Source organism: Rhipicephalus microplus, chromosome 9, assembly GCF_043290135.1.
Source record: "Rhipicephalus microplus isolate Deutch F79 chromosome 9, USDA_Rmic, whole genome shotgun sequence".
In the NCBI taxonomy this organism is placed as follows: Eukaryota; Metazoa; Arthropoda; class Arachnida; order Ixodida; family Ixodidae; genus Rhipicephalus; species Rhipicephalus microplus.
Genome location: NC_134708.1, coordinates 45700223 through 45772311, shown reverse-complemented (window position 1 = coordinate 45772311; position 72089 = coordinate 45700223). Strand labels below are relative to the sequence as shown.

At 45.0% G+C, this 72089-nt stretch overlaps 2 long non-coding RNA genes across 3 annotated transcripts; both read right to left on the bottom strand.

The window, feature by feature from the left end:
- Positions 1 to 14823: 14823 nt before the first annotated feature.
- LOC142771716 (uncharacterized) lies at positions 14824 to 31459 on the bottom strand. Its single transcript, XR_012886098.1, has 2 exons — positions 28183 to 31459; positions 14824 to 15309 (listed from the first exon to the last, which is right to left on the bottom strand). It is a non-coding gene; the product is annotated as an uncharacterized LOC142771716 (long non-coding RNA).
- A 653-nt stretch (positions 31460 to 32112) lies between these two features.
- Positions 32113 to 46395, bottom strand: LOC142771712 (uncharacterized). Of its 2 annotated transcripts, none has more exons than XR_012886093.1 (4): positions 45981 to 46395; positions 45331 to 45450; positions 45096 to 45246; positions 32113 to 38749 (listed from the first exon to the last, which is right to left on the bottom strand). It is a non-coding gene; the product is annotated as an uncharacterized LOC142771712 (long non-coding RNA). The 2 variants fall into 2 exon arrangements; XR_012886094.1 differs by lacking the exon at positions 32113 to 38749 and adding an exon at positions 40883 to 44048.
- Positions 46396 to 72089: the final 25694 nt, after the last annotated feature.

Genomic DNA, 72089 nt, shown 5'->3' with positions numbered 1-72089 from the left:
CGAAACAGTGCTGCACCTTTTCTGCACCTTTTGTAACGATGGCAGGGTTCAGAGGTCGTCAATGTTGCACCACTGAAACGAATGGCAAAGTGCAGCACCTCGTGAGCTGATTTACGTGGTGCAGGCGAATCGAACGTAAGAATAATCCTGATACTTGAACTCAAACAATCACCGCTCTTGTTATGTCAGTAAAAATAAAACAAAAACATTTTATTCAATCTTTATAAAAAGGACGTTGTAACTACTTTTTGATATTTATTTATACATCCTGTAATAAAAAGTTTAGCCATGTTGAGCGCCCTTAACAGAGAAAATGCACACTAACTTATCCGACCACAAAAAAAGAAGTTAGTAGTTCCACTAAACGCGCAAATGACAAAACTCGCTGGATGAATGGATGAATTAATATGGCTGTACCCTTTAAATTGGGCGGTGGCAAGCGCCACCAAGCTGTAGTACTTAGTGAACCAAAAACTAGATTTATTTATTTTTTCTTCAAATAGTGAGGCCGAGGACTCCCACCCCGCAGTGAAGGGTCCAATCCTCACTTGCGCCTTGATTTTAGCCTCCAATCAGATAACCTCCTTCTAGTTATTTCTACCCACTTGAAGTCTATTTTGCTCTCCCTGTCCCTAAACCCCAGTGCTTTGAAAAACTCTGCGCCATCGTCCTGAGCTATAGGGTGAAGCCCTTTACAGAACATTATCAAGTGTTCGGCAGTTTCTTCTTCCTTTCCACACGCACTGCATTGTGTCTACCCCTTCGTATTTGGCCCGATATGTCTTGGTTCGCAGTACTCCCGTCCTGGCCTCAAACAGTAAAGAACTACCCCGAGTATTATAATAGCTCCTTTTCTTGGCAACTTCCTGCTCAAAAGTTCGATATATCTCTAGTGCATACTTCTTAATCATGCCAATTCTCAACATGTCAGTCTCTGTTTCCTTCACTTTCTTCATAACCAATAGTTCTTTTTGGTTTGGCCCCCTGCTCTTTTCTAAGTATTAAAAGCATTGAAGGACTCTGGTATTAATCCGCCAATTTTCTGCATCACTTCTTCCATTTTGTATGAACATTCCTCGATCATGTACAAGTAGCTGAAAACCTTCCTAGCCCAACGCTCCTCCCCCATTTCTCTCAATTCCTCCTCAAATTGTATCTTGCTGCTAGCTCCCCTACCCTTGAATGATGTCCATCACATGTCACATTGTACTCCCTGATTTGGTGTATGCCCGTGAGTTCCTAAAGCAAGCCTACCCGTTCCGCATTCCTTAATTTCTAATCTTGCTTGAACCTCTATTCTCATGCACAAGGCCGCATTGCCGAAAGTCAGACCAGGAACTATGGCACCTTTCCAAATTCCCACACCATCATACCTATTGTAATTGCACAGCTTGGTCCCATTCGGTCCCATTGCGGATCCATACGCTAAGATATTTGTATTTATCCGTTATCTCTAGCGTGACCTCCAGTATCCTAAGCTCACTGCCTTAATTGTCATTAAAAATCATGAATGCTGATTTTCCTTACTGAATCTGAAATCTAACCTATCTCAATCATCACCGCAGGTGTCCGTCAATCTCTTCGAATATTTCTTGTTGTCGGCCATTAGCACTATATTATCTGCGTACATAAATGCTGGTAGGTCCTGTTCAATGAGTTTTCCTTGTTTGACGAAAGATAGACTGAAGCCAAGTCCACTCCCCTCTAATTTGGCCTCTAATCCTTGTAGGTACATCATGAATAACAAGGGTGACAGAGGACACCCTTGCCTAAGCCCCCGTTTTATCTCTGTGGGCTCGGATATCCGTTTTTCCCATATTATAACTACCGTGTTACGTTTATAGATATCCTTTAAGAGCTTAGTGACTGCGTCCTCCACACCTAGTGTGTCCGGTATTCCCCACAAGACCTATTGAAGCACGCTATCATACGTTCCCTCCAAATATGCTATCCACAGGGGCCAGTGTTCCTTTTCTGTTATTTCAATGCACCGCATCAGTAAGAACAGATTGTCTTCCAAGCTCCTTTGTTTCCGAAACCCATTTTGCAGTTCACCCAGCACCCCCTCATTCTGTACCCATGCCTGAAGTCTTTCCTTTATAACCTGCGTCACCTGCCTGTAAGCCACTGATGTCACTGTTATGTGACGATAGTGGTTTATGTCAGCTTTGTCCCCCTTTTGTGCAAAGCACCTTTACATTCCCGCATCGTTCCAGCCGGTGACTGCAGCGCTGCGGCGAGTTTTGGCGCGAACTAATACGAGTGGCCGCGTGCTAGGTGCTTTTCTGGCGACCGCACGTTCTTTAGGCACCAAAGCGCGCGAACATCCTTCGGCGCTTCCGCGAACCCCCTCGAAACGACAGCGCACCACCAGCGGCAACAAGCAAAACGCCATGTAAGCCTTTTTTTCATTATTTTATTCGTAAGTCTTGAGGATGGCACGCAATAAAACTGTTTCTCATTTATTTAATGAAATTACAAGCATGAATAATGCGAATGCGTTGAAGTTTGGAAAGTTACCCACTTTTTCTGGCACTGCGAACCCCAAAATTAACAGTCGTGCTGCACAGCTCGTGAATGGCACACGAATATGTTGATATTATTCACAGAAAGTTTGCCGAATACTGTCAACAAGGTGTTACAACATCTTGAGCTACAGAAATGCAGGAACGTTAGAGGGATACCTCACTTCAGTGAAGGTTTCATTGAATGCGATGGATATATCGGCAAGCGCTGGATGTGCTCCGGGAATCTACGTGCCCTGTTTGCACGATGCATGCATATCATTCACTGCTGTACAAACGCGGCCACGTCGATGAATGGATGGGTTGATATGGCTGTACTACAGTGTCTAGAAATATACTGGCTAGTGTTCTGAGCGCGCGCATTCCGTACGAGAGAGGGTGGCCCCGGATATGATGACTGCACTCAGATGCCACGAGCGGCGCTGCGTGTCAAGAGGTAACTAAAGGCAGCATGACTGCAGCGGTGATGAAAAACAGAGCACTGTGGAATTACAATAGGTAAGATGTTGTGAGAGGAATACGGAAAGTGGTCATGGTTCCTGGTCGGACGTTCGGCAATGCGGTCTTGTGCATGAGATCAGAAGTTCAAGGAAGATAAGAAATTAAGCAACGTGGAATAGGTAGGCTTGCCTTAGGAGCTCACGGGAATACACCAAATTAGGGAGTACAAGGTGATATGGGATGGACATCATTTGAGGGCAGGGAAGCTAGCAGCAAGATAAAATTTGAGCAGCAATTGAGAGAAATGGGGGAGGATCGAGCGTTGGGCTAGGAAGGTATTGAGCTATTTCTACATGAAGAATCTCGATACAAAATGGAGGAAGCGAACCAGAAAATTGACTGGTACTACTTAGAAAACAGCAGGTGGCCAAAGAAAAAAGAATTATCGGCAAGAAGAAGGTGAAGGAAGCTGACACCGATATGTGGAGAATTGGCACGAATAAGAAGTCCGCACTAGAGATCTATCGAACTTTTAAACAGGAAATTGCAAAGGAAAGGATCTATGATAATACTCGGAGTAGTTCTCTACTGTTTGAGGCCAGGACGGGAGTATTGCGAACCAAGACATATCGGTCCAAACACAAAGGGGTAGACACGGTATGCAGTGCGTGTGGAGAGGAAGAGGAAAGTGCCGAACACTTGATAACGTTCTGTAAAAGGCTTCACCCTATAGTTCAGGATGATGGCGCAGAGTTTTTCAAATCCCTGAGGTTTGGGGACAGGGAGGGAAAAACAGACTTTAAGCGGGTAGAATTAACTAGAAGGAGGTTATCTGACTGGTAGCTAAAGTCAAGGCACGAGTGAAAATTAAACGCTTCACTGCAAAGTACGAATCCTCAGCCTCACTTTTTAAAGGAAAAAAATAAATCTAGTTTTTGGTTCATTAAGTATTACGGCTTTGTTGCGCTAGCCACCGCCCGATATAAAGGGTACAGCCATATCTATCCATTCATCTATGCACGAACGCGCGAAATTCTTCTCGTCATGTTGCTGCTGGTTCCTCGCCACGTTTAAAATCAGTGTGTGACAGCTGCCATCTGATTTAATGTGAAGTTCGACGGCGCCATATGTACACTGCAACACCCTGAGATGTTAAAAGCTAAGTGGCGATGCAAAGAAAGGACGTGTATGGTGCCGCTGTGTGAAAGAAGTTATCGGTCGGACAAGGAAAATATGTCTTGTTTCCCGCATTAACGGATCCAGCACTGTTTCCTGAATGAAAAAGTAGGATTAAGAGGGCAGACAGAAGGCTGAATCCGAATGCTGTCGTGTGAGAAAAGCATTCTGAGAGTGACTCCATCGAACTATCTTTCCGGATTAGGGTGAACGGCGTCGGGAACGAAAGTGCCGTTTAGTCATAATTTCAAATATCAATATTTATCTGAAAAATTGAAAATACCCCTTCGCATTTCATTCACACAGTTTTTCTCCCATTTCAACGTCGGACTCTCTTGCGAACAACGTTATGAGTATCATATGCGGCAAGTGTCAGATTGTTCATTGGCATGTTATTATTCTTTGTTTTCACTTGAATCGTAATGGAATGCAGGCTAAGAGGTAAAGTCTTTTGGGTCTTCTCTGATAATACTTGCTCTAAAAAAAGCACATTTAAAAAAATAACTCCTGTGGTTATACTGTCAATGGTTTTTAAAATTAATTTCTTAGCGTATTGCAACCACTTTGAGATCTATCTATCTATCTATCTATCTATCTATCTATCTATCTATCTATCTATCTATCTATCTATCTATCTATCTATCTATCTATCTATCTATCTATCTATCTATCTATCTATCTATCTATCTATCTATCTATCTATCTATCTATCTATCTATCTATCTATCTATCTATCTATCTATCTATCTATCTCTGTCTGTCCGTCCATCTCTCTGTCTGTCCATTCGTCTGTTCGAACTACCCCGAGTATTATAATACATCCTCTTCTTGGCAATTTCCTGCTATAAAGTTCGATAGATATCTAGTGCGGACTTCTTAATCATGCCGATTCTTCACATATCGGTCTCGGCTTCCTTCGCCTTTTATATACCAATAATTCTTTTTGGTTTGGTTCCCTGCTGTTTTCTAAGTATTTACCAGTAAATTTTCTGGTTCGCTTCCCCCATTTTGAATCTACATTCTTCATCTACAAGTAGCTCAATACCTTCCTATCCCAACGCTCCTCCCACATTTCTCTCGACCGCTTCTCAAATTTTATCTTGCTGCTAGCTTCTCTGCCCTCAAATGATGTGTATCCCATATCACCTTGTACTCCCTGGTTTTGTGTATTCCCGTGAGCTCCTAAGGCAAGCTTACCCATTCCACATTGCTTAATTTCTAATCTTGCTTGAACTTCTGATCTGATGCACAAGACCGCATTGCCGAACGTCAGCCCAGGAACCATGACCCCTTTCCATATTCCTCCCACAACATCATACCTATTGTAATTCCACAGTGCCCTATTGTTCATCACTGCTGCGTTCCTGTTACCTTTAGTCGTCACGTATATTTCGTGTTCCCTCAGGTACTCGGTCCCATTGCTTATCCATACGCCCAGATATTTGTATTTATCTGTTATCTCTAGCGTGACCTCCTGTATTCTAAGCTCACTACCTTCGTTGTCTTTGAAAATCATGACTGCTGATGTTTCCTTACTGAATCTGAAATCTAACATATCTCCCTCATTACCGCAGATGTCCATCAATCTCTGCAAATGTTACTTGTTGTCGACCATTAGCACTATATCATCTGCGTACATCAATGCTGGTAGTGCCTGTTCAACGAGTTTTCTTTGTTTGACGAAAGAGAGGTTGAAGCCCAGTCCACTTCCCTCTAATTTGTCCTCTATTCCTTGTAGGTACATCATGAATAACAAGGGAGACAGAGGGCACCCCTGCCTAAGCCCCCGTTTTACCTCTGTGGGCTTGGATACCTGTTTTCCCCACTTTATAAATACCTTGTTACTTTTATAGATAACCTTTAAAAGATTAGTGACTCCATCTTCCACACCTAGTGTGTCCAGTATTACCCACAAGACCTATTGAACCACGCTATCCAAAAATGCTAGCCACAGGGGCCTGTGTTTCTTTTCTGCTATTTCGATGCACTGCGTCAGTGAGAACAGATTGTCTTCCAACCTACTTTAAGAAGTGCCCTCAAATGAGCTCACTTTGAGATAACCAGTAGCAACAAAGGAAATGGAGGGAAAAAAATACGTGTTGCGCTATCTGCTTCTTCCTGTCCGAAGAAACGCACCGCCTTGATCTTACACAGTCAGGCTGTAATCGCTATAATCAGAGCTGTGATCCAGCTGCGAACGGTTTACCGTGAGATGTGAATGGCGATAGCGACGTGCAATCAAGTGAAAAGAATCCCTGCAAAATTAGCACACATGCATGTTGGCACCCGAAGTGTACCCTCGCCAATGTGCATAACGCGGTCTCTGGCAATGGAAAAGAGGCAAAGCGGTTGCTTCCAGCAAGATTATTTGAGGGCGCTCCTTTCTTTTGCGGGTGTGAGCGCAGTTAAGTGTTATTTTTTTATACTTCGCGCACATTATTTATTCACAGAATTGATATGTGGGGTTTTTACGTCCCAAAACCACTCTATGATTATGAGAGACGCCGTAGTGGAGGGCTCCGGAAATTTTGACCACCTGGGGTTCTTTAACGTGCACCCAAATCTGAGCACACGGGCCTACAACATTTCCGCCTCCATCGGAAATGCAGCCGCCGCAGCCGGGATTCGAACCCGCGCCCTGCGGGTCAGCAGCCGAGTACCTTAGCCACTAGACCACCGCGGCGGGGCTATTTATTCACAGAAAAAAAATAGCATGCAATTCATATGTTGTTGGAAATAGCAAAGTCAGATGTCATTTAAACATGTGCACATTTGCCTCATTGACATTTTGCTAATTAGGAAAGTAACTTCTTCAGTAACAAATGTAATTAGACTAAGTAGTTATGAATAATTAACAAAAAAATTGTAGCAGCTATTTCAGTGTACTGGGAACGATATGCACTAGGTTTGTTTCTTGTAATGCCGTTCCTCCTTTTTGAATCCTGCTACTTAATAACTGAGATGCCTTGTGGACGGACGGACGGACCACACACGACGACGAAGAAAGAGAAAAGGCTTGACGCACACAGGCTCCGCTGTTTTGCTGCAAAAGGTCATCTATTCTGTCTTCCGGCTCTCTGAATTTATTCAGGGGTTGCTTTCGAACACCTCGGGATTGCGTTCGACACGGACTCGAGGCTCTCTCAGTGGCCATTCGGCCGCAATTACCAGTCGTACTATAGGCCGCCGGCTGCTGGTTCCAACATGGCTGGCTCATACCCACTCGGGTATGTCTGAGCCAGAGGCCGTTTCTGAACAGCCTCCAATGGCAGGCAGTCACCCTGGTCCGGGGGATTCGCCTCGATCGAATGGTTCGACATTTTCGCCGGACGGGGACAGGGCGCTGCTCGATGTAGATTTGCAGAATGCGCCAGTTACTTCCGTTCCCGCAATCCCCGACGTTCCCGACATCCAGTTGCCTGCTGCAGCGGGTGTGGCGCAAAATGCAAGGCTGCCTGCCGAAAGTGGTCAAATGACGCAAGCTTCTTTTCACCTAGTGATCGCACATCAGAAACAGATCCACGACATTTTATTCGATGCCTCATGTAAGGTACCTAGTACCCATAGGTCCCAGATCATTGGTTTGCTCCGGCGAATTGTTCAGGAGTGTGCTGATATCCGAGCAATTGCAGAAAACCAGGATGGGCGAATGGACGAACTTCGTCACCAGTTGGCCCTGTCGAGACATTCGGCTTCTCTCGGTGCGGCACTCTCGGCTCCTCGGCCTGTCCAAACGGCCGTGACTTATGCGGTGGCAGCCGCGCGGAGCACGGCGCGTCCTTCCGCGGTCCCGCCCGTTTGGCCTGAGACTTGTTCTCACCCTGTACTGCCATTGCACTGGTCTGAAATCACTGACCAACACACAACGTACACCACCAGGCAATAGCATGAACATATTATGTTTCTAACACCACTCATTCTGCCTACCAATCCTGCCAATGAGGTCACGAAGATTATTAAGTCAAACATTGACCCTATTAGGGAAAACATTATCGTACAAGGAGCGATCGGCCAACTTCACACATGTGCTCGAAGTGGATCCTTCCACTATCGCTCACTGCTTGCTCAGGAACGAGTTCTTCTCGGTTGGACAGCATGTAGCATGAGTGAGGACTTTCATGTGCCATTGTGCACATATTGTGCAACGTACGGCCATACAAGAAAGTCCTGTCCTGTCGCCAACGAACCTGACAAAGTGGTGTGTACGAAGTGCACGGGTACGCATCTTGGCGAAGCATGCACTCTTAGAATGAACGATCCAGGAATTGTTTGCAACAAATGCCAAAAGGTCGCAAGACCTAGTTCTCATCCAACTGGACACGAAATGTGTCCTATATTACGAGAACGTGTCGCCCGCATGAGGGCCAGAACAGACTATGGATAATCTAGGAGGCGTGTACATCAAAGAAGGACGCAGCGGCCTCTATAACGTGCAGTGTTATTTACGGTTCCCCGCATTAGTGCCTGCATCCTTTTCGACTCATATATATGGACCACATGGAGGTCGCTGCTTTTGCCGCTATTTTTCTAATTACGGCATATTCATACACGAAATTACACCATATGACACACAATTACAAGTAACTACACATCCCACAAAATTACACTATATTTCTTTCCTCAAGATATTTGCTGGTTGCGCGGGTCACACTGCAATACATGAAAAAAGGCTCCTTACAGCTTATTGCATTTTTGTTTTAGGAAAGGCGTTGCGCTTGTTATTTAAAATTGATCAGAACGATCATGACTCACAGCAATAACTTAAAATTTTTACAGGCGAATCTAGACCATACACGTGATGCCACAAAATCATTGATAGAACACATGACGCAACAACACTTCAATTTCGCCTTCGTGTGTGACCAGCACATCCGCGCAGGCACTGGTCAAGGCATACCACACACCATAACAAAGTTCCACGCACCAAACAATCCTCGCGTCATGCTTCTAGTACACAACACTAATTTTGACTTCTTCCCATTACACGTAACAGATTTGGTTGTTGCAGTAAAGTCTGAAAGCCTTGACCAAACATTAATACTGATAGCTGTGTATGCACCGCCGCAAAGAGCTATTGACCCACTTCTGGATGAGTTGCAATGTGTAGTTTCATTTATTACAGATTGTACTGTCATCATAGCCGGAGATTTATATTCTAAGCATAGAATGTGGGGGCCAGCTATAGGGGATGTTCGAGGCTCTCAAGTAGTCCGATTCGTGACGGCGAATGACTTAGTCATATTGAACAACCCCAACTCTCCTCCAAATTTCACAACTCCGTATACAGATTCATGGATAGATTTAACCATGGTTTTGCATGACCTCACTCGCGATGCTTATCATTGGAAGTTTCTCCAAATTCCTACCCTCTCGGACCACAACTACATTGAATTCTCGTTCTCGCAAGCACATACCAGCAGTGCTAAACGATTAACTAATCTAGGAAAAGCGAAAATTCTTAACAAATTAAAGGACGACACTTGGTTCACAGAGATACTCGGCTGCAACATTGGGTCACCTGAAGCCCTAAACATGGTTATAGACAAGTTTTATGCCATACACTCCGCTTTAAGACAACATTACTCACGACGCATAACAACGCGTAGTAAATTAGGTAATGGTTGGTGGACACCAGAGTTGACTATTGAACATAAGCGTGTTCGGGCTATGCGACGACGATACCAGCGAACAGCTGACCCCCTCCTTGGAGACATGTATCGCAAATCGCACGTTGATGCATTCTCAACCTACAAGGACAAACAAAATCAGGAAAGCGAAATCATTGTTTGATTAAGACATTTGTGACTTTCTCACTAAGAAATGTTTTTATGGTGATGTTTTCAAAACCGCATTTCAAAAACACCACCAAGTAACTTTTCTTCCTCCTCTAGATTTACCTAGCGGCACTCGCACAGCTTCTGTAATTGAGTCCGCCCGGCTACTACTCGATACATTGGTAGTAGTAGACAGCTGTTCTGAAGACAACATGCACCACACTATCATGCGCAACATTGCGGCTAGTCCTTATCCGTAGCATACTTCTGACCCTCCTTTTACAATATCAAGATAGAGTGCGCGATAAAACAGGGTTATTCACACTCTGCTCCTGGACACGACGGATTAACCTACTCGTTCATTAAAGGATTATTTCTAAACCATCCTCAATATTTCTATTTTATCTTCAATACCGCCTTAAGAATCGGACACTTCCCACAGGCTTGGAGAAGAGGGAAAGTAATATTCATACCAAAGCCAGAACGTCCGCTCAATTCGCCTAATGCATATAGACCAATAGTTATGAACTCTGTATTCAGTAAAGTATTAGAAAGACTCTTAAATGCTCGTCTGTATTATTTCCTGCACAATATTAATCTTCTTCACAATAATAAATACGGTTTTATGCACAATAAAAGTGCTACTTTAGCACTATACACACTGCGAAGCAAATTGGCTGCATACAAGGCAGCCAAACTTCCTACCATAGTCATATCTTTTGATTTTGTAGGAGCATTCGATAGTGTTAGTAGCATCCTGCAGTCTTGAACTTTTTACGCAAGCACAGGTGTCCACAAAATTTGTACTTTCTAGTCAAATCGTTTTTATCGAACCGCACTGCAACTTTTTCAACTAACGTCGCAGAAGAGACAGTTCGTACAACAATTGGCAGCCCAGAAGGATCCCCTATCAGTCCGCTACTGTGGAACATAGTAATACACAGCTTATTCAATCTTCCCGTGCCACCCGACGTACACATACAGGCATACGCGGGCGAAACCATCATTGTTATCACAGATAAGTCAAGACTCCGATTACAAGCAAAGGCTGAGCATGTCCTGGCTTTGGTATCTGGTTGGGCACGAGAACAAAAAGTTACCATAAGCGCTGAGAAGTCGTTCTTCATGTTCTTTAATAACGGACACATGGGTACATCAAAACGCTGCCCATCTATCCGCATGGATGGCATTTTTCTCAAACACAAGAAAGAAATTAAGATTGTAGGCGTATTATTTGACCCCTCTTTAAATTTTCATGCCCACATTGACTACATTAAAGGAAAGGCTGAAGTGTTTAGGTCCCGGCTCCTCGTATTTGTTAAATCGAACCGTTCATTAAAAAGTACACTCATAAGACGACTCTACCGTCAAGTGATATTGCCCTCTCTCACGTATGCATCTTTGGTATGGTGGCCTATGTTCCCATCAAAATTCATTAGGGCGCGAGTTTTATCAGTTCAGTGAACCGTCTTAATTCCCTTAACAGGTGCATTTTACACCACACGTACGTCATCCCTACAGATTCTCGCTAACGTGCCTCCGTTACCACTAGAGTTGGACAGACAATCTGCAGAATTTTCCTTATTCATACTCCGGAACGTAACTTATTATGGTGTAAAAACATTCAAACCGGCTGACATACTATATCCATGCAGTCCGTGGGCTCATCACCCCAGTAAAAAATATAAATTTAGTTTCACTAAACTCTCACCATCACAAGAAGCGTTTATTTTCAAAACAAAAGCCATTCACGTATACACTGACGGCTCATACACGTCCTACGCGGCGGGTGCGGCATATATTGCTTTGAGAAAGGATGGAAAAATTATACCTGTCAGAAACTTTTAGATCCACAACGCTTCAAGCGCATACGTAACGGAATTAATAGCATTCCAAGAAGCCCTTCATTTCGTTTTTACAAACAACTTGAACACGCCAGTCCACATTTACACATACTGTCTATCGCTTCTTATGAAACTTTCAAGTCTCACTGATAACGATGAAAGAATTCGGAACATTAAGCTGCTTCTTAACCATATAATCTCGTCAGGCAAAATGATAAAATTGTATCATGTACCTGGCCATATGGGAATTTTGGGAAATAAGCTAGCTGACGCTGCAGCTGCATTAGGAGGGAAACCAGGCTTCGTGCGTTACGCCAAAATATCAATTCGGTCAGTACAAACTCAGTTTCATAAAATCTTGAATTCATATTGGCACACCCATTGGCAGACTGAGGGACCTGAGACAACGCTATTTCATTGGATCACAAGTCCGTACAAAATTCCTCAATGGTTCCCCCCTCCTAAAAACCTAACACACTTATTATCTGGTCACGGACACTTTCAGTATTATCTTCATCGATTCAATATAACTGCATCAGACAGGTGTATGTGTGGTGAACCGCTTGAGCTAACAACACTACTTTAATGAATTCCCAAACACGCAACACATTGTGACCCATTTACGTGTGCCCAAAAGTGATACAACACTACCTGCGCATTATTATGGGCTACTGACCAATAGAAAATCTCGTGCGTATCTACTTCAGTTAGTGACTGTCATGCGCAACTCTGTTTCTATGACATCCACATGACACGCATTAGCTACCAACACTTTATCAGGATGTCGCTTCATACCCCGAATCACCTCCCTATCACAACTTTTGCGTGAATACTCTCGATTACAGTCGCAGTTATGCCAATAAAGGTGGGGGAAAACCTCGGCGACTGATAACGATAGCATCACTGCTCAATTTTGCCTAGGTACTCGAACCATAGCATCCACAACGCTTGCGCAAGTACCTAATCCTGCTCTCCCCCTTTTTCTTCTTTTTTTTCTTTCTTTTTTTTTAAAGCTTGTTACTATTGCGAACGGCGCCTTGTCTAAGTTCGCAGCGGCAAACAGGCTGCCCAAGGTTCCCTGCTGCATCGCTGGTTGGAACGACAGCCCGACGTGCCTGGCTACATGACTCCTGGTGAAGAAATGGGCTTGGACATCACAGAGGCCACTGCTACCATCCTCGTAAACGTTTACCCATCCTCAAGACCACTGGCTCGCACCCCACTTCGTTGTTTGTTTTTGGACTTTCTGCATTCAACGACAATGCATTTAAAATAAACACAGACACACGCACACACACAAACACCAAAAACTTAAGTGGGGGAAATACACTGCTGCTGCATATCGACCTGCTCATTCCTGAGAAGCTAACTAGTTTATTTATTACAGTTTAATGCCGCACTCACTAGGTTTTACCCATGTTAATTTTTAACTAATTGGCTTTAAAAATAAAAAATAAAAATTGGGAAGTTTCCCCTCTTCATTTATGTTAGATTGGCTTGAGCCCGTTATACCTCCTGGTGGTACGGGCTACCCCCCCTTTTCCTTTTAGTTATTTTCACATATAGGGGGCGGAAAACACACACACACACACACACACACACACACACACACACACACGCACGCACACACACCCACACACACACACACACACACACACACACACACACACATAAAGTCACAGATGTGGTTCACCAAGACCACTTTGATTCTGCTTATGGAGAAGATAAAGCTTTTTGGTGCAGCAAATGAGCCTTTTGGAGCAGTTCCCTGTAACACATGTCCAAACGAAAATTTCAAAGACACACAGAGCTGTTGCAGTAATATCCTATTTAACTAAATAAATACATGCATACATTAGTAAATATTTATTTATACGCAATATCTGAAATGGTGCACCAACCTTCCTAGAAACAGTTCTAAATTTTTATACATCTTCTACCAAAGGTGTGCGTTCAAAGGTTCGTGGAGATGGGGGGAGGGGTGCGCAATGTCTGCCACATATTTTGACTTGAAGACTGCTAAGTTACTCAGCATTCCAAGATGAGAGGGGGTTTCCTTTTCCTTTACTTCCATTCCTCAGGTGCTCTTTCACCCTCGCCAATTATTTCTTAAAGCAGGTGGACAAGGTCAGCACGGAGGGTTAAGCGGATCTGTTTTTGTGCATGTCAACTAGACATGGTGTCATGTCCGCTCTAAGAAACAAATCTAATGAAACCGGATGATCGCACCCAATAGTCATTCGAGACATGGCCAGACAGGCCTGCATCTACATTGCAAGAAGATCAATTCATGGCTGAAATTTCTTGTATGTCCACCAATCGAAAGCATGTGAACATGCGAGGTCAACAAACCGCTGGCGTAACAAAGTGTGCATAAAAGACGGGAAATTTGTAGCTCAATTGCTTTACAAAGCTTCTAAAGTTTTTTCTGCGCAGAAAAAAACCTCCTGAATGTTCACCTTGCTGGCTGCTGAGATACACAATAAACGAAAGAAAAGGAAAGGCTCGTCTTTCATTGTTAGGCTCGACATTAATTACAACAAGAAAGCACTAATTATATAAATGTGAAGAGACTGAAGTGAATGAAAGATAGCTCACCAATGGCAGGAACTGAGCCTGCAGCCTTCCAATGATACGCCCGTACCTCCAACACCAGAGTTACTCCGGTGGCGATTCTGCCATCCACATTATGGAGTATCCATGTGGATTTTAAAACTAAGAGTGTTGGTCAGCTGTGTTAGTAGTTATGACATGTGAAATGCTTTTTCTGTGTGTGCTAGCTTAACGACATATCAGACCATTTTATGAGCTGGCAGCTGATCAATAATGCCAGCACGCATACTTGTATAGTTCGATTCGGCTTCTCCTCACACTTCATCACATCATGGAGAAGCCTGCTTTATGTACAAGTTACAGACATCTCCAGCAACAGTAGAAATAATAATCATGATAAAAAATCACAGAAACATGTTCACCATGTTCCAAGTGTCTCGAAATCATTTCGAAAACATTATCTTTTCAAACTGAATGAGGTGGTATTATAATAAACAAAACAAAAGAAACTTGCCTTTCTCAACATTTTATTGCAATCTTGTATTGCCATTGTGGGCATTATCTATTGGTCTTCATTAAAGTGCCGTGAAATAAAAAAAAACAGAAAAGACTAGCCATCAAAGATTTTATTCCCACCCTCATTTTTACTTGAGTGTTTATCTTTCCAAGCACACATTGTCTATGAAGACTCGCTTGGCACACAATGTATGAATATCATAGAAAAGCGTTACTTTCTTGTGCAGGCTCAAATGTGTTTCCAGGATCCCTTAGCACAGTACCAACAGAGCCACTCTTGACCATATCCTATGGCAATGTCGAGCATTAATCAGAAGTTTTGAGGTCGCCTCAAATGAAGACCTTCCGGTGCGTTGGCGGACTGCGATGCTCAGTACGGGCCTAGACAATCAACTTTGGGCGATCCAGCAGGCCAAGGAAGCTGCCGGGAGGCACTGTCTCTCGGTTAACTCCTAGGTGGGAGCCCAGCCCAGGGATCTCCTGCAAATTATTAAGGTTTGCACAAAAAAAAATGTACTGCAGTGGACACAAAAAAAGAGATGCTCCCCTGTGAGGGTAAAGAGTGGTTTATAAGACCACACGGCCAATTGATTGCATCGGGACACAGGTGGCACTCAAAGGGACGCACGCCTGGTAGAAAATAAAGCTGGGATTTCACATGTTTTGTACTTGCTAACATATGTGCACTGATGGAAGAAATGCAGCCCCCCTTGTATGAACATGATTGACCGATGCTGCTCTAATGATGCCAAGAATGGGGAACCAATAAAGACAAAGAAATAGAGAGGCATGTAAACCACTTGTTGTGCTCTATGCACAAAATCAGACTCCACAAAAACCAAGCAATCAGGAACTGCTGCAAAGTTAACTTAAGTAAAAACTAATCTCTGTGTATCCTCATGTTAGTGCAGCGGCGCAGAGCAGTGTGCAGTGAGCAGAGCATCGATAAAACGTCTTACACGAATTCCCATTGCTCTCTACATCAATGCTATGCTTACATGCAAAAGCCTGCTGCCAGTACACAAAGGCCTGACTGAAATGCGATTCAGACAGACAATACATAATTAACCACAATTATCTTCATTAGTGACAACAAATTAGGCACCTGACTATTTGGCTAATTATCACACTATCGCTGCACATAAGTTCCCAATCGGTGATGCACATAGCAAGCATCGTGTGACACTTGAATACATGAAGTTATGAAAGAAAATGTGATTGAAAGAAGTTGAATTGAAAAGAAAACTGGAAGACAGAAGAAAGAAAAACATTTCCAAGGCTTCCATGAGCATCACAAATTGTGATGGTAAAAAATGCGGGTCCGCTTTTGTGTATATTTAGTTCTCTATTATGCATCACTGCAAAAAAAAAGTTCTACATCCTTGAAAAATGGCAAATTTTGCACCAGTACACAAAGGCTGCGATGGGGTACGTACAACAATGTCTTTAACACTAGACTCCAGTAATATACTCGAGAACATTATTCATAAATTGTAAGACATTTTAAAATATTTTATTTTTTCGTCCATCTCAACATTGTTTTTTGTAGACAAGGCACCTGCAAAGTAACAAGTAGAACAAGAACAAATGAAAACTGTCACTACATGGAATTGTACTTCAGCATCAGGCAATGCACACCGATTCTTGCATTTTTGTGAAGTGCACAATAACCTTTGAGTAAACTGAAATGCCATACAGAAGTGTTTAATATTCAATGACATAGTACGAGTCTCACGCAAGTTTCCATCAATCTGTAGGTGAATTCTGTAATTAATACACTCTTTAATAAGATATTCACTGAGTCAGGTGGGACAACCTTAGAGGTAGTGCAACATAGGTGATGTGAAGAAATGATCAATAGGTTAGGAGATGTATGGGTATCACAAGTGGTAGTTAAGGCATGAGGAAAACAAAATGACAACTGAGGTGAAATAATTAATAAACAAGGTGCTGTACAATGTAAACACGGACACGAAATCGAACAAAGAAGTGAGCTTTGCGCAGCATCTTGTTTAATACCGCAACAGCACCTTGATTAGCATCATGATAGCATAGCCTTTCACAAATGCTATCCTGAGCTAATTGTAAAGTGTTTACAGTATAAATACAAAACAGTACCGCAAAAGAATTACTTGATATTTGAACCCATGAAGTATATGATACAAAATGAGTCAAAAGAACACAGTACGAAAGAAACTATAATATATATAGAAAAGAAATTAGGAGAATCATCAAGGGTGAGTATAGCAACACCTAAACGATCCATCCTAGTTTGTTATGCTTTCGTCCAGAGCCGATAGTCACAATATCGTGATCAAGTGAAACTACACAATATTTTAGTCAATTTACATTGCATGATTTATAGAAGGTGCATTTTTTCTCAATTTCTTTTCAAAGAATTAATGAGATTGTGGTGTTTATTAGCATACCAGTAGTCCAGCAGTTTCGAGTGAAACAAAGGCCAAAACACAAAGTGTGAAAATTGGTGTGCCTGCAAAAAAGCCAAAGCTCTGGACACAGCGCAATACAATTCACGGGGGGGGGGGGGGGGCCTTTAGCAAGACATACCAAACAAAGAGAAGGCTGCATATCCAGAGCTCTATTTAGACAGCATAATCTGAGGAAACATGTCATCAGGAAAACCCAGAATGCAAATGAGTGTTTAGATGGTATGCTTTGGCAGCGTGATTATAAATATGTGCATGCTATCCAGGGAATGTTTTTTGTCTGTAGGATCGTATATGTCAGTTTAGCAGTGGAAATAGTGGCATGATGGATATCTTGAGGCAGGCTGTGAGCTGTCAATATCCTGGCTACTGCAGCACAGTAGCTTATGTCAGCATGAACTAAACTCACTTGAAGAAGGACAGCTGCCAGTCAATGGCTGAAAAAAAAACAAGATAAAAAAAACTAGGAGCTTAGAAAAACACTAGGAACAGTCAACTCACAAAAGCTATGGAAGGACCCAGTTATGAGTCTGGCTGCTTTTAGCATCCCGCAACCTTCCAATGGTGCATATAGCAGGTTTGGAAAATACATTTTTGTTTCTTCCAAAACTTCATTTTTAGTAGTTTTTCAATCTGTAAAACAATCATGACTTTCAAGTGATTCAATAATTTTAAACAGAACTCCCCATGCTTCTTTCTCGAACAGTAATATATGTAATCCCAGAGGTCCCAGGATCGAATACTGGCTGCGGCGGGTGCATTTTGGATGGAGGCGAAAATGCTGTAGGCCCGTGTGCTCAGATTTGGGCTCACGTTAAAAAAACCCCAGGTGGTCGAAATTTTCGGAGCCCTCCACTACAGCGTCTCTCATAATCATATGGTGTTTTGGGGATGTTAAACCCCGCATATCAATCAATCTATATCTATGTAATGAACAAGGATAATTAAAAATCACCAATTAACTTTTGATGTTATATTGTTTCAATTGAAAGACAGTCGTATGAAAATAAAAAAAATTGTTTTTCGGCCACATTATGTTCAATATCGATAACGGCGCAAAGATTCTAGTTCACTGCACAGTCTTGACCCTGTAATGTCTACGAACAGTTACGTCTTCAGAAAAATTGCGAGCTGACTGATTTTACTTTCCTTGTACAGTAGACTTTGAGAAAAATATGAATGAAGTTTTGTTTGAGGCGAAGGTTAATTAGTAATAATTGTTAATAATTATATTACTATCATACATTACAGAGAAGAAGAAGAAGCCGAAGTGTGCGAAAGCTTCCACTATGGCTCCTGCCTTATTCAACGTTTTCGCGACGCTACTTTGCGATGTCAACGTTATATTACGGCAACGACTTCCAGGAGACACAAGGACTCTGCCAACACAATTTGGGCACAGTGACTGCTTGTTTCTTGCATTTTATTGCACCTCCTCCATTGTCGCACGCCTGCCGACAGCTAGCGAGTGCCTTTTTCGCTCTATTGTGGCCCGCGCTCGCTTGCGCGTCCTGTAGCTGCACTGTCTCGGTGAACAATGGAGTACCAAGTGACAGGCGAAGACATTGACCCGAAGGAAATCACACCAGACCAAGGCTGGTAGACTGCCTCGTGTCGCCGAGCGCTAGCCCGAAATGAAGGCTCCAAACGTGCGCCGTCATATAGTGCTTCGAAACGCAATGAGCACAAACCCTGCAACAAAGAAAATGTGAAGAACAAAATTATTCGAGCAAGCCGAATGCCTCAACTACCAAAGGACATCATCCCCATCATCATTGAACCCAGAGGGGGTCTTAACATTGCTAGGGTTGGCCAAACGACAATCGCTGAAGCCATTTCGACTTCGGCAGGTATCAGCCCATTGGAACAGCAAGCAGACACGCTCTGCCCCAATATTAAACAGAATATGCTAGTGGCAAGCCCTTCGAGGAGAGAAAATGCTAATCACTACGTGCACGTTAAAGAAATCTGCATCGCTAACAAGACCTATGAAGTTAGTGCCTACGAAGCAACACCACATTCTACATGCAAAGGCATCATTCGAGAGATTCCTGTGCAAGACGGTTCGGCGGATATTGGTGTGAAGATTGTACACGACCTCAATTCACTAGCCCTGGCTGCCAAGCGCATCGGAATAACCACCGCAGTGATCATGGCATTCGATGGATATCGCTTGCCTAATTTTTTGCGATACGGATCGGTGCTACTTCAATGTACACTATACTGTAGACAGATAGATATTTACTACGTCTGCAGTCCACTCGGCCATCAAGCTCCAGGGTTCGAGACGCTCGAACCCTGAAGACATAATCTGCCGAGGCTGCAGTGTGCCGAACCCAGAAAAGGAACACCGCTGAACACCAACATGCAAGCTTTGCGGATAAGCCCACCTCACTGCCGACAAGGAATGTAAAGAACGCTACCACATTCCATACGTAGTATGACGACGATGAGGGGAGCGAGCACACTCGACGCGACACAACAACCGTTTGCCGAGCCCACGATTGCCGAGCCAATCGGCACCACCATCGCCAGGCAACATCAACAAGAATAAGCGGGGAACTCTCACTCAAGCGGGGAAAAGGAAACACTACATCACAGGTAGGGTCAGGTTCACTCCCAGAGCATGATACACACACCATATCTGAGATAGTGATTTTAAAGCACGAAAACGCGCTGATGAAAGAAACAATACGCAAACTCACGGTCGCAATTGCCGAACTGAAAAATGAAAGAAACGCATGCGCTGCTACGCCCACCACCGACAACGATGACATTGTAATCACCCCGTCGCAGCCACAACCCGTAAGCGCCGGTAATGACAACAGTGAATGCGCACACAAGAAAAGCGCGGTCGCCCTTGATCAGCCAGCTTTAAAGGCTTAGTTAGATGACATTAAGAGCACGCTATCGGCAATAAAGGAAAGCCTTCGCTTTCTTGGCAAAAGCATGGCTCTCGTGCAGTCTACCCTTGCGGCTCATGATAATCGGTTGGGCCAAGTGGAGCAATAATACCTCAATCACTTCGTCGCACCTGCCGTTGCTTCGGGTAAGCCGTTGTCGCAGCGTACAGCCGTGCTCAGTCCACCACTTCACGCGGCCCTTATGCACCCACCGGGTGCTCAGGCCGACTCCTACATGCTTCAAGATGGCCAGGCCAAATGACGAGTTGCGAATCTGGCAATGGAACTGCAGAAGCTTCACCCACAAGAAAGCCTTCCTGTAGCAATACCTCCGTAGCCACGAAGCCAAACCTCACATCATGCTGTTACAAAAGACTGTAGTACTAACCGCCTTGTTTTCCAGATACCAGTGGTTGCCCTGTCTCTCGGGAGGACGTGGTACCGCCACCCTGGTCGCTGACAAGATTACCTGCACAGCGCACAGCCTCAATGTGCCCGAAATTGAACACGTTATGATCGAAATTCTCCCTGGAAGCATATCAGAACAAAGTGTGTGCATCCTCAATGTAAAAAGTAGTCCCAGCCGTTATAAACTAAAGTTCACACGCTTGTGCTAGAAAGTTGTCCGTCTTGTGGGTCCAAACCCACTAGTGATTGCGGGTGATTTTGACGCCACGCATAGCGCCTGGGCTACCCGTACGACACATCCAAACGTAACAAGCTTTGGAAAAGTGCAAATGACGTGGACCTTATTTTCATTACGGACAAGGACTTCCCCACTCGCACCAGTATGTCAACTCAAAGAGACACTACGCCGGATCCCTGCTTTGTCAAAAATATCACGGAAGCCCGCTGATCCAACCTTGCGGTAGATCTCGGTAGTGACCACTTCATATTCGCCGTACACCTCCACACAGTCAGCAGGAAGACCAAGTCGTACACGTGGTTCGACTGGGACCTCCTTCACAAGACACACGCAGAACGACCTCCTCCCGATACCACACCAAGCCTCGAGACCTGGACGGCCTAGTTCAAAGCTGACATCAACAAGGCAACCTAAACTATCAGTACGGACCTTCTAACAGAACAAATGGACAGTCGTCTTGCCTACCTACTCGAGGCCAAACAGTCTCCACTGGCCCGCTGGAAGGGCCAGTGGAGACTGGCCCTTCTAATGGGCCAGTGGAGATTGTATTTCAATCGAGGTTACGCAAATGCATATCTCAATTGAACAAGACCATGATGGATCACTGCCGTATCTTTTCAGAACAGTAGTGGGACGAAGTTTGTAACTTGATTGATGGTCTGGTTCGTTGTGGGAAAACGTGAAACTTACTCACTCCTCAATGAAACGAACACCCACACGAATCAGCGTCATTCGATCGTGATGGTACTTCATGAAGCTAAACGGACAGTATAACCGGAGAATGTTGTCAAGAACATCAAGGAGAAATATCTCCCGCTTCTCACGGGCCTTGTGACCCCTCACCCGATTACTCTGGTAGCAACAACACCAAATTAGATGCCGACTTTTCTACCGAAGATGTGCGCCAAACTCTCCATGAGCTCAATGGCCGCTCAGCCCCTGGCCCTGATGACATCATCAACAAGCTCCCACGCAACCTGGACAAACCTTCTGTCACTTACCTCACCGACACTATCAACGAAATATAGAGAAAGGGTGAGATACTCGATGCCTAAAAACTAGCTTACACGGTCCTCCTCCCCAAACCTGGAAAGGCGCCGAGCACAGATCACATACGCCTCATCTCACATCGTGCGTGGGCAAGTTGGCTGAGCACGTCGCCCTCAACAGGGTTGGTCGATACCTCGAAGATAACGACTGCCTTCCACACCACATAATTGGCTTCCGATCAGAATTATCCAATCAGGATGCCATGTTACTCCTAAAGCACCAAATTCTAGATGGCGGAAACACTCGAGACACTCGTGCGATACACGGTCTCAATTCATAGAAGGCATTCAATACCATAATGCGTTCGTCAATCTTGAAAGCGATCGCAGCCCTTGGCCTGAGGCATCGATTCGACTTTATCCACTCCTTTCTTACTCGACGCAGAGCACTCCTCCGCGTGCGAGATGTATTGTTGAAAGAAGTGGAGCTCGGACAGCGAGGAACTCCTCAGGGATCCCTCCTCTCGGCGACCCTCTTTAACCTTGTGATAATTCGGCTTTTCGCACAACTTTCGAAAATTGACAGGCTAAACCACACCATCTATGCAAACGATGTAACCATATGGTGCTCCACAGGGTCAGATGGCTTATTCATTGAGTCCGCCCTGCAAGAGGCCATCGACATTTCTGATTACTATTTCGACCACACCTGTCTCAGGTACTAACCCGCGAAGTCGAAGCTGTTGATATATTTGCCCAAACAACGGGGTGCCAAGCACAAAGGGTGGAAACCTCCGGCGGAACGCAATATCACCCTCCACACCAGAGATGGTCATACATTCCCCAAGGTAGACACCATCAAGGTCCTCAGCATGATCATTGAGTCCCGCGGAACCAACACCCGAACAGTACTCAAGCTCAGAACTAAGACTAAGAATGCCATACGACTCGTACACAGAGTAGCCAATCGACACCATGGCCTGAAAGAAGATAACCTGCTGCGTCTTGTACATGCGTTTGTTTTGTGCCATTTTACCTAGGTTGCTGCTATACACAAATGGCTACGTGCTGAGCGTGATCAACTCAATGCGCTTATTCGCAAGGTGGTCAGACAAGCCCTTGGCCTTTCTATCATCACTCCAACGCATAAACTCCTCGAGCTAAGCATACATAACACGCTAGAAAAGATCGTCGAAGCTCAGCAACGCGTGCAATTGACTTAGCTGACCACCACCGAAGAGAGCCGCCATATTCTGCGCGAGCTCGGCTTCTTCTCCTCGACGGCCAGGGATCCCTCAGAGTTGACTCTAATTCCCCGTAAAAACGCTGACCTTATGACAATCACTGGTCTAGCGCATAGACATAGAAGCGGGCAACGTCTCGTTCGTGGACACCGCTGCCTATCACATCAATCGAGCCTTGACAGCGGTTTCGGTATCATCAGCGCAGCAGATTTTTAACTCTGCCATAATCCTCACTCGAAACCCCGAAGTAGTGGAGCAAGTAGCTATAGCTATAGGTATGCTCAACAGCAAACGGAAACTCATCTACACCGACTCCAGACCCGCCATCAAAGCCTTTGAACGTGGAGTCATCCCCGACCAGGCGTTGCGTATCCTGTGCATAGTGGACCCAAGTGCCCTGTAGCACCAAACTGTCATCTGGTTCCCCGCTATCTCAACCAGGTGCCCCATTTAACTTCAACAAGATCGCCCATGATTCAGCGCACGCACTTACTGACCGCGTCGCCACAGGGCAACCCCATCTCGCTGAGTTAGAGAGCAATCAGGATGCACCCAATACGTACGACATAACAAAGTAGTTTTGTCTTGAACGCCACATTTTTCCACTCCCACTTCCATAACTTGACAGACCACAGGTGCTAACCCTACGTCTATTACAGACACACACCCAAACCTTGCCAAGCTTGACGTTTATTATCCTGATGCATACCTTAGCGACACATGCCACTCGTGAGGACACACGGCGACACTCGCACACATGCTCTGGGAGTGTGGAACAATACCTCCCGACTCTACCTCAAGCAAATGGGAGAGGTCCCTCAGGAGCTCACTTCTCGCCGACCAGCAATGGGCCATCCAGCAGGCCCACGAAGAGGCCGCCAGGTATTCCCTGTCGGTCTTTACATAGGATACGCCCGCTACGCGCATCCTGCAGGACTGCAAATAAAGTTTTGCCATTCCATTCCATCCTTTACATTCCATTACATTATGTAAGCCAGTCTAGCTTTTTCATAATATGTCAAATATCGTCAATAGCTGCTTATGACACCTATAGAAGCTTTATTGAGATATTATATTCAATGTACCAAATATGATACATTGGGCTTTACAGGGTTAATGTATGGTTACATTGACATATTTTGGATAATTTTCATAATTTGATTGTAAAAAGTTGTACTTTTCTAGTCTAACATACTAGAAATGCATTTTTTAAATAGCCTTTCTTATGCCAAAGAAAACAACTAAGGAACAAAATCAAATAAGATTTCAAAAAAAATGTGGTTACATACCTTAAAGTGTACAGGTACTTTACATTAGTGAGAGAAATAGCATAAATTATGTTATTAAATACAATGTATTGTGGGGTAGGATGGTGCATGGATAAATAAATATATCTTCAATTTCACTTTTGATCTACGATATTGGATATCCGAGTTTGGACTGTGTTTTTGCGTATATTAACACATGAGTGTCTTTCTTCAACAAAATTACAAAATGGCTTTGCAATGAAAACTATCTTTCCAAATTAGCAAATTGAATAGCAATTTGCAAAGGCTGTCTCATACTGGGTATGTTTTTTTTTTACCATAGCAATGTGGCCAGGAAGGCCATTAGAGTTTGCTGCCATGTACAAAAAGAAAAATATCTACATAGGTTTCACAAAATACTATTAAGATGTGCAACATTTTTCTTTTTTTTTTTTTTTTTTGAAACTCCTGGACATGTATGGGTATGATAACATGTCTAATAAAGGCAAGGACATACTGCGGCACCATTTGCCGGATTCTTCCTGAGATGTATAAAACGACGTTATGCAGCGGTACTGACTATGCAAAGTGTTCGACAACTCCAAGAATTCAGGCTGTTCAGCCGTGGCTTTTTTCGCTTTGCAAGGGTCGTTTGCACTGTATTAGCTGCAAAACAATTTGGAGTATTTGCCAACAAATATTTTTAACGTGTCGTCATCGCCACGTCATGCATTTTCGACGGAACTCATGCGCATGGCAGCATGGATGCCCAACGTTAAGAGGCACTTTGGTAAAAGGTGAGTTTTGAAATTATTCTAGTAATGTGTAAATTGAAGCACCCCCACATTTTGTGCACGTTTACGTTTACTGAGGCGAGCGCGATAGCGTGCACTTTTCTCTTGCTTTTGCGCCGAAAGAGCACGACCGGCAGGTAACGTTTCAATTTGTGTGGACTGCTCGGCATGATTCACGGCGACACCTCCCCCTTATTTTCAGAACGGCATCGAGTGGTCAAAAGTGAACGATGCTTTGACACTGGTTTTATCAAGCTCACGTTACATTTTATAAGCTGCTGCATGAGATCTTTTGTTGCAATAACATTACTGTTCACAACAACTGCGGTTTGCACAGCCTGATACTTTCACCAGATTTATTGCCGGACGATTATACTTAACAATTATATTTCAGTAAACGGAACTTCACCCGTATATATTTTTGTCTCCTTAATACTCGCTTTCACTACCAAGCTTCTCTGTGCGGCGTGTATTTACTAATGTGATATGATGCAAGAACGTTGCGATAACTGCACGCTTAACTTGCTTGACAATTATTTACAATTACCGTATCTTATTTTCAGTGACTTTGCTGGCCCCTGGTATCAACCAATTCGTGTACCAGCAGCTCACCACATCTAGGCTGCTAACGGAAGGAGAGAAGCCCTAATACGCAATGCAAAAGAACTGCACAAGGACAAAATCATTCTTGCGGCCCCTTGCTACAGACAGCTGGAAAAAGCTTATTGGCCTCGTGTGAATCAGAAAAACAAATTACTAAGTGTACATTCCCGGAAATTCTAACGTCGTACTTACAGAAGATTTTAGCCTCAACAAAGCACACAAAATCTTTTTCGCAAAAGTGCGTGTTGCACACGCAATAATGAATGCAGGATTGCTTTGCCATTCTCGGTTTTATGGAACATGCGTTTCGCTGCTTCTATGTTTTGTGGATGCAGGGAAACTCACACCAGGGTAAGAAGTAGAGACTGCACCATGAGTTTGTGTAACTACACAAGGGCCGAATAGAATGGCTGCTGCAATCTCACGCTTCGGGAATCATTCTTTCCTGCCTAGTGCGAATAAAGGTAATAAACTCCTATGCGTTACAGATTCGTGAAGTACACTGTCGTACAAACCGAACATTTCTAAACTCTAATTTGGAACACAAAATCTTTGCGGACGACGAAAAAAAAAAAGAAAAGAGAAGTGGTCGCTCAGTGAGCTACACACTTGAGGATGAACGCCGATTCATTTCACCAATTTCAGTTTTATCAATCAAGTATATCACTGCCGCGACATTTTGAAAGGGCTAAATCATGTTAGGCTCACTCGAATGCATCCGACGCAGCGGTATTGAGTGGTCAACAAACATGTAGGTTAAAAAAAAAATGGCAGCATATTCACGGAGTGAATGATGGAGAGTGGGGCGAAGCATCCGTCTGTCCATTCGTTCTTGCTTCCGTCCGTCCATCCGTGCATCTGTGTGGCCGCACGTGCGTCCATCTGCCCATCCGTGCGTGCGTCTGTTCGTGCATCCACACGTCCATCTGTGCGTCCGTCCCTGCGTTCGGTCATGCATCCGCTCTTGCGTCCATCCGTCCGTGCAGCCATCCGTGCGTCCATCCATGCATCTGTCTGTGTGTCCGTTCGTCCACCTATTTACACTCCAAGTACTACCATCTCACATCTTTTCATCACATATTCCTCATATAGAAGCACCGTCATCCAGCGGACATTCCAAGGACTGAACGAGAGGAGGCACACACACACTTTCTTACAGCTTGCGCTTCGTGTCTACTTCCCACCTTTAACCACCTCGAGTTCATGGTATATACTAGTGCACGGTACTCATGGCACTGCGGCCCGACGCTCGCTAAACCTTTTTAAAACCAAGGAAATTACACCCAGCGAGTATAACGTAGCAACCCTTTCTTGTCAGATAATGCTCAATGTACATGCCAATGGCTGCAAAGGGGTAATGAGAGACAGGAGAATTCGGCTTTTAGTTAACACGCACGCTGCGATTTTTTTATTGTTCAACAAAGCACAGCAGAAATCTCCCACCGGCACCACCTTTGAGGTAAAAAATTAAGACTGGTTACACACTACGACTACTACTACTGCTACGAGGAACAAACGGGTGCCGCTTTAAGGAGCTTCGCCCTAAAAATGAGCTGTCTCGGGGTTGAAAGCGAGTGTGCTGCACTAACGACGTCACAAATGAGTCACGTGATGTCGTTTACTATGTCTCAGCGACAGCAGCACCAGCCTCTGCAGCGGCTGCCCTCGATACTAATACCTTTCATTATGATATGACCATATGAGTGATATATATATTTAAGTGTTCCCACGTATGAATGATTGTTTCAAATATATAAATGTAAATCTCTACCCCCAGATTCCCAACCAAAAAAATCTGTACTAGTATTTGCATGAGTTCTTTGTTATTTGCTTAATTGCATTTATTGTAGCCTCTTCCGGACAAAAAGCTAGAATTAGCTTGCAGTATGTCTAAAATAAATAAAAAGATAAATATACCTAAACATTCTTGCTCTCGGACTGGTTCAAGCTATGAGACATTCAAATGATTCCCAAAACAAGTTTGGGAGAAGGCTCACAAATAAAGTGCCTTATAATTCATTAGATGTAGTTTCTAATTATTATGCAGTATTCTGACATCAAGAGAAACAAATCCAGGGGGACAAAAGCAATAGCACCTCCACTATAGCTGAATATGCAGATTATGAGACACGCAATTAAAGAAATTATGGTCTCTAATCCTTTTTCCTCGCACCTTCCATGAGGCACAAAGTTCGAAACTAAGTGCATGTGGCCGCTCACCAGTTTTTCTCATGAAGGAATTGTTACCTCTAAAAACTGCACGATAGTGTGAATACTTGCTTCTCAAGAAGGTGGCCTCTTCTTTGCACTTTCTTCTACTCCTGGTTTTTCATCCCATGTATGCATGCCGTTATCACTTGCTAAACTAAGATAACTTACAAACCCCAAACTCAAACTACTCTTTTTCTGTGTCTTCTAATCAACGAGCTCTCTTCAGCCTGATGTGCCTCCCCCCTTACAGAAGGCAGTAAACCACTCACTTTTCACAGCTTTCTGTTTTTATGACGACAGGACATGTGGCCCACGAGATACCGTTTCTGTGAAAAGGATGCATTGCAGAGGTCACAGGAAAAGGGACCCTCCCTTGTGTGGATGCGCACATGGTCCACAAGGTTCCCTTTCTGAGAGAACGATGCACTGCATTGGTCACAGGAAAAGGGACGCTCTCCTGTGTGTGTACGAATGTGGCCTTTAAGGTGACTGCCTTGAACGAATGCAGCTGGACACAAGTGGCACTGGAAGGGCCGCTCGCTGGTGTGTATGCGAAGGTGTCTTCGAATGTGTGCACTGTTCTTGGTAACATAGGTGCACTGTCGGCAGGAGTACAGTCCACCTTCTACGGACATGAGTGAATGGTCCTGCTCATGGGATGCTGCACAAAAGATCATGCAAAAAGAACAGAAAGGGCATTGAAAACCATGTTACCTACATTGTCTGCAAGTGGACTACAGCCCCCGGTTAATGAAGGAATGTTGCTGCACTTGTAAATACAGTACATGATTACCTTTGCCTATTTAAACCTTATGTTAGTGTAGAAGTAGCTGTGGAACGACAACACGTTTTACAACATTTCCCACCTATCTGTAAGCGAATGCTCAACCTAATACATGCAAAAACCTGCAAATGCGCAAGGACCTGATTTAGATGGGATTTCAATACTATGCCTAAACCCCCAAATGTCTTAATTGTATCCAAAACATTAGGCATTTATTGCACTTGTTTTGGCACATAGCTGTATAGCAACAGAATCGGTACCCTATTTCAACACATGAAGCATAAGAAACAAAATATGAGTGAAGGAGGTAAGTATAAAAGAAACTGTAAACTATGATAGAAGGAGAAAAATTGTGAGCAAGGAACCGAATGACATCACAATTTTCAGCCAATGACATATTTATGTGATTTGCATAAAAAATTGGTTCTCCATGTGTACTAGTACTGTTCATACACTTCCCATTAAGGTCTCTGTCCTGCTCAAATGAAAGCTTAATTTACCACAAAATACAAAGTGAGCTATTCACTGCATATTATTTCACACACTTATATGACCACACACACTTCTCACAACATATCCCACTTTATCATAATTGTTAACAAATCCCACTCCATTTTAACAATCACCATACATCGATTCATGCTTAGAAGGCCACCTTTTAATGCCAACATGATACTGCTAAGGATATAAGACAAAAAATTGCACTGAAATCAACACACTAAATGTGCTTTCGGCATCACCTGTGAAAAAAAGTAAGGAAATGAATTATGAAAGCGAGAATTGACTTATTTCGAGGAGTTTGTAAAGGTCTTCGATGAGAGGGTATTACATAAGGGTGTGAGAAAAAATATATACAATGTAATAGATGCAAAGCAACCATAAAAATTTGCAAACAAAACAACACTTACTTAAGCATAATCAAAAAGGCAACACAATAACGGAACACTTTGGAAGTATTACAAGAATATTTAAAACTATAATGCAATACAATAGAATAACATAATAATAGAGCACAAAATAAAAATGAAATGGGTTATTCAGAAGACACCAGAACACTGAACTTGGTTATTTTTTATCATTGAATTTTAAAACATTGCTTTCTATTGGAAGACTCCAAGGCAGCTGGTTCCATTCAATGATGGTTTTTGGAATGAACGAATCAGCGAAGGGTGAAAGTACGGCAGGAAATGAGTTTGCAATAGTGATAGGACAATCACGGCCTTGAAACATGGCTAAGGGTTACTGAAAGAAGTCATCCCACATACGTTATCAAGGGTCGCCAACGCCCCCCTTGGTTCTCAACTGACTTAAAAAACTGCGGAATAAAAAGAAACGGTTGTTCCGTCAGGCAAAGCAGACTAATTCGTTAGCCCGTTGGCACGTGTACAAATCTGTCCTTTCCGAATACAGAGCAGCTATCAAGGAAGCCAAGCGCGTTTTTCTTAATAATACCCTTCCCTCAATTCTTGTAACCAACCCTTCTAAGTTTTGGAAAACTGTTAAACCTAGGGAAAAGAAAAACATTTCGCTTACGAACTCAGACGGGCTGCCAGTTCGCTGTGAAGAGTGTTGCATTGCATTAAATGATTTTTTTGTTACTTCTTTTTCAAGTTGTTCTGCTTCTGCGTTGCCCCAAATGTCTAGTCGTGATTTTTTACCCATGTATCCTGTTACCGTTGATGCCGTTGGAGTGCAAAATTTAATTCACAAGCTTAAGTTATCCTCTTCTTGTGGCGTAGACGAAATCAACTCAAAGTTTCTAAAAAACACTGCATTGTATTCATCAATTTACTTGTCCTTAATCTTTTCACAATCTATTCAGACCTCCACTTTGCCGCTTGACTGGAAGGTGGGGAAGGTGGTCCCTCTGCACAAATCTGGTAACACACAGTCTCCTCTCAAATACAGACCAATTTCCCTAACCAGTGTTCCTTGTAAAATGTTAGAACATATAATTTACTCCAACCTTGTCTCATTCCTAGAATCAAATTCTTTTTTTACTCCCTACTAGCACGGATTCCGAAAAAGTTACTCATGTGAAACCCAACTTCTTTATTTTACTAATGACATAGCATCAGCTTTAGATCGCGGCTCACTTGTGCATTGCATTTTTCTTGACTTTCAAAAAGCTTTCGATAAAGTACCTCACCAATTACTCCTCTTGAAAATTAGTGCCTTAAACATTGACCCGAACATTCTCAAATGGATTGAATGCTTTTTGACTAATCGCACTCAGTTTGTAACAACTAATGGCTATAACTCACCTCTTTCTAAAGTAACATCCGGCGTACCCCAAGGTTCCGTATTAGGCCCTTTACTCTTTCTTATATATATTAATGATCTCCCAGACAGCATTAACTCCGCTATAAGGTTATTTGCAGATTATTGTGTAATTTACCGCGAAATAAACAATGAATATGATAACCAATTTCTACAGTCAGACCTTGACACTGTCTCAACCTGGTGCAATAAATGGCTTATGACTCTCAACTCTAACAAATCTAAATGCATGTCCATAACCCGGCGATCTATTTCTCCCCCCTGTACCTACAGAATTAACGCCGTTCCCCTCCAGCATGTCTCTTCATATAAGTACCTCGGCGTTTACATTACCAACAATCTATCTTGGCACACGCATGTTACCTACATCTGTAATAACGCTAACCGAACGCTAGGATACTTATGCCGCAACTTTTCTCGCGCTCCGCTGTCCCTCAAAATTCTATTATACCGATCATTAATTCGCCCAAAGCTTGAGTACGCGTCCGCTATATAGGATCCCGTACAGCAAAATTTAATTAACGCGTTAGAATCTGTTCAGAACCGCTCAGTTCGGTTCATTTGTTCTAATTATTCCCGTACTTCTAGCATATCAGAAATGAAATCTAACCTTGACCTACCCAATTTAACTGTCCGGAGGAAACTGGCGCGACTGCATTTTTTTCATAAGATATTTTTTCACAATCCATCAATGAAGCGAGACCTCATTGCACAACCGTCATACCACTCATCGCGCATTGATCATCAGCATAAGGTTGCCATTCCGTTTTGCCGCACCAAATTCTTTTCAGCAGCCTTCTTACCGAAAACAGCCGCCGATTGGAACCACCTTCCCTCTTCCGTTGTATCAATAACAGACCCTTTGTTATTCAAGACTGCAATTTCTCAGCAATGCTTGTAACTATACGCAGTTTCTATTATCTATCTTTGTCTTGTATGTGCTTGAATTCTTATACATTTTTAGTTGACTTATGTTGCCTTCCTGATTTGCAAATCTGATACTTGTTTCTTTATTTTGTCTTTTTTTCTTGTGTGTTATATATGTTGTACTAACCCCCTCTGTAATGCCCTACGGGCCCTGAGGGTATTCTAATAAATAAATAAATAAATAAATCATGAAGCAATGGATGATGATAGTATGTGTGCAAAAGAGATAAGTGAGCAAGTTTACAGGGATGAGAAAGGCTATCAACACCAGCACGAGCTTTTAAGGCAGTGACACAGTGAAACGAGAGTAGTCAGAGAAAATGAAGTGAGCAGCAGGTATCTGCAGAGATATTATGTTATCAATTATATACACTCGAATGTCAATATAACGACCCCAGATTTAATAAAAAATTGGTTATAACGAAGTAAATAAAAACAGTCTTGAAATAGGTAGTGTTAGAAATGAGCTTTTATAATAAATTCTTTAATATAACAAACTTAGTTTCATGTAAGATGCAACTATGAAATAACGAGGTTTGAGTGTATGCTGGTTCTAGGTCCCATATGGCAGACACCTACTCAATTTTAGGGCACGTCAAGGTAACACACGTAAGTTTTTACGCATGTGCAGGCACTGCAAGGCAGGGTTTAGCAGCTGCAAAAAGTTCCAGGAAAAGTCAGATTGGAGGTGAAGGTCCAGATACCAGTATAACGTGGCTGACATTGTACGAGTGTGATTAGATGTATATGTGGTAGGGAAGTGGCAAGAATTTCTAGTGAAGGAGACGAGTTTAGCCTCGCAGCGAATTTGCCTCATAGGCCACGATGAACACCATGAATTGATGGATTCAAGGTCAAATTATAATGCTAGTACTCTTCATCACTTCTGATGGCACGATACAGAACGATGTCATCGGCAAACAATCTAATGAAAATGGTGCGACATTTGGTGGCAAAAGAGAATACAGAAACATTAAAGCAAACATAAGTGGTTATTACTCAGCATGTGGCACTGTGAAAGGAGTAAATCAAGTTTGTCAATATTATTTCAATACTTTGTCGAGGCCTATACAGAGACATACAGAAAGATTTTACAGAGAAAAGGCACAATGAAGCAACACCAGACTGCTACTATATTACTATTATTTACATATTGCAGTGAAAGATCAAGGTGCCAACAGCAAGTATTAGGAATCACAGTTATTTATTCACGAAACTGTTACCAATAGCGCATATAGGTAGGTAAAGATGTGTGTTAGTAAACACCTGGACTTGTGCTTTGTCAGGCAGGGACAACTTGTTTACAATAAAGCTTACACACATGCACACACCACAATGAAATTATTACAGGCTTTCAAATTTCAAATAAATTACAGAGCAGAAACTGAATAGTCCTTTTCACTCATTTCAATGCAAATGGTCTTTAGTAGCAGTCCACAGACATGACCATATCACTGTCACAATCTCATGTTCATAATGCATTAAGCTCTAGCAAATGTGTAAAATGGCAAATGATTTCCAAGAAGGTACAGGTGCAATGCATTGCTGTCAATATTCAAAGCATGAAACTTCTTTGCTTCTTTACAGGGGGGGATGAACACATCTGCAAAAGCACACAGAACACTGTTAAAGTCACTACAAAGAAAACAGTATGCTCAAACAAACTTTCACTATTGGCATCAACTGTGCCTGGTCGTTAAAAATATTTTAATTACCATTACTACCATACCTGCACAAATATTCTTTCAGTAATTCGTAAGGTGAAATGATTGATAGTTTTGAAAAAAAAAAAAAAGCTCTACGCATAGGCCAGCTCAACTCTCAGCACTTGAAATTGTGAAAGAAATATTGAATTTAAAAACACTTCAGGCAGTGCGATGCAGAAGCATGAAGGATATGAATGCCCAGTGAACCAAACCAATGTGCCAAGTATTCATTATCCCATTTAGCACACCATATGTGGGTGGACTATAATAAAAGAAGCAGCAGTGGCTAAATAATACTGGGCACATGAACCATAAATGCCATGAAACTGAATGGGTGCACCAGGTACATGTTTTTCAAGACAATTCATAGGTCTATTTTTTTTTAGTTTCCATCAATAATGAAGTGGTGCATTATGAAGAGAACACACCTGTGATACTTCAACCAGTGCATAAAGACAATTCTGTGCACTACAATTTCTTACATATTGCTGTCCCTCTTTCCCATCTATCGTATTAACAAATGACCAGACAATTGAACGGTGACACTGCACGGCGGGCTGGCGAGTCATCACTACACAGCCAGGAATCCACATAAGTAGTTCGACGCAAAGGATCATTTATTCTACCAGAGGTCATTATATAATCCGGTTTGACTGTACCACCAAAATACAAGCAATTGTGGAGCTTCATCTTGATTTGAATGTCTCATATTGTCTCCCACCTGCAATGAAGACTGGAATAGAGCTTTCTCAGATCCTAGTGTGGCTACTACTGCACAAGCATCTGTTTGCTCATTCTGGTCTTAGGGGACAGTACTGCACCCGAGGATGATCACACCTTTACTGAAAAGTGTGAACAGTGTAATATTAAAAAAAATGCAATTGTACACTTTGCTTACAAGCCAGTGGAATCAATAAGGATAGATGCTATCTTGAATGGCGCTGAGAAGCAGCTGAGAAATAAAGCATCACAAGTTCTCTTTCTTTCGTAAGAAGAAAAACTATCCAAAGTGAACAAGCTGCAAATATACAAATACTTCTACATCGACTGCATTGAACAATTTAGGAAACCCTGAGGTAAGCACAATAATGGCCAGACACCCAGTTGTTTCACTCAGTATGCACAAGGACAAAAAGAATAATAATTGTTAGTACTTAGCATCCCAAAACCGTATATAATTATGAAGGATGCTGCAGTGGAGGGCTCCAGAAATTTCAACCGCCTGGGCGTTTTAATGTGCAGCTGAATTCAAGTACATATTACTCAAGCATTCTCGCCTTCATAGACAATGTGGTCATGCGGCCAGGATTTGATCTTGCAGCCTTTGGGTCAGCGCTCAAACCCTGTAACCAATAGACCAACATGTTGGGCAAGGTCAAAAAGAGGGCTAGTGCTTAAAAAAGTAAGGAATCACCGTTACCAGTCACCCATTGCTTGTGAATTACAACCAAAGTAATTATCCTTTACCAAGGCAACAGTGAAATTGTAGTTCAAAAGCAATGATTATGACAGACAGTGTGAACCTAGGAAAAAGAATGTTTAGTTAAACAGAAACTCACCATGCTAAATGATGAGCTAAAGCACCATGTAGGGCCGTGTGTATGTTACATTGGTTGCACTAAGAGTGATCCCACCGCCCAAAATAAAGAGTTTTCAATATCATTCCGGTCCAGGACACTAGTAACATGCATTGCAAACACAAACAAGGTACAGTACCGTCTATTGTCAAAGTGTCAAAGGGAACACTGTAATGAGCACCTGTCATATTGAAGCCCCATAACTGCTGGTAGACGTAGAAAAATTATTCGTGCACGGCACTGGTCTATCAAAAGAAGTCAGAACAGTCAACCAGAAGTAGTCCGACGCAAATCTAAGCCACTATGCTTTTACCAGAAAGTGAAATGCGGACTATGCACATGAAAGTGTTCTTTTTAACAGTGATCCCCTCTGTACATGAACAACTATTTTCATAGCCCATTAAAACTGATAACGAAGCAAGCATGCAGAATATGTTGTACTTTCTGCACTTAACGAGCTGGTCCAACTGTGCCGCCGAATCATGGGCACACTAAGAATGCCTACAAAGGCAAACGGACGAACCGTTGCACTGAAGCGCTATCCGCTGAAGCTCACTTATCAAGCAGTGTCCAGGGCCACCTACCTCGTTGGCACAAAAGATACTTATCAGGTTATCGCTTCTGGTGTAGCTGATACCCATGTTGCTGTTGACATTGTTATGTAACAGTAAACTTGCGACTGTTCAACATGTATCTGTGTGTAAGACATCTGTACATATCTTTAGCATCATTTTGTAACTTATTTCTCAATGAAAAATTGCCACACAGTGACCCTCCCTCTGCATGCTTTGCATAACATCGATTCCTAAGGTGAATGGCATCTGCCAAATTTATTTGTGCAGGTGCATGGTGCAAGTCTATATTGCCTTTGCCGATGTTGTCATAAGGAGGCAAAACAAATTCTTTAAGCGCATTTGCACTTTAAGAGTTCTAATCCATGCAATTATATACACTACGTGGGCGATTTCATTCGCTGGGACATCAAATTACATTGGCTGTGAATCAACACAAACACAATCGATTCTATTTTGGTACTGCTTAAATTACTTGAAACAGCAATGTGCATCTGCAGTCACTTTTATTTTGAAGAAATTGTATATTCACTCATTTTTGTTAGTGGATAGAACAGTGTACAAATGAACATATTCCGGCTAGAGGCACACTACTCCACTGACTAATATATGGACATACGAATTCACTAAAACAATTCTCCAGTCATTCAAAACTGCTCGTGTTGCCTGGGGTACCTCCTACTTTTTCTGAAGAGAAACTTTTATCCAGCCGCCGTATTATGTACATGCTGGAAACATACAGGACAGAACTGACAACATGACACTTAGTTACACCCCTTTTCTCTCAGATGACGCGTTAGACAAAAGTTGGTAACGGAGCAAGCCCTGGCCCCAGTATCTTAACTATGGAGTGCCACAACAGGAAGGACACTGAGGACTAATATCAAGTTAATGTGCACTGTTCCCAATATTCCAAAAACCTTGTTGAGCAGCACATTTTTGCTTAAAAATTTCGCTTAAGAAATATAGCTGTATTTCAATGTTTTACTAACTTTCAATTTTTTGAACTACAGTATATTGGTAATAACTATCGCTTGGATGCCGTGCTGTTTCTAATCGAATGTGCACATTGTTTTTTTTTGTCTTATCATCCTTTTTTTGCCATGAATCTACAATCATGTAACATATCCTATTTGTTTTGCTGTCTGCCAGGCTGTGCCACACCACTCACCAAATGGCTTTGGCAGGCCTAGCCACGTGTACTACTTTAGAATATAAATGATATTATCCCTATTATTTCCTTTCGTTGCACCAAAGAATTGCAACTACAGATGTGTTGTTGCTCAATCAGGTGACAGACTGTAATAGGTTTTGTCCCTTCGCCCTCATTGCTTGTCAACTGAAGCTGTTGCAGCTGTCAAGCTACTCCAGTGAGAGAGCTCAGGTAAGCTTGCATTGCAAATTTGTAATTTAATACAACACAATAACTGGGAGACTTGCCCAAGAACGATGAAGACAGTACAGTTACCAGTGTTCCTCCCAATCATCTCTCATCTTTAGAAGAGTTTAACTGGCCAAACACACATGGACTTTACCTATTTTTAAACCTTCCATACCTACTTATCTATATAGTGCACCACAGCCCCAATGTGTAAGATGCCAAACTAGAACACATATCAGAAACACATTTTTGCAGGTACAGCTTGGGATTTCATTTGACATATGTCATTGTAGGTACCCTGCAACACTTTGCAAACATGGTGAGAAAACACTATTAACCAGGAGTCAGTGCTTATGAGAACATGTAAGCCAAATGTTACAGCAATGCACGTGCCGAAGAATTTTCAATTATATTTCAAAGACACCTTAGCTACAGATCACTAACTCGGCTCTAGGCAAATTCCAAAATACATTGGCTCGACTTTGTCATGAATGAAGAGGCACTGCCATTGGCTGATTTGAACATTAGTGTGGTGCGCAATCAAAGCAGCCACTACATACTCCCGCCACGCTTTACGGTAGTAAAATAACACTAGAATTCAGCCTGTAATCACCCTGAAAGAGAGTCAACGGACTTAAAGAGAATAAAAGGAAGGAAAGTGCTTAAGATCATTATGCATGCTCATAAAACTTTTCGAAAAACCTTTTGTTGTCACTATCCGTGTAGCCTTTATAGTGCTTGACGAAATGAAAGAAGAGAAAAAGCAGTCAATACATGGCACAACTTGCTGCAACCTACTCGGACCTTACACATACGAAACATATTTCTGCCAGTTGATTTGAAGCAATAAATCATGTCTACTTGTGAAGCAGTACATGTAGCCAAGACACAAAAGAAACGAATAGGACACCTTCTGTGCCTTGTCTACATGCGCTGCTTCACAAGTAATCATGAACTATCATTAACTCACCAAACTTTCAGTATTACTCAAGCAATAAATTTTGAATTCCATAAGTAGTTGGGAAGCTATTGCAGGGCCAATCATGCCAAGTGAAAGGAATTGGTAGCGGTTACTTGAATTGTGATGTAATACCCAGTCTTTGACCTAGGACCACTAGCCAAGGAACTCAATTGAACAAGTGTACACACACACACACACACACACAAAAAAAAAAAACATATTTACCGGCAAAAGTGTAAATATTAAGTAACTGTGACTAAATGAGTCTGTCATGTGCAGTGCTGTGCTAAATGCACGCATGAATTGGAAGTTTCTCGCCATGTTTAGTTAGTGGCTTCCTGGACGCCAATCACTTGGAACGACGTGCCTCTGATGTCGTCAGCGTAAGCCAGCCCACGCCATGACACGGCTGTTTTCCGCACCCGCGGCAGTACTGAGTACTGTTGTAGTAGCTTGGTAGCTCAGACAGTACACCACAGTCATGCCAGCCACTTGGAACAGTAGAAAGAAAAGCAGCTCACAGCAAATCAGGATTTGCAGCCACTTTTGACGGCGGCGGGAACCGTGGCACTCTGAGTGATCCCTGAGCCAGTGACCCAGCGGGCCTGCAGGCCTAGTTGTTGATTGCCCAGCAGTCAGGGGCAGCAGCTGGAACGACGGCACGTCAGCCAGTTTTTGGTGCAAGTCTCCCAGCCGGATTCCAGGAATAGAACAGCACCCCAAGGACGTCAACGAGTTCTCCAGACCAGACACCTAGCCGTGAACTGTCTCAAATGTTGCTCAGCCTCGAACATCGGCACGCGCTTTTTTGCCGACAGTGTGAGCGCTCCTCTTTTTTGTCTTCACCCTTTATTGAGCAGTTTCAGTTTCTTCCTTCAGCCCTATAGTACAGTGTGAAAGGCAGATGGACAGTGCTATGGCGCATCACCTCGATGAAACTTTAGGTGCGCTATCACACTGAAGCAGGTCTTCACAGAATAATTGCACTGTGTCATTTTTTACGATAAGGAACACGAGAGCACACGGCCTCTGTTCTGCTGTAGCCGCCTACAGTGCCACAAACTGCCAGTAAGAGGAAGCACGCCTGCTTTTGTTGATTTTGCTGACTGCGAGACTGAAGTGCGATTGTAATGTAGCAATGCCTGTGCAAGAAGCACAACTAATTATTTTGCTTTCTCACTCAAGACACAAAAAGCGGATGTGGTTTATCCGGCTGTCAGTTGATGGTGCTGTCGGCAGTTGCCGCAAATTCCAGGCCACATGCTCAGTTGTTCCCTTTTATAAACATGCACAGCTTACATCCTGGCAGAGCTTGTTTAAACCAGGGTGGCGAAGATAGATGTCTGGCCCCCATTTTCTTGATGTTCAGTGTATTGTACATAAAGGAGTGTCAACTGCTGAAATGCTATGCAACTTTGAGCAATGTGACGGGCACTACAAAGTACAACATTGTACAGCGTATATTAGTGCTTGACCTCTGTTTCACGCGCCCTCTGCATACTGTTCTTGTAGGAAAGCCATAAAGTAAACCTTGAAAACAGTGAAATAACGTCTCTATCACAGTATATAGGCCAGCTGTCCTCGTGGCCTGTATTCTTAGTCCTAGTTGGTATGTGAGAAGAAAAATTTTTAAAAGCCCGCAATTACATTATTAAATAATACCACAAAATTTGTGTGAATTAGTCTAACAGTAAGTTAAGGAAAGCACCTTGGTGTCAAGGTAGCAATTGTTAATTACAACATAGGATCGTCCAAAGCAGTGCTTTATCATTTAACTTCAGTATAGAGCGGTCACAGCTAACCTGCATCTTCAGCGGTCCTCAGGCAACATGCCACAGAGTATAGAAAGCCTGCTTTATTATTCTCTTGATTGCTGTATGACACTATATTGTTACAATGGTTTATTACAGTGGATCATAACAATGTATTTAGCCACTGTATGTAGACAACCAGATATATTGATACCTCAATTCCACGGACGAAGAAACAAACACAATTATAACAAAGCCAGGGCAGTTGAAAACTCTGTATAGCAGTGCAGTGTGAACTATAGCAATTCGCTTTCCAAATTTGAGTCCACACAAGTTATGCAGTCTACACAATCTACACAAGTTATGCAGAGCACTTAATCTGTTATTGATCAGAATGACTACGTGACTCTGCAAAAAATTATCAATACCATTAAGGGTTGAAATGAGCTGCATTTGTGGTGATAGCACGTCAGCTAAGAAAGAACACATCTGAATAGGTGAAAAGATGATAATATTAGAACTGATAAGTTATTGTGATTACTTCCCCTTCGTCATCTGAGGTTGTTCAGACTGCCCAGTCATTGGAATATGAATTCCCAGTCAAAATGTGAATTCAGCTTCTGCCACCATCCTTAGTTTCAGCAGTGTCTTTGATGACTATGCGCCATTGGAACAAAAAAAAAAAAAAACTAATTTATTCATCTGTTAATGCAAAGCATAAAATCTTTGAAGGTCATTCAAAAAGTAAAGGCCATTTGGTTCCAAACAGGGAAATATTCATTAGCGAATGTTTTTATTGGTGGGCTTAGTTTAGCGAAAACCTACTTCACTTTTCAAAGGAATCACTTCTAACTTTTTAACACTTTCTATGTTGTCACAGTAGTTTTTTTAGTCAATCTGCATAAGAAAACGCAACCTGGTAATTGAACCTGTTGCGAACGGTGATATTGAATTTCTCACTCTCTTCAAGTTGTACCCCGGGTAGAGCTGCCACCTTTCCCCCCCCCCCAAAAAAAAAAAAAAAGGCCTGTCAGCGGGGGTCACGATGTTGAGGTTGTGTGGAAAATAAACAAAGTTCATGTTAAATCTTGGACATGCGATGACATTTATTGTACCCGCCTTCAACATCAACATAATATGTCCATGTACATACAAACACAGCACTGAGCGAATCAATTAGTTTCTGTTGGAAAGCGCACAAATATCATGAGTCTTACAATGTTTGCACTCAAAACGAGCGTTAATTTATTACGTATGTAAACAAAATATTTGCCTTCAAGGTTTTCAGCAAACTAAAACATTGGGTGCTAAAACTCGTAGACAAAACCTTCATTTCCGACAGAAACTTGCAGAAAATGGTGAATTTAATGCGTTTTTCACAAAGCGCCACGCCTTGAACTAGTGTGCCTTCAACTTACTCGAACGGCCGTGCCTGGAACAGGCGTGCCAACAATGCCATTCCGTCGCCCGTACCCCCTTGCACAGTACTTGGTACTGTGCTGCCCATTGTCTTTCTCACCACACATGCTCTCAAAAAGTGCAGTGTCAGTACGATTAGCCTCAGCCGCATTATGATATTTGACAACAAATTGGTGAGAAATACATCGTGTTGAATATAAAGAAATTACCCCACGCTGTTGTGCTAGGTATCCCTGCATATAACATTGTTCTCGATATTGTGTTTAGAATCCATGTTCTTACCTGAGCGTCCGATCTTTTTTCGACTAACTAGATCAACTTCCAGTTGTGGTAAGCAAGTGCATCCTGGGAAAACACCATTTACAGGATCATGTTGAAAAGGAAACTTGGTTTACGTTTCAAAAGAGGTAAAAGGGTTGCAGTGACAGGCACTTTAATTGAGTAACAGTTGGCGAATAATGAAAGCCCGAGTCAAACATTTCAGCAAGTGAACATTCCTGTGAAAGTTGTCACGGATTACAAGTTAAGGGAATTAGCTACCCTTGCCCTTGCTCGCCTACTGTAGATCAGCTGACACACAAGATAGAGGATGCCTGTTGGTGCTCCCAAAAGCACTCATTCGTAAAAAAGAAATCATGCACCAGTGAATAGCACTTGCAATACACTGCACATGACATATACACATACAATAGGGACATATGAAACACCAATAACACTATAGACAGCTGAGAAGTGCTGGAAGTCATGGTAGTAATGTTAAAAAAATAGGCAGTGAATAATCATTGCAGTCAAATCTGCATAATGAAATGTTCTATGATGTTTATTCACAAAGTAAGGGCCATTTCCTAGTCTTTAAGTATTTGCATGTCAGACTGAAGAGTTATGTGCACAGCACAATCTGCTACTTCTCAGCGAAAGTACCGAAGTGATTGTTCTGGCTCAGTAGTCATCTGCTTGAAGGGGAACGCAGACAGCAATGTTGGCGAATATTGTTTCTCCCACCTGTTGTGGGTTGCACACTGTATTTACAATTTTTCATGAAAGAGAATCACTAGGTTTTCCAATTTACGAGGAGTTGTGCACAGTTCATGGATCAACTGTGAGGAGTGAAACAAGTGTCGGAACACGGCGTTGAGACTTCTGAAATGGCTGCACAAATGCATACAAATAAGAGTGAAGCACCACGCCAAGCATCCAGACCAACCAAACTGTTCAAGTGGACAGGATATTGCAATAGATTGAGGACTAACAGTTACTGGTCTGTAAAACAAAGTTCTCCTTGTTGGCCTCGCTACAATTTGTACAATTGTAGCCCATATGACCAGATATCACAAAGCTAGGTTCCAAAAATGATTACCGACCAAGTCAAACACTAAAGGACATTGAGTGGATGAGCGTTTCTGGACTGCTACCGAGAAAACAGGGATGATTTGTTTTCGCACACTGTTTGCACAAGTGACGACGCTTCATAGCGTACGCAACTGCAGAAACAACACAGTGGTGCCACCACTCCTTTTCACAAAAACCAAAAAAAATTCAAGCAATTAGCTCACTCCAGTTAGAAAATGGCTACCATTTTCCAAGTCAAACAGGGAATATTCAGTGTTTATTTCATTAAATGTGGGCCACATTTACAGCTGACATATACTGTGAAGCACTCACCACAGTAATAAGTACGATAAACATTGATGACATCATAAATTCTCATCGGGAATTGGCTTCCTACATGACAACATGCATCCTTGCACCACAATCAAAACCAATGAAAAGATCAGATATTTTGGTAGGGAACACTAATTGCTCGCCCTACTGTTCTGTGCCAGCACCGTGTGATTATTTCTTCTTTCACTCGAAACAGTGGAGGTGGGTACAATTAGAAGACAGTGAGAAATTCACGATCACTGTTCACAACAGGTTCGATTACCAAGCGGCGATCTTTTATTCAGTTTGACTAAAGAAACTACTGCAACGGTACGAGAAGCACTAAGAAGTTAGCAGTGATTCTGTAGAAAAGTGAAGTAGGTTTTTGCTAAACTAAGCCCACCAATAAAAACTTCTGCTAATAAATATTCACTTGCTTGGAACCAAATGGCCCTTATTTTTTGAATGATCTTCAAAGGTTTCATGTTATGCATTGACAGATGAATAAATGAGGTTTTTTTTTTACACTGCCCAAACGATGAACAACGGCAAAGCTGAATTCACATTTTTATTCTTCACTACTTTCTAACTGTCTGCCTCACTCTTAACACGGGTATCATACAAAACTAGTCCTTTTGGCTACATATTTCACACCAATATCAAGGAAATAGCTGTTAGTAGATTTTCGAATTATCAATATATACAAACACTGGCCAACTTTGACTATACCTACTGAGTGCACTCAGTCATTGTTCTGTTAAAAATTAACATACTTTTAAAGATCCCTTATTGTGCATCAGGTATTTTACATAGAACAAATAATATTACAGTAAAAGGTCGTTATTTGAACTCGGTTAAGTAAAAGCACACAGACCTGTGTATTCCTATTCGGGGAAATCTCTCAACAATTTGAACACATTGGTATCCACAACAGCTAATTCAAACTGGGAGCCCCTTGTTTTCGTTAGTGCTCGCACATGTCTGTCCAGAGTGATCACAAAATTTTGCAAAAACAAACCAAACTAAATTAACTAGAGGAGGAAAACAACTGAACAGCAGCATTTCTCAGCAGATGAGATTTAGGGCGCTGAACTGGAGCCCTTGGACAAGCTAGGAATGGTGGTCATGGAGTCACACTGGAATAAATGCAAGCAAATGCAAATTACTGATTACATCTAATTTTGATTGCCTTAACTCTGTCTTGCAAACAAACATGTTTCGAAGCATAAATATTGACACTGCAGGACAAAGGCCTCTTCCATGATCAGTTAATCAACTTAATCCTGTGCTTTCTGCTGCCACGTTACACGTACAAACTTTTTAATATCACTGGCCCACCTAACCTTCCATACTCACTTCATGCATTTTCTTTCTCTATGAGTTCAATCGTTCCCCTTAAGGACCAGCGGTTATTCAGCCTGCGTGCTAGTGCCCAGCCCATGTCTATTTCTTCTTCTTGATTTCAACTACAATATCCTTAACACCGATTTGTTCCCTGACCCACTCTGCTCTCTTCTAGTGTCGTAAGGTTACACGTATCATTTTCTTTTCCATCGCTCACTGCGTCGTCCTCAATTTAAGCTGAACCCTTTTTGTAAGTCTCCAGGTTTCTGCTCCGTAGGTAAGTGCGGGCAAGACGCAGCTGTTATATACCTTCTTCTTGAGGGTTAGTGACAGATTATCATTCATGATTTGAAAGTGCTTGCCGAATGCGATCTACCCATTCTCATTCTTCCTTATTCTTTTAGGTATTTTACTCTGATGGTTTGGCTTTGTGATTGCTACCTCTGCAAAACATGTCTCTCTTACTGAAGGCTTGAGTTCTGGTACGGTTTTTTTTTTAGAACTTTGATAGTGTCAGTCCCAACATGCATGCGGTATCAGTAACTGTTTCAACACTACTCTAGCTGTACCTACCACTGTCTTGCAACAGTCTTTACATTCACAGCAATCTATACAAAATGTGAAAAAGAAGTGCTTCTAAATATGTACTACTACAAGCCCATTTGTTACCTAGTTATATACTCTATGCAAATTTGACACGTAGAGTGAAGTACAGTATGTGCAGCCCATGACAAGCACTGTTAAAGAGTTTCGAAGCCTACACATTTCCTGAAAACTCAGTAATTCATAAAGAAAGAAACAACAATCTGTGCACCCAACTTTGTACAGATTGAACATACCGTACGCTTTCACTGTTTTTCAGTAAAAGGCTTCCGTTTGTCCAGCTGGCATATTGATGGCGCATAGGGTTGTCACTATGGCAACTGTATAGCTTCTTACGAATGGACGTGGGTAGCTTGAAAATCAATAGTCTCTCTTTAGTCTAGTTTTCTGAGAAGAAAAAAAAAATGAGCAGGCTAAGACATAAATGGCTGAACAAATTATGTTCAATAAATAAGGTGTCTTCAACCATACCTTGCGAGGATTTTGGCTCATGAGCTTGCTTTCAGTGATGACACATTCTCCGCTGACTTGAGGTAGGTTCTGAGTGGTGAGGTATCCAAGCGTACACTGATATGAGCAGTTCCTTGGAGGCTGCGGTTGGGTTGTAAGAAAAAAAAACGTTCTGATTACTCTGGTAGAAGTGTGAACGGATTTATGATGCATGACTAAAAAGAATGTATACGGGAACACCGCATATAAAAAGGGTAGTGTGGACATAGCCCTGCTGTTTTTGTGAATTCGTTTTGTGGATGGCATTATGATGAATTCGTTTTAGTGACGTTCTTCAGAGGACAAAGCTAGGTAATTCCCGGACTGGATGGACTATATAGTTCATGCAAATGTAGTATGCTTCACTGCAAATTTACCAAAAATGTACAAATGCGGATATGTACTGAAGGTTCACTTGGCTCTACTATGCATGAAATTTATGAGCATATATTGCAGCAGACTCATTTTAAGCAGAAACAAGTAGAACTTATGGTGTGATATGTGCTACAAATTTTAGCAGTAAAGACATTTTCAGCGAATGTGACAACAATCTCAAACATTCACAAGGTGTGCATCTCATTAGCTGTATAAGTCGAAATAGTTTATGAAGTGACAAAAACTGCAGCGCATACAAAAGAAAAGGGCCATGTTCAGATGCAAAGCAGCGCATTTTCACTCAACGGCGAACACGCCCACATTGTGCAAGATTACTCCGTCTTCGTAGGCAGTCTTCGCGCGATTTGCCGGCGTTGAATTTTTACGCTGGAGGCTGCGCAGCCGGAGGTCGATGAAGCATACATAGCAGCTGACATGGTTCACAGCACGGAGGAAGGTGGTTCACAGCTTCTAGACACGTTCGCTTCGTCGTAGCGGCCCCTAAAGTCTGACTCACAAGCTCGCATTGATATATCAAAGCTGAATTGAAACGGAGCTTCGCAATGCCGATCGACAAAAAGTACAGCAGCTAACTGCGGAAGATTTGAACAAGAAACGCAATCGATGCCAATGGGCTGCTGCTTTTCGAGTGTCAGGCAAGGAGAACCTCTGGAGTGGCAATCCTGGCCGCCACTATAGTGTACTAGAATTATACCGCCATCAACAAGAGCAAATGAAGCCGCCAGCGGCCATATTGCTAGAGGAAAGACAGGGTCGAACCACCATAGACCGCAATGGAATACGCGCGTTGCGCGCGTCGGTATGCAGTTCCACGATAAAAAAAAAAAAAAAAACAAGATGGAAACCACTTTTAGGTTACACCAACGAATAAATACATCTTCTTGTTTAATAAACAAATTATTTCATGCACCCATTGTCAGCTACATGCTTTCAGATCAATCTGTTGTCGAGGGATGCATGTCGAGCTTGCTGGCACGCTATTGGGATACAAAAGGGTTGTAGTATATATTGGGGTTTCAAGAAATGCGCTGGCAAATACTCAAGATCAAGGGGAACGTGACATTTGCTCGCCTCTTTTATATTTGTGCTTAGGTGTGTCGGCAGATTACCAGACAAGATATATATATATATATATATATATATATATATATATATATTGTAAGGACGAGAAATAAGACACAACGCCTTTGCTGCAGGCCGGCTGTTCTTATTCTGCTTCGTCTTCCTCGTCTTCCTTCCTAGCATGCGAGTCTGTGCCAGAGAGAGTTCCAGTTTCGGTTTTCGTCATTACACTCGGCCATGACTGCTAGCGCGCAAAGGGCAATTTTCTCTGGAGGGCGGCACTGGGAGTGCCGTGGTAGTCTGTCATGTGCACGCCTCGAGCTGTCCTGTGGAACTGTCCTGTACTCTGGTGGACGACCCTGGCTGTGTCGAGGTGGTCGTTGCAGGTCGCGTCCGCGCGGCAAGTTAATGTAGTCACCTGGAGAATGTAAACCCAGCAGGTGATACTGGCTGGTGCGGAGTGATCGCATTGGTGGCGGACCATCGCGATGACTACCCCTTCGCTGCTTGGATGACATTGCAGGGACACCAGTATGCAGTACTGCGGCCCACACTGAGCGGGGACGCCTGCGTTGTTCAGAGCGAGGGAAGGTACGATGGGCTATATCGATAGATATCAGCGACATCGCTGTGTAGACTTTGCGCGTAGACTTGCGACGCAAGTCGTGCTCTAGCGTCTTCGCTGATGCACTGCTGGTCGAAGTGGAGGTTTTTGCCAATCCGTCACGTGCGTTCATGTCGACATGGCCAGTTGCCTCGCCATCCGGAGCAACCGTGAACTGCACCGGAATGACTTCGATGGCATCCTCCTCAGGTGGAGTAGGCACTTGTGGCTCGTTAGGGGAGACGGCATTTGGCAAGTTACGAGCGTCCACGCACTCGGCCAATGACGGCAAAGGTGGCAGGGGATGGTGCGGCTCCTTACTATGGGTCAAACTGGCCGTTGTGACGTGTGCTTGGTCTCCGGCTGGTTGTGAAAGAGCCGCCGTCGTCACGCAGCAGGTCAATGGATCCAGGCCATTTGGGGCTGACCAGCTTGGAGGCTGGCTCACTGGCTTCTGTGCTTTATAGGCGGTCCTAAGTTGGGTCAAGGGTAATTGTGTGTCAGGTGTCGACGCGGAGTCAGAGATCTGCCCGGAGGAGTACACCGTCCAGCTTGTCTCGATGATTGCCGCAGGGTACTCTGGGAAGCTGTCCGGGGAGGGGGCACGCGGCACAGCTGTAGGGGGGCGCGGCGCCTCGTGAGGTTGATCTCCGAGGTAGGGCAGGTTGGCAGAGGGTGCAGCTGCCTCGTCGTTGTGCTTCTCAATAGCCCCTTGCTCGGTAGTGGCGAGGGTAGAATGAGAGGTAGCAGTGAGGTCAGACTCAATTCTTCCAAACGCAGCAATGAGCTTGGCGCTCCAGTCCGCCCAGGACTGCTGCCGCACGCCTTCGTACCTGTGCCACGCAGCAGCAGGATTTTGAAGGCGGTCTAAGGCCACGCACCACTTCTGATTGTCGCTCCATCCCTTGCGAGCTCCGAGAGCATTGATGGTAGCCACCCAATCGACGGCATCGTCCTGGAAGCCGCGAAACTCGGGTAGCTCGGAGGCAGCCGGTGGTGGTGTCACGGCAGGCGAAGCTCCAGAAAATAGCGACGCCACACAGCCAAGTTGGTGTGAAAGAGCCGCGAGAGTATACTGGAGCTTGCTGCGGCTCTCGGGGGAAGTTGTTGAATGGTCTTGCGAGGCGGCCGCGGCCAACGCCTCATCGATAATGTGAAGTCCCGGCAAGGCAGCAGGGAATATCGCAGAACTCGACGCTGTCAGGGCGCCGACCTCGAGGCGGAGTCGCGCAATGGTGCGCGAAAGCTCGGTGGCACTCTCGGGCGGCCCACATGCGGAGCCAGTGGGGACGTGTTCCCCGATCAGCGTACTCACTGCTGTGGTACCCTCGGCCGAGGGAGCTTGAACAGCACCCCTGAGCGGCTGAGGTGCCGATGAAGCACTGAGCAGGACGTTGTCGCAGTGGGAAGCGTGAACGGCATTCCCGGTCAACGACAGGCCATGTACTGTCGTGGTGGGGCCGGGGCAAGCCTGCCCAGGAGCCATCGAGAAGGCCTGGACGCCGTCCCCGAATGGCGGCACAGGTGCTCCCGGCTGCAGGAGGGCTGTCGGCTCCATGATCGAGGAAGCGTGAACAGCGTTTTTACGATGAGAGAACCACGCTGCCGATGATCCACGAGGGTACGGACAGGTGGCTTGTGCCGCAGGGTTCACTTGTCGACCTGTGCTCACGGCACAATCCGTGGCGAAGGACGCGTAGACGGTGTCCCTTTTCATGAAGAAATACCGGTGATGGGTATACTAAAGCCGCCGAGGAGGCCTTGGCGCCATCCCCGAACGGTGGTGGCAGTGGCGGCAGGTGAACAGCTGCTGAGGAGGCCTTGACGCCGTCCCCAAGCGACGCTTACCGCATCTGCATGTCGGCGGGCGTCCTGGATGACGAAGCCGGGACGTATGACGTCTTCTTCGTCGACTGCGCCATTGTAAGGACGAGAAATAAGACACAACGCCTTTGCTGCAGGCCGGCTGTTCTTATTCTGCTTCGTCTTCCTCGTCTTCCTTCCTAGCATGCGAGTCTGTGCCAGAGAGAGTTCCAGTTTCGGTTTTCGTCATTACAATATATATATATATATATATATATATATATATATATATATATATATATATATATATATATATATATATATATATATATATATATATTGTCACGGCTAAAGGCCGGGCAAGAAGACAAAGGACGACGAAGTGATGAGCGTGGACAGCACCCACGATTCCTCTGAGAAAGAACAAGTCGAAGTGGCTGCTCTTTTGTTCTGTTAATACAGACCTCGTTTTTCTGGTCGCACCGTCGTCCTGTGCTCTGTTATTTTCACCTAGCGACATTGGTGGAGGTGCTGGATTTTTCCAACTGATGCTTGGGACACCTCCGCGCCCTAGCACATCGAGTCCACCACCGCAATCCGTTCCTGCAGTGGATACTCCTGTCCACCGCTACAGTCGCCGACAGCGAGGCCTTAGTCCCGAGGTGATCCCGCTCGAACTTCTCCAGCAACACACCGTACCGGGAGAAATGGCTACCGGAGGGCCTTCACAGCTTACTGTTGATCAGCCTCTAATTCCTGAGACCTTCCACGGTGAGGTTTGTGAAGACGTCGAGGACTGGTTAGCCCAGTATGAGCGAGTTGCCAAAGCCAACCGCTGGCCAACTGAACAAAAGCTATCGCGCGTCTACTTTGCTTTGGCAGACAGCGCTCGTACGTGGTACGAGAACCGCGAGTCAACGCTGTCTTCGTGGGAAGAATTTCGGCAGCAAATTCTCGGGACATTCGCAAACACCGACCACTGTGATTCTGCTTTGCAGCTCATCGAGGCACGCATAGAGAAACCAAACGAGAGCGTCGCCATGTTTGCGGAAGACATGACCCGCCTATTTCAGCGGGCCGACCCCGAGATGCTTGAAGGTAAAAAACTACGACATTTGATGAGAGGCGTCAAGGAAGAGCTGTTTGCCGGTCTCCTACGCAACCCACCAACAAGCGTAGCCGAATTTGTCAAAGAGGCTACAACAATCGAGCGAGCACTGCAGCAACGGCGCCGATACCATGACCAACCAATCAAAACATCTCCCAGTCTCTCTGCTTTGAGTGCCGGTAGTGAGTGTTCTCTGCGCGAACTCATTCGTGAGGTCGTTCGGGAGGATATCCGAAACCTCCTTGTGACTCCGCAAGAAAATACCATGGCTTGCGTTGCAGAAGTTGTGCGGCAAGAACTCCGCCAGGCATTTTCGTTGCCCGAATCGCCCTCAGACCAGCGGTCTGTGAGCTACGCATCAGCTGTCCGTCGACACACTCCAGTGTCCTACAACTCGTCACCACTGGCTTATCGTGACGTGAGCCAAGGGCCTTACAACGAGCCGTGGGCCCCAGCTCCCAATCCGCCGTAGCCGTATCCACAGTTCAACGTGCCTATGCAAACGACGCCAATGTACACTCCGCCGACATCTGCATTTTGGTCGCAAGGTATGCCCACCAGTCGACCATTCATCCGTAAGACGGACTTGTGGCGCACAGTTGACCGTCGACCACTTCGCTTTCATTGCGGAGAAGCCGGCCATATTTTCCGCAATTGCCCGTACTGTGACCAAAGACATCATAACTTTCTACAAACCTCCCCTCGTGCCTATTTCAATAACCGCCGTGACAGCAGTGCAGGCACGCAAGCACAGCAACCCGAAGTGCCGTATCGTCGACCCCGCTCTCCTTCACCTGCACCGAACTCGCCACCGTGCGCAGTTACTCCGAGGTGGTCCGGGGCACATCTCCTAGCCCTCGTCAAGGAAACTAACAGCTGCGACCTTTGCGGGGAAGGTTGCCGCCCGTCGAGATGCTATCACACCGCCAACATCTTCTCTACGACGGGATACGACGAATAATACCACGGATCGTACGACGCACGATACCAAGGACGATACGACGTCACCGACATCAACGGAAATCGTAAGCGCCAATCTAGACATTTGTATAGACGGACGCCCAATAACAGCACTGGTAGATACTGGTGCGGACTTCTTTATTATCAGCCGTAAACTCGCCGACTGCCTAAAGAAAGTAAGAACAATATGGACGGGCCCAAACATTAGAACCGCAGGGGGTCAATTGGTGACGCCGACGGGCAAATGTACAGCTCGAATTAATATCGGCAGTTCAGATTTCGTCGCTACTTTCGTAATTTTACCGGAGTGCTGCAAAGACCTGATCTTGGGCATGGACTTCTTGCGTGAATACGGTGCCATTATCAACATTCCTGAGAGATCGGTTACGTTTTGGACGGCCCCAGATCAAGTTTCGGATGTGCCCTGTACAGACCAGCGACGTCAGCCTTTGCGCGTCTTCAAAGACGACTTCACCATCCCACCGCGGTCGAGTGCACTCGTGGCTGTGACATGTGACACGTCGAGCGATTCTGAAAACATCGCCGAGCAAAATCCAACACTGCTATTCAGCCATGGTTTATCTATCGCAAGAGGCGTCGTAAGTATAAAATGCGGACACACGCAGGTCCTTGTTACGAACTTCAGCTCTGAACGCCGACATCTAACGAGGGGCATGGCAGTCGCGTACGTGGAAGAGCTCGCCGAGATGACAGACTGCCTAACTCTTGAAAAAGATAATTCAACTGATCTCACCCCTGCACCTCTATCTGTTGATATTGGCCCAAGTTTGCTGCCGGCGCAGAAGCAAAGTATCATGCAGCTTATTAACAAGTTTGAAGATTGTTTCTCTTCGATTTCCAGGGTCCGTCAAACGTCGCTGACGAAACATCGAATTATAACGGACGACATGACCAGACCCATCAGGCAAAACCCGTACCGGGTAGCTCCGCGAGAACGTGAAGCCATCGAAAAGCAGGTGCGACAGATGCTTGAAGACGACGTTATTCAGCCGTCGAAAAGCCCTTGGGCTTCGCCGGTTGTATTAGTGAAGAAAAAAGACGGCACCTTACGTTTCTGCATGGATTACCGCAAGCTGAATCAGGTGACAAAAAAAGACGTCTACCCACTTCCACGTATCGACGATTCACTCAATCGACTACGGCACGCGCGTTATTTCTCGTCGATGGATCTAAGGAGTGGGTATTGGCAGAAGTCGATGAAAGAGACCGGGAGAAAACAGCTTTCGTGACACCTGATGGCCTTTTTGAATTTAAGGTACTTCCATTTGGCTTGTGCTCAGCACCGGCAACGTTTCAGCGGCTAATGGACACCGTACTATCAGGCCTCAAGTGGCAGACGTGCTTAGTGTATTTAGATGACGTCATCGTATTTTCTGCCACATTCGACGAACACGTCAGGCGACTGCACTCAGTATTTCAAGCTATCCGTTCCGCCGGACTAACACTTAAGCCGGAAAAATGCCATTTCGGCTTCGAAGAGCTTCTGTTCCTGGGGCATCTTGTCAGCAGTGAAGGTGTGCGGCCTGACCCTGAAAAAATAGCTGCCGTTACGAATTTTCCAGCGCCAACTGACAAAAAGGCGGTCAGACGGTTTTTAGGACTGTGTGCTTACTACCGACGCTTCATTGAGAACTTCTCGCGCATTGCCTCGCCGTTGACTCGCCTTACCAGAGAAGACGTCGCATTCGTATGGAATGAAGAGCAGCAAAAATCATTCGACGAGCTGCGGCAGCGCCTTCAGAAGCCACCAGTCCTCGCACACTTTGATGATGACGCACCGACAACAGTGCACACCGACGCTAGCAATGTCGGCTTAGGAGCTGTACTCGTGCAGTGGCAGGATGGCGCCGAAAGTGTGATTGCTTACGCGAGCAGAACTCTTTCACGTGCGGAAGAAAATTATTCCACTACGGAAAAAGAGTGCCTTGCGGTGGTGTGGGCGGTTATAAAATTCCGCCCATACCTGTATGGTCGTCCTTTTATTGTTGTCAGCGACCATCACTCCCTCTGCTGGCTGACGAATTTAAGAGACCCTTTAGGACGGTTGGCGCGCTGGAGCCTGAAGCTTCAAGAATTTGACATGACGGTGGTCTACAGATCGGGGAAGCGACATTCGGACGCTGATTGCCTTTCTCGTGCGCCATACGAACCTGCGACGGCAGAAGATGACGATACAGCCTTTGTCGGAGTTGTAAACACGGCAACTGTCGCACAGCTGCAACGAGACGACCCCGAACTAGAACCCATAATACGTTTTTTAGAGGGTCGCACTTCAGCTGTACCTAGACTGTTTGCGAGAGGGCTTTCGTCATTTTGCTTGCGCAACGACGTCCTGTATAAGATGAACTTCACGCCACACGGAAACGACTACTTACTCGTCGTCCTAACATCTCTAAGGAGCGAAGTATTACAGGCATGCCACGATGAACCAACATCCGGCCACCTGGGTTACACGCGTACGTTGTGCAGAGTGAGGCAGAAATACTACTGGCCACGACTGACGGCAACCGTTCAACACTATGTTCGGACGTGCCTTGATTGCCAGCGCAGAAAAGTTCCACCCGTCAAACCAGCAGGCCTCCTCCATCCTATTGACGTGCCTGTTACTCCATTCGCTCAAGTCGGAATGGATCTTTTGGGCCCATTTCCAACCTCATCAGCAGGTCGCAGATGGATTATAGTAGCCACCGACTACCTCACTCGTTACGCCGAAACCAAGGCTTTGGAGAGGGGCACGGCAAGTGAAGCAGCCCGATTTTTCGTACAGAATGTGGTGCTGAGGCATGGTGCTCCATCAGTGGTAATAACTGACAGGGGAACTGCATTCGTAGCCGAACTATTACAGACAGTTTTAAGACTTAGTGGCACATCCCACCGGCGAACAACGGCGTATCATCCGCAAGCGAATGGTCTTACGGAACGTCTCAACAAGACACTAGTGGATATGCTCTCCATGTACGTCGATGTGGAGCATAAAAACTGGGATGAGATCTTGCCGTATGTCACGTTCGCCTATAACACGGCTTACCAAGAAGCAACAAGAACAACGCCATTCCGCCTTCTTCATGGTCGTGAAGTCACCACTATGCTGGATGCTATGCTGCCGCACGAGTGCGAAGACGCTGAAACGGATGCTGATTATATCACTCAGCTGGCCGAATAAGCCCGACAACTTGCACGCCTACGTATTAGTCGCCAGCAGGACTACGATTCAAGACGGTACAACCTTCGTCATCGACCAGTCTCCTACGAGCCAGGAGAGAAAGTTTGAATATGGACACCTGTTCAGCGCCGTGGCCTCTCAGAAAAACTGTTAAGACGGTACCTCGGTCCCTATAAAGTTCTGCGACGTCTCAGTGACATTAATTATGAGGTTGTTCCTGATACTGCGCACTCTTCAAGGCGTCGAAGGTATGCTCCAGAAGTTGTGCACGTGGTACGCATGAAGCCTTATTTCGCCGAATGAACTCATGCGTTTCCAACGAGTACAAACCGCTTTGATTATAAAGCATCGGGACGATGCTTTCTTGAATGGGAGGCTAATGTCACGGCTAAAGGCCGGGCAAGAAGACAAAGGACGACGAAGTGATGAGCGTGGACAGCACCCACGATTCCTCTGAGAAAGAAGTCGAAGTGGCTGCTCTTTTGTTCTGTTAATACAGACCTCGTTTTTCTGGTCGCACCGTCGTCCTGTGCTCTGTTATTTTCACCTAGCGACAATATATATATATATATATATATATATATATATATATATATATATATATATATATTGTATATATATATATATATATTATATATATATATATATATATATATATATATATATATATATATATATATATAATAAGGGAAAGAAGTGTATACTTAAGGGCTCGTTTTTCCGTGTTTTAACACAATATTAATGAGATCTAACAGACAGTAATGCCAAGGAATGTACAGGGGAAGTTATTAGAACCAATGGAATGTAAATGAGAAGAAAGAAGAAAGAAAGGTGGATGAAAAAATAACCAGCCGTGAGCAGGAATTGAACCTACGACCTTCGAATAACGCGTTCGATGCTCTAACCACTGAGCTATCACAGCGGCCTTTCCTCCATCCACTTTTTTTTTTTTGGGGGGGGGGGGGGGGTTATATGTGAATTGAGAAGTAGAAGTGACAGTCAGCGCCATCTATAAGCCGAGTGACGAGTGTGAAAACACTCTTATTCGCATGTTTGGCGTCACGTAGCACGTGAACTTATTATGAGCGGGCAGCTGATTAATTGTCCCTCTTATACAACCTAAACACACCAAGTCTGCCAGTACGAGACCCTCGTTCAATGAAATAAGGGAAAGAAGTGTATACCTAAGGGCTCGTTTTTCCGTGTTTTAACACAATATAAATGAGATCTAACAGACAGTAATGCCAAGGAATGTACAGGGGAAGTTATTAGAACCAATGGAATATATATATATATATATATATATATATATATATATATATATATATATATATATATATATATATATATATATATATATATATATATATATATATATATATATATATATATATATATATAGGTATGGAATATGGCACAATATATATATATATATATATATATATATATATATATATATATATATTGTCGCGAGAGGAAACGACAGGAAGGAACTCGAAGTAGAGGACTGTTTACTCAGCCACAGCTGCCATTGACTTCTTCGCTTTCGTCTTCTGCTACCAACACAGCGCGTGGCATTACCCTCTCCCCAATGAAAGAAAAAAAAGAAGCATCGAATGAATGCCATGACTCCGAAAAACAACGAAAAGTAGTAAGAAATGTCTGTGTCCATTGAAAAGAAAAAAGGACGAGATGAAAAATAAAGAGGCAAGAAAGTAATGTGCAATTGTCTTGAAGGAAAAATGTGCCGTCGACGGCGTAGAGACGCGTAGGGAATCCGCGTAGGAAAGCATGGGAGCTTCGACTTGCGATAGTGGTGAGGAGTGAACGAACTGCCTGATTTCGTTACGAACGACGTCCGTAAGAGCAGCACTACTGGGAGGAGACGCTGCATGAAATTTCCGAAGTTCTTCGCGTACAACTTGCCGTATGAGTTCTGTGAGCACCTCCCTGTTATCACCTCCTGGTACAAGCGAGCACGCAGCGGACATGGCCATCTGACGCTCATACTGCGACACCCGCTGCCGAAGCATGCGCTCCATAATTGTGGCCTCACGTATGAACTCGGACACTGTCGTAGGAGGGTTGCGCACAAGGCCCGCGAAAAGTTGCTCCTTTACGCCTCGCATTAGCAGGCGCACTTTCTTGTCTTCTGGCATGTGGGGGTCAGCCCGTCGACATTTCTTCGACGAACATGGCGACGCTCTCGTTCGGCATTTGAAACCGCGAAGAAAGTGCCTGCTCCGCTCTCTCTTTCCGTTCGGGGTTACTGAACGCCTCACGAAGCTGCCGATGTAATTCCTGCCAACTTGTGAATGAAGTTTCGTGGTTCTCATACCACACTCTTGCCGCGTCTAAGAGGGAGACATACACGTTCTTCAACTTACGGTGATTGTCCCAGTCGTTGATGGCAGCGACCCGGTCGAAATGGTCAAGCCAGTCTTCGACATCCTCACCGGCATCACCATGGAATGGGTTGGGTGTGCGAGGCGTGTTGATGACACAGGGTACGCTAGCGAGTGGATCATGCTCGGTTTGGGTTGCGGATGTGGCAAACATTGTCCTCACGGAACTTGCCAAGGGGCCGTACTGTGGTGGTAGTCCTTGAAGGCGGCGGCTGCTTCGATAGATATCAGCAGACCCTGGTGCACTGGCGGTGGTTGTTTCTGGTTCAGGACCAGCAGGCATAAGACGTTGCAGTACAGTACCCAGCACCTCCACCAGTCTGTCGCGAGAGGAAACGACAGGCAGGAACAGTAGAGGACTGTTTACTCAGCCACAGCTGCCATTGACTTCTTCGCTTTCGTCTTCTGCTACCAACACAGCGCGTGGCAATATATATATATATTTATTTATATATATTGGGGGTAATTAGTATACCAATCCTCTTCATCTGTACATTATCATCATTATCTAGTGTTGCTCATGCATCCTCATCGTTGTCACGTATCATCATCATCTAGGTTAGTTCATCTCAGCTATAGTGCCTAGAATATACTGGCTAGTGTGCGGAGCGCGCGCATTCCGTACGAGAGAGGGTGGCCCCGCACGGGATGACTGCGCGCAGTGGCCGCAAGTGGCGCTGCCGGACGAGTGGGTGCATCACCTAGTAGTACATCAACAGGCCCAGATGGCATTCCAATTAGTCTGATAAAGACATTAGGTCTGAAGTCTAAGCAGGCTTTGAGAGAGGCAGTGAGCAAAATAATAATCGATGGTGAAGTTCCCGATGGATGGAAACTTAGCAGGATGAGCATGACCTATAAAAGAAAGGGGCACAAAGCTGACATAAACAACTGCCGTCCTATAACAGTGACATCAGTGGTCTACAGGCTGGCGATGCAGATTATAAAGGAAAGACTGCAGGCATGGATAGAAGATGAGGGGGTGCTGGGGGAACTGCAGAATGGGTTTCGGAAACACAGGAGGTTGGAAGACAATCTGTTCTCGCTGACGCAGTGCATCGAAATAGCAGAAAAGGAACACAGGCCCCTGTGGCTAGCATTCTTGGATATCAAGGGAGCGTACGATAGCGTGGTTCAAGAGGAACTGTGGGAAATATTGGACAGACTAGTCGTGAAACATGTAGTCACTAATCTTTTAAAGGGTATCTATAAAGGTAACAAGGTAGTTATAAAGTGGGAAAAACAGGTATCCAAGCCTGCAAAAGTAAAACGGGGGCTTAGGCAGGGGTGCCCCCTGTCACCATTATTATTCATGATGTACCTACAAGGATTAGAGGCAAAATTAGAGGGAAGTGGGCTGGGCTTCAACCTCTCTTTAGTCAAACAAGGAAAACTTATTGATGAGGCACTACCAGCATTATTGTACGCAGATGATATAGTACTAATGGCCAACAACAAGGAAGATTTGCAGAGATTGATGGACATCTGCGGTAATGAGGGAGATATGTTAGATTTCAGATTCAGTAAGAAAAAATCAGCAGTCATGATTTTCAAAGACAACGAAGGTAGTGAGCTTAGAATACAGGAGATCACGCTAGACATAACAGATAAATACAAATATCTGGGCGTATGGATAAGCAATGGGACCGAGTACCTGAGGGAAAACGAAGTGTACGTGACGACTAAAGGTAACAGGAATGCAGCAGTGATGAAAAATAGGGCACTGTGGAGTTACAATAGGCATGATGTTGTGGGAGGAATATGAAAAGGGGTCATGGTTCCTGGGCTGACGTTCGGCAATGCGGTCTTGTGCATGAGATCAGAAGTTCAAGCAAGATTAGAAATCAAGCAACGTGGAATAGGTAGGCTTGCTTTAGGAGCTCACGGGAATACACCAAATCAGGGAGTACAAGGTGATATGGGATGGACATCATTTGAGGGCAGGGAAGCTAGCAGGAAGATAAAATTTGAGAAGCGATTGAGAGAAATGAAGGAGGAGCGTTGGGCAAGGAAGGATTTCAGCTACTTGTACATGAAAAATGTCGATACAAAATGGGGGAAGCGAACCAGACAATTGACTGGTAAATAATCAGAAAACAGCAGGGGGCCGAACCAAAAAGAACTATCGGTCAAGAAGACAGTGAAGGAAACTGAGACTGACATGTGGAGAATTGGCACGATTAAGAAGTCCGCACTAGAGATCTATTGAACTTTTAAACATGAAATTGCAAAGGAAAGGATCTATGATAATACTCGGAGTAGTTCTCTACTGTTTGAGGCCAGGACGGGAGTATTGCGAACCAAGACATATCGGGCCAAACACGAAGGGGTAGACAGGGTATGCAGTGCGTGTGGAGAGGAAGAGGAAAGTGCCGAACACTTGATAACGTTCTGTAAAGGGCTTCACCCTATAGTTCAGGATGATGGCGCAGAGTTTTTCAAATCACCGGGGTTTAGGGACAGGGAGGGCAAAACAGACTTTAAGCGGGTGGAAATAACTAGAAGGAGGTTATCTCATTGGTAGCTAAAGTCAAGGCACGAGTGAAAATTAAACGCTTCACTGCAAAGTACGAATCCTCAACCTCACTTTTTAAAGGAAAAAATAAATCTAATTTTTGGTTCATTAAGTATTACAGCTTTGTGGCGCTAGCCACCGCCCGATATAAAGGGTACAGCCATATCTATCCATTTATCCATGCACAAACGCGCTTAATTCTTCTCGTCATGTTGCTGCTGGTTCCTCGCCACGTTTAAAATCAGTGTGTGACAGCTGCCATCTGATTTACTGTGAAGTTCGACGGCGCCATATGTACACTGCAACACCCTGAGATGTTAAAAGCTAAGTGGCGATGCAAAGAAAGGACGTGTATGGTGCCGCTGTGTCAAAGAATTTATCGGTCGGACGAGGAAAATATGTCTTGTTCCCCGCATTAACGGATCCAGCACTGTTTCCTGAATGAAAAAGTTGGATTAAGAGGGCAGACAGAAGGCTGAATCCGAAGGCTGTCGTGTGAGAAAAGCATTCTGAGAGTGACTCCATCGAACTATCTTTCCGGATTAGGGTGAACGGCGTCGGAAACGAAACTGCCGTTTAGTCATAATTTCAAATATCAATATTTATCTGAAAAATTGAAAATACCCCTTCGAATTTCATTCACAGTTTTTCTCCCATTTTAACGTCGGACTCTCTTTCGAACAACGTTATGAGTATCATATTGTCACGACGTCGAAACAGAGGTCTTGCGGCAGAAACTGAGACGCCAGAAGCAGGTAGGTTCTTTTAATAGAATGCGCAAGAGAGTTCTTCTTTTTCATCCATTTCGTTGTACTTCATGGCACATGCACAACTCTCATTGTCTTTCTTTTCGAAAAGCACGTGACATTTGCCTCCCTCCGAAAGAGGCATCGTCCCGATGCGCAACCTAGGCGCTCTACCAGGCGTATGAAGTGGTCGCGTCAACTGGATAAATACGGTTTCATACGCACGGTGTGTACGACTTCGGGTAAATGATTTCGACGCTTAGAACTACAGTCAGTGTCGGGAACAACTTCATAGTTCACGTCGTTCGAGCGTCGCGTGACGCTGTATGGGCCAAAGTATCGTCTTAGCAGTTTTTCCGACAGTCCACGTCGACGTATCGGAATCCAGACCCAGACCTTGTTGCCTGGTGTGTAGCTAATAAACTTGTGTCGGGGGTCGTACCGTTGTGCATCTTAATGCTGTTGATGACAGATGCGCACACGCGCGAGCTGTCTGGCTTCCTCGGCGCGCTGAGTGAACTCTTCGGCGTCCACATGGATGTCGTCACACTCATGCGGCAACATGGCGTCCAACGTTGTCGTGACTTCGCGACCATAGATCAGACTGAACGGCGTCATTCCAGTGGTTTCTTGTCGAGCGGTATTATAGGCAAAGTTCAGGTACGGCAATATCTGATCCCAGTTTTGATGTTCAGTGTCAACGTACATGCTGATCATGTCTGTGAGGGTCCTATTGAGGCGCTCTGTCAGTCTGTTTGTCTGCGGATGGTAAGCAGTTGTTCTCCGGTGAGCTGTACCGCTGAGTCTGAGAACCGACTCCAAAAGTTCTGCGGTAAAGGCAGGTCCTCTGTCTGTGATCACTGCTGTCGGAGCGCCATGCCGAAGGACGATGTTTTCGATGAAGAACTGAGCGGCCTCTGCTGCTGTGCCGCGCTGCATAGCTTTAGTCTCCGAATAACGGGAGAGGTAATCGGTGGCCACGATTATCCATCTGTTACCTGTTGTGGAAGTTGGAAAGGGGCCAAGGAAATCCATTCCAATCAGAGTGAACGGCTTCGCTGGTGCTAGGACTGGATGTAAAAGACCGGCTGACTTGCTAGGAGGCGCTTTGCGTCTTTGGCAGTCGGTGCAAGTTCGCACGTGATGGTTAACATCAGCGGGTAACTTTGGCCAGTAGTACTTGCATCGCAGTCGGCACAATGTTCGGGTGTAGCCTAGATGACCAGAAGTTGCTTCATCGTGGAACGCTTCCATAATTTCTTTTCGAAGAGAGGCAGGCACGACGAGCAAGTGCGGGTTGCCGGTTGGTGAGAAGTTTTTCTTATAGAGAACATCGTTTCGCAAGCAAAAAGATGGCAGTCCTCTAGCAAATAACCGCGGCACGTCCTTACGTTGTCCTTCTAAGTATTCAATGAGTGGTAACAGCTCGGGGTCACTGCGCTGCTCCTGTGCAATAGTGGCCGTGTTGACGACTCCCAAGAATGCCGCGTCGATGTTTTCGTCATCACGAGCGACAGTCTCCACTGGCGACCGTGAGAGACAGTCAGCGTCGGTGTGCCGCTTCCCAGATTTATAGACGACGGTCATGTTGAACTCTTGAAGTCTTAGGCTCCAGCGCGCCAAACGGCCAGATGGATCTTTAAGGTTGGTGAGCCAGCACAAAGAGTGATAGTCGCTAACAACCTTGAAGGAGCGGCCGTACAAATATGGACGAAATTTGATGACCGCCCACACCACGGCGAGACACTCCTTCTCGGTAGTCGAGTAGTTCTCCTCCGTGCGAGAGAGAGTTCTGCTGGCGTAGGCTATTTTCTTTCACAGCCGTCTTGCCACTGCACCAGAACGGCACCCAGACCTACATTGCTGGCGTCAGTGTGAAGTGCTGTAGGGGCTTCCTGGTCGAAGTGCGCGAGTACTGGAGGTGTTTGCAGGCGTTGTCGTAGTTCATTGAACGCCATTTGCTGTTGTTCACCCCAAAAGAAGGGGACGTCCTCACGTGTGAGTCGTGTCAATGGCGACGCAATAGACGAAAAGTCCTCAATAAATCGCCGGTATTAGGCACACAACCCTAAAAAGCATCTCACGGCCTTTTTGTCACATGGTGCAGGAAATTGCGCTACGGCGTCTATTTTGGCCGGGTCAGGTCGAACACCCTCGTGACTGACGACGTGGCCTAGGAAGCTGAGTTCGTTAAAACCAAAATGACATTTTTCCGGTTTTAAAGTAAGGCCGGCCGAACGTATGGCTTGGAGGACGGTGAATAAACGGCTGAGATGTTCCTCGAATGTTGCTGAGAATACAATAACATCATCCAGATAGACCAAGCATGTTTGCCACTTCAGGCCTGGTAGTACGGTGTCCATGAGACGCTGAAAAGTGGCTGGCGCCGAGCACAACCCAAAAGGAAGCATCTTAAATTCGTATAGACCATCGGGCGTCACGAAGGCCGTTTTTTCACGATCTCTCTCGTCGACTTCTATCTGCCAGTAGCCGCTTCGGAGGTCCATTGAAGAGAAATAGCGCGCATGACGCAGCCGATTGAGTGAATCGTCTATGCGGGGCAGTGGATAGACGTCTTTCTTCGTGACTTGGTTCAACTTGCGATAATCAATACAGAAGCGCAAGCTGCCGTCTTTTTTCTTGACCAAAACCACGGGGGACGCCCAAGGACTTTTCGAAGGTTGTATGACGTCATCCGCGAGCATCTTGTGTACTTGCTTCTGAGTCTCCTCGCGCTCTTTCGGAGACACACGGTAGGGGTTTTGCCGAATCGGTCACGTGTTGTCTTCAGTAATGATGCGGTGCTTGGTCAATGGTGTTTGCTGTACCTTTGACGTACGCGAAAAGCAGTCTTCGAATTGGTGTATAAGTTCAAGCAGGCGCTTCCTATCAAAGGGCGGTAGCGTAGAGCAGATGTCCAACGACAAAGTTGTCGAGGCGGGGACAGCCGCGTCATCTGGTTGCAAGGTAAAACAATCCCCGGCTTGGTCTACATCGTCGTAGTAGGCAATTGCGGTACCCTTCTGGATTTGACGGCGCTCGTTGCTGAAGTTTGTGAGGAGCACTTCTGCCTGTCCACCAGTAAGCGCCAAGACGCCCCTCGCGATGGAAATGCCTTGCGTGAACAAAAAAGTGACTATGTGCTCCGCTATCACATCTTTATAGCAAGGACACCCACTGGACACCGACACAAGGCAGCAGGATCTCGATGGGAGTGTCACATCGTCGGCTATTCGCAAACGGCCGCGCGGTTCTTCACTGCTGTTGTCGGCATAAGGATGAGCGCAAAACGTCACCATACGTTGAGGGATGTTGATAAGAGCGCCATGATCTTGAAGAAAATCCATGCCCAAAATTAACTCTTTACAGCAGTCTGGCAACAGGACGAAAGTGGCCACGAAGCTAGAATCTCCGATTCGAAGGCTAGTGATGCATTTACCCGTAGGTGTCATCAGCTGACCTTATGTGCGGCCCTGTCCACGGTGTCTTGACCTTTCTGAGCCGGTCGGCGAGCTCTTGTCGCATGATTGAGAAGTCAGCGCCAGTGTCGACCAGTGCTGTAACGTGATGTCCGTCAATGAGAACGCTCAGATCGGCACGTACAACTTCATCAGCATTATTATTCGTCGTCGTATTCATCGTCGTTGTCGTCATACCTTCTTGCGATGATTGGGGGAACTTTTCAGTGTGTCGACGATTGGCAACCTTGCCCCCGAGGTCGCATCAGTTAGTTTCCCCGGCGCGGGCTAGGCGAACGGCCTCTGGTGACGTCCGCGTAGCTCTGAGGGAAGTCACGGTGACGCGCAGTTGATGGAGATCGCCAGCGACGCGGTGGGGTTGCTTGAGCAGGCGATAGTTGATCGGCATCGTGGGCACGACGGTCTTCGGAGCGGAAAGAAGCGGGACGAGAAAAGTTCCCGAACCCAGAATCGCCGTGACGGCAATAGCGGGCAATGTGACCAGGTTCTCCGCAGCGGTCGCAAATAGGTCGACGGTCGGCCATGCGCCACAAGTCAGTTCGGCGAACTGGTGGTCGTCTCGTAGAATCTCGTTGCCACCAAGGTACGGCAGTGGGTCATGGCTGGAAGGGCGTCGCCACAAATGTCGGTGGAGGACGACGGACCACATCAGCGTAGCTCGCTGGATGTGGCTCAGGATTTGGCGCGGGTGGTGTAATGGCTTGCCTCAACTCCTGGCGGACGATTTCGGCAACAGATGCGACTGGCGGTTGGGCAGGGGGAACGCAGAGGACCCGAAGTTCCTCACGCAGTATTTCCCTAATCATTTGTCGCGGGGAACTTTCGCATACGGCAGTGTTCTGAGCTGCAGCACTTACTGCCGTGTGGTTCTGCAGGCGGTCAAAGTGTCGGCGTCGTTGTTGCAGTGCGCGCTCGATGACTGTTGCCTCTCTTATGAATTCATCTACAGTTGTAGGTGGATTTCGTACGAGGCCCGCGAACACTTGTTCCTTAACACCCTGCATTAGGTGACGCACCTTCTTCGACTCGGGCATGTCAGGGTCAGCTCGTCGAAACAGACGGATAATACCCTCTGCGTACATGGCGGCTGTTTCATTGGGTTTTTGCACACGTGCCTCAATCACTCGCTGTGCGCGATCCCGTCGGTCCGAGTTCAAAAATGTAGCGAGGATCTTTCGACGAAAGTCTTCCCAAGAATGGAATGTGGCCTCGCGGTTCTCATACCACGTGCGAGCGCTATCTTCCAGTGCGAAATATGCACGGCCAAGTTTGTGCTGTTCGCTCCAGTGGTTGGATAAAGCGACCCGTTCGAACTGTTCGAGCCAGTCCTCGACATCCTGGTACTCTTCCCCACGGAAAACTTCAGGAACGCGAGGATGTTCAAGAGTTACCTGCGAGGGAAGAGTGGTCTGCGATGGCGGGATAACTGTGGATGTCGTAGGAGCTGCCATGCTGGAAAGAGGCGGAACAGGTGCGGACTCTGGACTTAGGCCTAGTAGGCGCCGACTGAATCGATGCACTGGAGTCGTGACGAGGGGCTGAGTCTCTGGACTAGGTGAACGGGTCCGAGCAAGACTGTCCTGCATCAGGTTGTAGGCTCCAGCACCTCTACCAGTGTCACGATGTCGAAACAGAGGTCTTGCGGCAGAAACTGAGACGCCAGAAGCAGGTAGGTTCTTTTAATAGAACGCGCAAGAGAGTTCTTCTTTTTCATCTATTTCGTTGTACTTCATGGCACATGCACAACTGTCGTTGTCTTTCTTTTCGAAAAGCACGTGACAATATGCGGCGAGTGTCAGATTGTTCATTGGCATGTTATTACTCTTTGTTTTCACTTGAATCCCAATGGAATGCAGGCTAAGAGGTAAAGTCCTTTGGGTCTTCTCTGATAATACTTGCTCTAAAAAAAGCACATTTAAAAATAACTCCTGTGGTTATACTGTCAATGGTTTTTAAAATTAATTTCTTAGCGTATTGCAACCACTTTGAGATCTATCTATCTATCTATCTATCTATCTATCTATCTATCTATCTATCTATCTATCTCTCTGTCTGTCTGTCTGTCTGTCTGTCTATCTATCTATCTATCTATCTATCTATCTATCTATCTATCTATCTATCTATCTATCTATCTATCTATCTATATATCTATCTATCTATCTATCTATCTATCTATCTATCTATCTATCTATCTATCTATCTATCTCTGTCTTTCCGTCCATCTCTCTGTCTGTCCATCCGTCTGTTCGAACTACCCCGAGTATTATAATACATCCTCTTCTTGGCAATTTCCTGCTTAAAAGTTCGATAGATATCTAGTGCGGACTTCTTAATCATGCCGATTCTGCACATATCGGTCTCGGCTTCCTTCGCCTTCTTATTAACCGATAATTCTTTTTGGTTCGGCCCCCTGCTGTTTTCTGATTATTTACCAGTCAATTGTCTGGTTCGCTTCCCCCATTTTGAATCTATATTCTTCATGTACAAGTAGCTCAATACCTTCCTATCCCAATGCTCCTCCCCCATTTCTCTCAACCGCTTCTCAAATTTTATCTTGCTGCTAGCTTCCCTGCCCTCAAATTATGTGTATCCCATATCACCTTGTACTCCCTGATTTGGTGTATTCCCGTGAGCTCCTAAGGCAAGCCTACCCACTCCACGTTGCCTAATTTCTAATCTTGCTTGAAGTTCTGATCTCATGCACAAGACCGCATTGCCGAACGTCAGCCCAGGAACCATGACCCCTTTCCATATTCCTCCCACAACATCACACCTATTGTAACTCCACAGTGCCCTATTTTTCATCACTACTGCATTCCTGTTACCTTTAGTCGTCACGTATATTTCGTGTTCCCTCAGGTACTCGGTCCCATTGCTTATCCATACGCCCAGGTATTTGTATTCATCTGTTATCTCTAGCGTGACCTCCTGTATTCTAAGCTCACTACCTTCGTTGTCTATGAAAATCATGACTGCTGATTTTTCCTTACTGAATCTGAAATCTAACATATCTCCCTTATTACCGCAGATGTCCATCAATTTCTGCAAATGTTCCTTGTTGTCGACCATTAGCACTATATCATCTGCGTACATCAATGCTGGTAGTGCCTGTTCGACGAGTTTTCTTTGTTTGACGAAAAAGAGGTTGACGCCCAGTCCACTTCCTTCTAATTTGTCCTCTATTCCTTGTAGGTACATCATGAATAACAAGGGAGACAGAGGGCACCCCTGCCTAAGCCCCCGTTTTACCTCTGTGGGCTTGGATACCTGTTTTCCCTACTTTATAACTACCTTGTTACTTTTATAGATATCCTTTAAAAGATTAGTGACTCCATCTTCCACACCTAGTGTGTCCAGTATTCCCCACAAGGCCTATTGAAGCACGCTATCCAAAAATGCTAGCCACAGGGGCCTGTGTTTGTTTCCTGCTATTTCGATGCACTGCGTCAGTGAGAACCGATTGTCTTCCAACCTACTTTAAGAAGTGCCCTCAAATGAGCTCACTTCGAGATAGCCAGTAGAAACAAAGGAAATGGAGATAAAAAAAACGTATTGCGCTATGTGCTACTTCCTGTCCGAAGAAACGCACCACCTTGATCTTACACAGTCAGGCTGTAATCGCTATAATCAGAGCTGTGATCCAGCTGCGAACAGTTTACCGTGAGTTGTGAATGGCGATAGCGACGTGCAATCAAGTGAAAGAAATCCCTGCAAAATTAGCACACATGCATGTTGGCACCCGAAGTGTACCCTCGCCAATGTGCATAACGCGGTCTCTGGCAATGGAAAAGAGGCAAAGCGGTTGCTTCCAGCAAGATTATTTGAGGGCGCTCCTTTCTTTTGCGGGTGTGAGCGCAGTTAAGTGTTATTTTTTTATACTTCGCGCACAATATTTATTCACAGAAAAAACTTAGCATGCAATTCATATGTTGTTGGAAATAGCAAAGTCAGATGTCATTTTAACATGTGCACATTTGCCTCATTGACATTTTGATAATTAGGAAAGTAACTTCTTCGGGAAGAAATGTAATTAGACTAAGTAGTTATGAATAATTAACAAAAATATTGAAGCAGCTACTTCAGTGTACTGGGAACGATATGCACTATATTTGTTTCTTGTAATGCCGTTCCTCCTTTTTGAATCCTGCTACCTAATAACTGGGATGCCTTGTGGACGGACGGACGGACCACACACGACGACGAAGAAAGAGAAGAGGCTTGACGCACACAGGCTCCGCTGTTTTGTTGTAAAAGGTCAGCTATTCTGTCTTCCGGCTCTCTGAATTTATTCAGGGGTTGCTTTCGAACACCTTGGGACTTCGTTCGACACGGACTCGAGGCTCTCTCAGTGGCCATTCGGCCGCAATTACCAGTCGTACTATAGGCCGCCGGCTGCCGGTTCCAACATGGCTGGCTCATACCCGCTCGGGTATGTCTGAGCCACAGGCCGTTTCTGTAGAACCTCCAATGGCAGGCATTCACCCTGGTCCGGGGGATTCGCCTCGATCGAATGGTTCGACATTTTCGCCGGACGGGGACAGGGCGCTGCTCGATGTAGATTTGCAGAATGCGCCAGTTACTTCCGTTCCCGCAATCCCCGACGTTCCCGACATCCAGTTGCCTGCTGCAGCGGGTGTGGCGCAAAATGCAAAGCTGCCTGCCGAAAGTGGTCAAATGACGCAAGCTTCTTTTCACCTAGTGATAGCACATCAGAAACATATCGACGATATTTTATTCGATGCCTCATGTAAGGTACCTAATACCCACAGGTCCCAGATCATTGGTTTGCTCCAGCAAATTGTACAGGAGTGTGCCGATATCCGAGCAATTGCAGAAAACCAGGATGGGCGAATGGACGAACTTTGTCACCAGTTGGCCCTGTCGAGACATTCGGCTTCTCTCGGTGCGGCACTCTCGGCTCCTCGGCCTGTCCAAACGGCTGTGACTTATGCGGCGGCAGCCGCGCGGAGCACGGCGCGTCCAACCGCGTTCCCGCCCGTTTGGCCTGAGACTTGTTCTCACCCTGTACTGCCATCGCACTGGTCTGTGTTACATCGTGCATAATGAATAGCACAGCATAAACGGAGACATCTTGTTTATTTCATCTTCTTCCTCCTCCCCCGTGGCGGCCACCGAGCGCGTGCCACCGCACAGCGCTGTAGTCGGTAGCGACGCCTTATACCACATATCCCCTCTTGCAAAAAAAAATAAAATAAAATAAAAATAAATGGTAGAAACACACAAAACTGTTTTTGTCTACTTCCTAACGAAGTCCTTCAATTTCTTTGGGGTCTTCTTTTTACGCTTGCTTTTCCTTGCAGGCGCATTAAATCCTGGACTGGTCAAAGCTTGCGTGCCGTCTGGTGGAGATGATACGGGGTCTGCCCTTTCATGACCATCCGCTCTTGATGTGTCCCATTGGGGCGCACTAGATGACCGATCAGATGCAGGGGACCAGTTCATAAGGGCAGCGGTTTCAGGCTGTAATGCATGAGAAGACCGATTAAATGCAGGTGTCCAGTTCATAACAGCAGGGGTGCCCGATTTCATTTTGTTGACCGCTCCGGAGTGAACTGCGATTAACTTAGATGCGTTCCACACACGCCCATCGTCCAAAAGGTACGAGGCCGGTCCCCGTTTTCCAATGATCTTCTTGGGCGCGGAAAATTGTGAAGACAGCTTACCGTGAGCTGCAGTTGTCTTAACGCGCACGTAATCACCAACGACGAAACTGGGTTCCTTGGCTCCACGTTTTTCATCGGTGTAGCTCTTCGAGATCATTTGCTTCTTTTTGACATGCTCTCGTAGCTGTTCAATCGCCCTTGACGGGTCCGTGCTGAAGCATCTGTCGGGCAATCCCAATATGTCAAGTCTGGTGCGAGGTTGGCGTCGATGAAGAAGAACAGCGGGTGTCGCACCAGTAGTCGCGTGAGGCGTACAGCGATATACTTGCAGGTAATCAAGCATGGCTGTTCGTACGTCACGACGTTCAAGCAGGGCTAGTTGAATGTACGACTTCAGCACCCTATTGAATCTCTCCACCAAGCCGTTAGCTTGTGGGTAATACACGGAAGAGTTGTAGTGCGTTATTCCACGCTCCGTGAGAAACTCGTCAAAGCTTGCTGAAGAGAACTGTGGTCCATGATCGGATACAATACTACGTGGGTAGCCTTCTCGCGCAAAAAGTTCAAGTAAAAACTTCTTCACTGTAGACGTGGTCGCATCTCGCACGAACGCCACTTCAGGCCACTTGCTATAATAGTCAATAACAGTAATCGCAAAACGGCAGTCGGCCGAAGCTTGCGTGAAAGGTCCCACAATGTCGATGGCAATTTTTTCCCACGCCGCGTCAGGAAGAGGAACAGGTTGCAGTGGCGCTGGAAAGGTACGTGCGGACTTGTCACAAGACTGGCAAATCACGCATGTGCGCACCAGTTCTTCAATGTGACTATCCATGCATGGCCACCAATAGGACTCTCTCAGGCGAGCTTTGGTACGACTAATGCCTGGATGTGACTCGTGGGCCAGATCCATAAGGCGGCGTGTCAACGTTGCAGGCACGACAATCCTGTCACCCCGGCATAGGATATCACTTACAACAGAGAGTTCAGCCTTCACGTAAAAGTAAGGTAGCAATTCTTTTGACAGTGATTTCTTGTCAGGCCAAGAAGTAGTCGTGAAGTGCTTAACTTCACAGATAATCTGATCATTGGCACTTGCTTCTTGAAGTTCTGGCATGGTAACTACGGGAGACAACAAACAGATAAATTCCTCTTCTGGTGCATCGCGGATTAAACTCTGGACGGGTAGCCTGGAGAGAGCGTCAGCCACGACGTTTTCGCTACCTTTCCTGTATTCGACGGTATAGTTGTAGCAGAGCAACCGTGAGGACCAGCGCGCAATCCTTAATGGTCGGTGACCGGTGCCTTTCGTCGAAAGAAGCGTAACCAGCGCTGCGTGATCCGTTCGTAAGATGAAAGGTCGTCCCCATAGATAAACGTGCCAGTGTTCGCAAGCCCAAACACAGGCAAGGGCCTCACGTTCGCCGACTGAGTATTTCCGCTCATGCGGTTGAAGTGTGCGGGAGGCGAATGCGACAGTTTGCAGTGAGGTCCCGTTGTCTTGCTGAAGTACTGCACCTAATCCATATCCTGAAGCATCAGTTGTAACGAACACAGGCAAGTGAGGATCGAAAAGATGAAGCACTTCGCAAGATGTGAGCAGAGATTTCAGGCGCTCCAAACTGCTCTGTGCTGCCGCACTCCAAACGAAAGAGGCTTGTCCTCGTAGCAAGGCGCGCATTGGCTCGACAACATCCGAAAAATGAGGAATGAACTTGGAATAGAAGCCTGCAAGCCCCAGTAGCGAGCGGAGTTCGTTAATATTTGTAGGTGATGGTGCCTTTGTTATCGCCTCAATGGATGACATCAACGGAAATAATCCTTTGGCGCTCACAACGTGACCTAGAAAAGTCAACTCTGCCACGTCAAAGACACACTTGTTGTTGAGCCGGAGGCCAGCATCAGAAAGACGTTGCAATACAGCGCGCAAGTTTCCCAAATGGTCCTCTCGGGATCGCCCATACACGATGATGTCATCAATGTAAAATAGGACACATTTGCACCCTTTCAAGATCATGTGCATCATTTTCTGGAACGCTGATGGCGCCGACGCCAGTCCGAAGCAAACCCTCTTGAAGCGAAATAGTCCATCGTGAGTGATGAACGTGGTAAGGTCACGGCTCTCTAAACTGAGCGGTAACTGGTGATATGCAGAAGCTAAGTCTAGCTTCGAGAAACGCTGTGCCCCAGCCAGGCTGTTCAGGAGCTCCTCAGTTTGTGGCAAAGGAAAACTGTCTACTACCACAGCTTTGTTTGGCTCCCGTAAGTCAACACACATGCGAATCGAGCCGTCTTTTTTTCTGGCTACGACAATAGGGGAGACCCACTCAGAAGAGTCGACACGCTCAATGATGCCCTGAGCTTCTAATTTCTGAACTTCTGCCGAGACTTGCTCGCGAATGACAAGTGGCAGTCGTCTCAGTTTGCTGGCCACCGGTTGTACAGACGCGCGAACTCTGACCTTGTGAGTGAAACCTCTCACAGTTCCCAGCTCTTTTGCAAATAGGTGCTCAAACTCAGAACGTAATTCTGGAGGTAGCACCGGAGTTTCTTGCGTCATTAGAAGACACCTGAGCGGTGACCCTTGGATCTTCATATCCAGAGCAGCGATGCCGTCTAATCCCAGAATGGTCGTTCCCCCAGGCACAACGTATAGTAGAACAGAAGTGCATCGGCCGTGAAATGAGGCAGTAGCAATGAAGCATCCTTGTATAGGAATTGCTGCCTTTGAATAATCGAGAAGCTGGACGGATGTAGACTTCAGTGGATACGTTTTAGAAAAATAGCGTTGGTAAAGTTCTTCGGCCAGGATCGAAACCGATGATCCTGTATCGATCAAAAATGGTACAGAAATTCCT